Genomic DNA, 72089 nt, shown 5'->3' with positions numbered 1-72089 from the left:
GCCAAATCCACCACTGGTGTGCATGGCCAAAGAGCTCTATTTTTATGTCATCCGACAACTAAACGGCATTGGCACTTGGATTGGAACCGGTGCTTTGGTCAGATGACCTGAAAAAATAAAGCTCTTTGGCCACACACACCAAATCAAATCAAATCAAATTGTATTTGTCACATACACGTGTTTAGCAGATGTTATTGCGGGTGTAGCGAAATGCTTGTGCTTCTAGCTCCGACAGTGCAGTAATATCTAACAAGTAATATCTAACAATTTCACAACATATACCCAATATACACGAATCTAAGTAAGGAATGGAATTAAGAATATATACATATATGGATGAGCAATGAAAGAGATGCATGGACTATGATACAGTAGAATATTATAGAATACAGTATATACATATGAGATGAGTAATGCAAGATATGTAAACATTATTAAAGTGACTAGTGTTCCATTTCTTAAAGTGGCCAGTGATTTCAATAGGCACCAGCAGCCTCTAATGTGCTAGTGATGGCTATTTAATAGTCTGATGGCCTTGAGATAGAAGCTGTTTTTCAGTCTCTCGGTCCCAGCTTTGATGCACCTGTACTGACCTCGCCTTCTGGATGATAGCGGGGTGAACAGGCAGTGGCTCGGGTGGTTGATGTCCTTGATGATCTTTTTGGCCTTCCTGTGACATCGGGTGCTGTAGGTCTCCTGGAGGGCGGGTAGTTTGCCCCCGGTAATGCGTTCGGCAGACCGCACCACCCTCTGGAGAGCCCTGCGGTTGCGGGCGGTGCAGTTGCCGTACCAGGCGGTGATACAGCCCAAGAGGATGCTCTCAATTGTGCATCGGGGGCGGCCCGTCAGGAAGTCCAGGACCCAGTTGCACAGGGCGGGGTTCAGACCCAGGGCCTCAAGCTTAATGATGAGCTCGGAGGGTACTATGGTATTGAATGCTGAGCTATAGTCAATGAACAGTATTCTTACATAGGTATTCCTCTTGTCCAGATGGGACAGGGCAGTGTGCATTGTGATGGTGATTGCATCGTCCGGGGATCTATTGGGGCGGTAAGCAAATTGAAGTGGGTCTAGGGTGACAGGTAAGGTAGAGGTGATATGATCCTTGACTAGTCTCTCAAAGCACTTCATGATGACAGAGGTGAGTGCTACAGGGCGATAGTCATTTAGTTCAGTTACCTTTGCTTTCTTGGGTACAGGAACAATGGTGGCCATCTTGAAGCATGTGGGAACAGCAGACGGGGATAGGGAGAGATTGAATATGTCCGTAAACACACCAGCCAGCTGCTCTGCGCATGCTCTGATGATGCGGCTAGGGATGCCGTCTGGGCCGGCAGCCTTGCGGGGGTTAACATGCTTAAATGTCTTACTTACATCGGCCACGGAGAAGGAGAGCCCACAGTCCTTGGTAGTGGGACGTGTCGGTGGCACTGTGTTATCCTCAAAGCGGGCGAAGAAGGTGTTTAGCTTGTCCGGAAGCAAGACGTCGGTGTCGGCGATGTGGCTGGTTTTCCTTTTGTAGTCCTTGATTGTCTGTAGACCCTGCCACATACGTCTCATGTCTGAGCCGTTGAATTGCGACTCCACTTTGTCTCTATACTGATGTTTTGCCAGTTTAATTGCCTTGTGGAGTGAGTAGCTACACTGTTTGTATTCTGCCATATTCCCAGTCACCTTGCCATGGTTAAATGCAATGGTTCGCGCTTTCAGTTTTGCGCGAATGCTGCCATCTATCCACGGTTTCTGGTTAGGGTAGGTTTTAATAGTCACAGTGGGCACAACATCTCCTATACACTTCCTGATAAACTCAGTCACCGTTTCAATGTATTAGTCTAAATGATTTTCGCAAGCTACCAAGAACATATCCCAGTCCGCGTGATCAAAACGATCTTGAAGCGTGGATTCCGATTGGTCAGACCAGCGTTGAATAGTCCTTAGCACGGGTACTTCCTGTTTGAGTTTCTGCCTATAGGAAGGGAGGAGCAAAATGGAGTCGTGGTCAGATTTGCCGAAAGAAGGGCAGGGGAGGGCCTTATAACCATCCTGGAAGTTCGAATAGCAATGGTCAAGAATTTTAGCAGCCCGTGTACAACAGTCGATATGTTGATAGAACTTCGGCAGCCTAGTCCTCAAATTTGCTTTGTTAAAATCCCCGGCTACAATAAATGCAGCCTCAGGATATGCGGTTTCCAGTTTGCATAAAGTCCATTGAAGTTCTTTGAGGGCCGTCGTGGTATCGGCTTTAGGGGGGATATACACTGCCGTGACTATAACCAAAGAAAATTCTCTTGAGAGATAATACGGTCGGCCTTTGATTGTGAGGTATTCTAGGTCGGGTGAACAAATGGACTTCCTGTATGTTACTACATTTACATCATGAGTCGTTAATCATGAAACACACACCTCCGCCCTTTTGCTTCCCGTAGAGATATTTATTTCTGTCTGCGCGATGAACTGAGAACCCATCTGGCTGGACCGATTTTGACAGAATATCCTGAGAGAGCCATGTTTCCGTGAAACAAAGTATGTTACAGGCCCTGATGTCTCTCTGGAAAGACATTCTTGCCCTGAGCTCATTGACATTGTTATCCAAAGACTGAACATTAGCGAGTAATATACTTGGAAGTGGTGGGTGGTGTGCGCGCCTCCTAAGTCGAACCAGTAGGCCGCTTCGAGTGCCTCTCCTCCGCCGACGATGTTTTGGGTCAGCTGCTGGAATCAGTTAAATTGCCCTGGGGAGAGTAAACAAAGGATCTGGTTCGGGAAAGTCGTATTCCTGGTTGTAATGCTGGTGAGTTACCGCCGCTCTGATATCCAATAGTTTTTCCCGGCTGTATGTAATGATACAAAACACTTTCTGAGCTAATAATGTAAAAAATAATACATAAAAAAACAAAATACCGCAAAGTTTCCTAAGAGTTAGTCGCGAGGCAGCCATCTTCGTTGGCGCCATCAATGATCTCCAGTGGTGGGTTTGGCGTCAAAATGAGAGTCCTAGTAATTGTGCAAAAATAGTTGCCAGTACTCAGTTTTATTTGTATCCCCTCAACCAATCCAGTTACTAAAAATATGTTTTGAACAATGATGGGAATGTATGGCTGGCAGGCTACGTGTCACTCTTTTTATAGATAGGCCTTTACATGAAATGGATTCGAAACAGCTCATTAATATCCATTAACTTTGACAGAAAACTACAGGCAACATGACCCACATTTCAAAGTGTTTGAAAACAGGCTTTGTAGGGAAACAAGAGCAGTAACATGAAAGGAAACATGTTCATTGGAGGGATAATAATGATTATTTCACTCTTCTCTCTTCCTCCATCTTCAATATCTTTGGGCCATTAATAATCTCTTCCCATAAAAAACTAACACTTGGAGGAAAACCTGATATGATAAAGATTCATAAATGGGCCAAAAACATTGGTACAGCTAACATTGGCACAGCGACAGAAGCACTAGCTTCTTTTGACAAAAGGCAGGGTGGTTTGAGGAGGTTATGAGGCTGATGCTCCCTTTCTATTTCCCCTCCATTAACACGTTTCCTTCTCCTAAACAGGAACAAGTTTGTCTATCTCTATGGGCACAGACTGATGGAATGTTTGGCGTAAAACGGATTGGGTGATTGTTGGAGACGCTTAAAAACCTCAGAGGAAATTGAGGCCATTTCTCTTAAGGCTAGAGAGACAAGATTGCCTTAGTGGGGAACAATCATATTATGGCAAGCTAAGTTAAGTGATTTACAGTGTTGCCTTGACCAGAGAAAGTTATTCCATCCTGAGAGTGTACAGTTAAAGTAATAGGAGGGTGACTGGTATTTTACACTTTGGTTTGCAGAAAGAATAGAGGTGTGACCTGTTGTGATGAGACCAAGTGACCTACATACTCTGGCAAAAGAAGAAAACACAATCTCATTTAAAGTCCACCCAATACAATGTGTATTCTCTTTTCATTGAGATAGGCCTGTAAATAATGAATCAGCAAAACTAGTTTCTCTGACAATATCCAAATAATGATTTTCTTAATTACAACTGCCAAAGTGTAGCTTAATCTAGCTAAGAAAGTCTGGCTGATAATAAGATAACTACAAAACACACCTCAAAGATATGCAACCACTTCCTGAGATCTGTGAAAAACATGTTGTTTCCAATGATAGAGAAGTTGGAGCTATTGCTTGTGCCAGTGAGGAAGTGCATGTCGTTAGCCTTCTTGGATAGGTGTCCCTTCAGAAAAGCAGGAAAGACTGCTTTTCCCCCATCTGTGCAAACAAACCCCTGGAGGGTTACAGGATGCAAGGTACAGCAAAACAGACCCTTAGCCGAGCAATAAATGCATACATCCGGACAGAGTCTAATGGCTGATTATGTGCGGGCAAAGCACTCGCCTCAGCAGAAAGAAATGAATCACTTGTGTATTAACCATACATCTGTTGCCATTATTCAATTAATGTATTCATCAACCAGTTAGGGACCACTATCCTGACTACCATTACAACAGCAGAATTCCTTTAAAAAGCCATTCAGCTAAAATTAGCCATATGGCACTGGCAGTATGTTACAGTAAGGAGTGACTACAGTATTTCATGTTTTAGTTTAGCGGATGATAGCATATTAGCATGTTAGCATAATGGTTTTGGTAAAGTTGGGTTGATAGCCTACTGAATTAACTTGACATGGTTGAAAAACGTTACAAAAAATCTGACAAATCAGATTAAATAAACATGTTTCATGAATAGATTATCCCCCGAATCAATATCAGTTTTTAAGGTGTTCTGCCTTTTTTTCAAGACTTAAAATAATGTTCACGAACACACCATTTATGTAAGATCCTTTCTGTTTACTCCTTATAAATTAGGAAGACCTATATGTCACCAGCACTAGCTGGGAGTAAATTTGTTACATACCTCAGGTTTTTCACAAATGTATGTGTAATGGAGAGCTAGCTCCAAGTACATCTCAAGGTTAATGGTGGCTGAAGTTCTACACTCACAAGTTCACACAGAGGGTTGGGAAGGAGGCATTCAACAATAAGGTTGGGAAGGAGGCATTCAACAATAAGGTGATGCAAAATAAGGTCTTTACAATATACACTACCGGTCAAAAGTTTTAGAACACCTACTCATTCAAGGGTTTTTCTTTATTTTTACTATTTTCTACATTGTAGAATAATAGTGAAGTCATCGAAATTATGAAATAACACATATGGAATCATGTAGTAACCAAACAAGTGTTAAACAAATCAAAATATATTTTATATTTGAGATTCTTCAAAGTAGCCAACCTTTGCCTTGATGACAGCTTTGCACACTCTTGGCATTCTCTCAACCAGCTTCACCTGGAATGCTTTTCCAACAGTCTTGAAGGAGTTCCCACATATGTTGAGCACTTGTTGGCTGCTTTTCCTTCACTCTGCCGTCCTACTCATCCCAAACCATCTCAATTTGGTTGAGGTCGGGGGAATGTGGAGTCATTGTCCTGTTGAAAAACAAATGATGGTCCCACTAAGCCCAAACCAGATGGGATGGCGTATCGCTGCAGAATGCTGTGGTAGACATGCTGGTTAAGTGTGCCTTGAATTCTAAATAAATCACAGACAGTGTCACCATCAAAACACCCCCACACCATAACATCTCCTCCTCCATGCTTTACGGTGGGAAATACACATGCGGAGATCATCCGTTCACCCACACCGCGTCTCACAAAGACACCGCGGTTGGAACCAAAAATCTCCAAGTTGGACTCATCAGACCAAAGGACAAATTTCCACCGGTCTAATTTTACATTTACATTTTAGTCATTTAGCAGATGCTCTTATCCAGAGCGACTTACAGTTAGTAAGTGCATACATTTTTCATACTGGCCCCCCGTGGGAAACGAACCCACAACTCTGGCGTTGCAAGCGCCATGCTCTACCAACTGAGCTACAGGAGGCCCTAATGTCCATTGCTCATGTTTCTTGGCCCAAGCAAGTCTCTTCTTCTTATTGGTGTCCTTTAGTAGTGGTTTCTTTGCAGCAATTCGACTATGAAGGCCTGATTCACACAGTCTCCTCTGAACAGTTGATGTTGAGATGTGTCTATTGCTTGAACTCTGTGAAGCATTTTTTTGGGCTGCAATTTCTGAGGCTGGTAACTCTAATGAACTTATCCTCTGCAGTCTCTGGGTCTTCCATTCCTGTGGCGGTCCTCATGAGAGCCAGTTTCATCATAGCGCTTGATGGTTTTTGCAACTGCACTTGAAGAAACTTTCAAAGTTCTTGAAATGTTCCGTATTGACTGACCTTCATGTCTTAAAGTAATGATGGACTGTCATTTCTCTTTGCTTATTTGAGCTGTTCTTGCCATAATATGGACTTGGTCTTTTACCAAATAAGGCTATCTTCTGTATACCCCACACCTTGTCACAACACAAATGATTGGCTCAAACGCATTAAGAAGGGAAGAAATTCCACAAATTCACTTTTAACAAGGCACACCTGTTAATTGAAATGCATTCCAGGTGACTACCTCATGAAGCTGGTTGAGAGAATGCCAAGAGGGTGCAAAACTGTCATCAAGGCAAAGGGTGGCTATTTGAAGAATCTTAAATATAACATATTTTGATTTGTTTAGCCCTTTTTTGGTTACTACATGATTCCATATGTGCTATTTCATAGTTTTGATGTCTTCACTATTATTCTACAATGTAGAAAATAGTAAAAATAAAGAAAAACCCTTGAATGAGTAGGTGTTCTAAAACTTTTGACCGGTAGTGTATATTTTTTGTCAGTACATGGTAGTTACAAAGTCTATAGACAGGTTCAGTGTAACCACAGTGTAGGTACACGTAAACAATTGTATAATTTGGTTTGAGCTTCATTCTATGACTAAGAACACTAACCTCTACATATCCTGTAAGTGCACCCTTGCAACCAGCTTCCTTCCTCTTCTTTCCTGCCTTCAAAAAAAAAAAACACCACCCACATCCCCCTGTTCAGATGACACCTTTATCAATATGCTTTGTGTTTCACTAGTTATATATTATTTTGCCTGTTGAAAAGAAGATCCTCCCCTGCTTTTGCTGCTCTGAGGTTCTGGTGAGTAAGGGTTTGTGAATGTCTGCTGGGGTGATCTTATGTCACCTCTTAGGGGGTGGGGGTTCACCCATCCTTTCTCCCCAGGCCCACCTCACTGAGCAGCTACCCAGAGTCCCATCTGTTCAAGTTCCACGTTTTATTAGTCATATGTATATGACACACATGGTATACACTGTCCAACTAAATGCTTACTTGCAGCTTCCTTTTCGACAATGCAACAACAATAGCAAATAATAAAAGATACCCCCTAAAAATAAATATATATATAAAAAAATAAAAGAAATAATAAAAGATAAGAATACGAAAACATCACTTAAATGATGTTGTTTGTAGCATGAATGTATTGTATCTGTAGCTCAGTTGGTAGAACATGGTGCTTGCAATGCCAGGGTTGTTGGTTCGTTTCCCATGGGGGGCCAGTATGAAGAATGTATGCACTCACTAACTGTAAGTCGCTCTGGATAAGAGCGTCTACTAAATGACTAAAATGTAAAAATATGTAAATGGTTCAGTAGAATAGAATATACATTTTAGCATGAGTATAATACAGGAAGGCACAATTTATAGTACAATATTTAGACATTTATCAGGAAAGGGGGGATTGGGGGCAAGTGTTTAAATTGTGCAGTATTAGCTATTGTAAATAAGAGTCTGGTAGCTGCAGTTGTGATGTTGTTTGTCCCGCAGCATCATCAAGGACCCCACACAACCCCAGCCACGAGCTGTTCACTCCCTTACCTTCGGGGAGAAGGTATTGGCATCAGACCTCATGCTCCAATACCTTCTCCCTGAAGGTAAGGGAGTGAACAGCTCGTGGTTGGGGTTGTTTGGGGTTGTGTGGGTTCCTTGATGATGCTGCGGGACTTCCGTTTCAACTAGACGTCCTAGATGGGTGTTGTGAGTGCAAATAGTTTTGTATTTTATCCGTTTTCTTTTCTGGCACACATCTCAGAAGATAGAGGCGATCTGTTTATGTTTGTTTTTGTGCGAAGCACCGAAAAACGCTTCCCCGCTATTCACCTAGTGAGCACCTTGAGCACCAGTACTTATGATTTATTAAATCAATAATTTATCCATCTCTGCGTTTTTGTCTGTTTTGAGTGCAAATCGTTTTGTATTTGGTCCGTTTTCTTTTCATCATATGCACCACAGACAAACAAACAACTGAGCGGTGGATTCTATAACAGCTTCTCCGTTAGTGTAAGATCAAATCATGCTCAAGGCCGGGATGTTTTAAAGCAGAGGAATGTGTATTCTCCTATAGTTATGAACTTTTTTTTTGTAAGTATTCGCCTGGTTAAATAAATAAATTTGTTAAAGTTTGTTATCATTATTTACACGATTTGCACAGTTACAACGTTAGGGTTCCTCTGTTATTCAAGGCACAGCTCCGGCAGTGCAAACAAATAAAACAAAGTAGAAAAAAAGGCATTTGGGAATTCCTACTCTGATGCGTGTTTGGCTTCAATGCTTAACAGTCATTTTGTTTGTCTAACTTTAGCAGCGACTTGTGCTTTGTTTCCTCTAAGGTTTGTGCTATATGGGTTTGCTGTGAGTATTTAGTGATAGCAGGGAGGATATCTACAGTGCTATTAAGCACTATGTGCCTGGGAGTTGAGGGTCATTCCAAGTTAAACTGTAAGGATAACAGTATGGTAGCATCCTCGATATGCGGGTGACATATTTGCAGAGCATGAGAAGTGATTCTCAATGCTTCCTATTTTTTTCCTCAAACCTTTTACTCCCTTAAGCCAGGTCCAAGTGGGAATTGTAAATTAGCATGAAAGGAGGAAAATATTACAGACCATTTCATCTAAAATGTAATTTTCTGGACACTAGTGTTTTTTCACAACTATTTTCTTTCAGTAACACTTTACTTGACACCCAGTGTCATAACACATTATGACAAGGTCATAACCATGTCATAATATGTCATAACAGCTGACATAACTTGTCATAACCTGTTATATTATGGTCATAACACTGTCATGACACATATTTAGACCTGTTATGACATATATTGCGTTATTTTATGGCTGGTTATGACACCTACGTAGGAGTGTAAAAACCCACAAATACTACCACGGTAGTTATTTTATGGCTGGTTATGACACCTACATAAGAGTGTAGAAGTGTGGTCCTCTGTAGCTCAATTGGTAGAGCATGGCGCTTGTAACGCCAGGGTAGTGGGTTCGATCCCCGGGACCACCCATACGTAAAAATGTATGCACACATGACTGTAAGTCGCTTTGGATAAAAGCGTCTGCTAAATGGCATATTATTATTATTATAAAACCCACAAAACCTACCACACATGGCAAAACATCAAATCAAATCAAATCAACTTGTATTTTATCACATGCGCCGAATACAAGTAGACCTTACAGTGAAATTTTTATTTACAAGCCCTTAACCAACAATGCAGTTTTATGAAAAATAAGTGTTAAGTAAAAAATAGATAAGTAAAAATAAAAAAAGAAGAAAAATAGAAAAATAACAAATAATTAAAGAGCAGCAGTAAAATAACAATAGCGAGGCTATATACAGGGGGTACCGGTACAGAGTCAATGTGCGGGGCACAGGTTAGTTGAGGTAATTGAGGTAATATGTACATGTGGGTAGAGGTAAAGTGACTATACATAGATAATAAATAGAGAGTAGCAGCAGCGTAAAAAGAGGGGGTGGGGCGGACAATGCAAATAGTCGGGGTAGCCATTTGATTCCAGTACACCATAGCCTACATGTCAACTGTATGTTTATGTTATATATATTTTTTTTAAATGGACCATATGAAATTATCGTTATAGTTGCGCAAACATTGATGTCAGACATGCACCTACCCCAATGCTCTGTTGCTGATGACTGGGATAAATGCAGGAGCAGATTTCAGGCTGTGGACAAGACACCCTCTTTTTGACTGATGACTGACATAAAGGCATGTACGTGATAGGCCTATCTGGCTAATATGATTGTGACGGTCATAATGCTTCTTGACAGTGTCATAAAGTATATTTCCACAAGTTATTTAAAATATGATGAAAAAAAACATGACTGTAAAGAATGCATCACAACAACAACAACTGATTTAAGAAATAAACTTTCAAACAAAAGGAAACTTCTTGGCAGGGAAAAAAACTAATTTGAATAAATGTGGATTTTGACACTTGTGTAGTTGTCATGACCAGCCATAAAATAACGCAATATATGCTACAACAGGTGTAAATATGTAAGTCATGACAGTATTATGACCATATTATGACAGGTTAGGACAAGTTATGTCAGCTGTTATGACATATTATGACATGGTTATGACCGTGTCATAATGTGTTATGACACTGGGTGTCAAGTAAAGTGTTACCTTTTTTTCTATGCGAGATGCCTGCAGATAATTTGGATGAGAAAAGCTTTCAGTTGTCCTGTCTATCACATTCTAAATATAACACAATACACATCAGGGATATAAATACATTGACTGACTTGATACCCTTGTCTTCACCCTTCGCCAATCAACTCTCACATTGGGCCCTGATTGGGTGCCTGCTTCCCCGGCCCCTTGTGGAGACTGGAGATCAGTCTGAGTGCTATTTGTTGCGACGGTTTTCAGACTTCTCCTTTGAGCGTCCTTGACTCTGATAAGGATTCCAAATGATGAAAGCCTGTAACGTTTGCACGTTGGGGGGGGGGGGTTGTAATTGCTTTGCTGCTGAACCCCAAGACCAACGGGACAAATTATTTATATATACACTAGATGACTGACAGGGGGCACTGTTTTGAAGCCACCGCACCTCCATCTTGGCACTGCCCACCATTGTAAAACGTATTTTGGAAGCTATAGTAATGCATTTATAAATGTCTACATTTGTTTTTGTAGCGTTTATTCTATTACAGACACCTTAGTGCATACTTTTAAATTATATTATGTGAGCTAAACATAAAACTTACTGGAAATTACTAATGTTACTGTCACCACTACAACAAGAAAATACTTAAATAAATGTAATTTTGTCCTTGCAACATTTAAATGAAATACTGTAGAATTCCATTAATTCCTATTGAGGACTGCTTTTCTGAGGAGTGCCAATATGGCTGACCGGTGGCTTCAAAGCCTCTCATTGGCCAATACAAAGCATTAGCAATACAGATTTTAAATACATCATTGGAGGGGACAGATATGGCCCTTTTTATTTGATTATACTTTACCTCTCTCCTTTCTTCTTCTACTGTCTTTGAGGATTTGTTATTCGAAAACGACCACGACTAAGACTAGGTATCATCTCTGGGAGCTTATGCGATTCTTCAAGTCTCAGGCAAGGTTACTCACCAAACCACCTCCTTTACACTGGAACTGTTGAATTGATTATGTACACTGAGTGTACAAAACATTAGGAACACACACGCTTTCCATGACGGACTGACCAGGTGAATCCAAGTGAAAGCTATGATCCTTTATTGATGTTACCTGTTAAATCCACTTCAATCAGTGTAGATGAAGGGGAGGAGACAGGTTAAAGAAGGATTTTTAAGCCTAGAGACAATTTAGACATGGATTGTGTATGTGTGCCATTCAGACTGTGAATGGGCAAGACAAATATTTAAGTGCCTTTGAAGAGGGTATGGTAGTAGATGCCAGGCGCACCGGTTTGAGTATGTCAAGAACTGCAACGCTGCTGGGTTTTTCATGCTCAACAGTTTCCCGTGTGTTCCCAACAGTACACAACTGTGGGAAGCATTGGAGTCAACATTGGTCAGTATCCCTGTGGAACACTTTTGACACCTTGTAAAGTCCATGCCCGGACGAATTTAGGCTTTTCTGAGGGCAAAAGGCAGTGCAACTCAAATATTAGGAAGGTGTTCCTAATGTTTTGTACACTCAGTGTATATCATTATTATTTGATATGTGCCTTGAGGGATTTTACAAACCACCATGATACAAGAGATGTTATCCATCCACCTAAAGCAGTGGTATTCAAAGTCGAGGTCGAGACACCTCGGGGGATCTGCAGTTGGGACGCGGTTGAACTGCAGTTGGGTTGCCAATAAGAAATACATGAGTGAATAATACATGTTTTTATTAACAAAGATTATTATTATTATTATTGTATAGAATAATATACAAACGTTTTTGAGAAAATGTTATTGAGTAAATATAATTCATTTTGATAAGAGATGAAAATGCAATAAATTTAAGGTTAATTGTTGATCTAAAAATTTACTGATTTTAAGGTTGTGTCATTAGATTTGGGGTCCCCAGAAATTCTGGTGGAAAAAATGGGTACCCGGTGAAAAAGTTTGAATACCACTGACATACAGTATGTATCTGTAATAAATACTCAGGGAGAAAAAGGTGTAGATTCACACGCAGAGCGTGGCAGGTGTTTATACGCCTTCGCAGAAGGCAGGAATCGTGGTCACAGGCAGGCAATGGTCATACACAGGTGGGCAAACAGGCAGGTGACTCAAAACTAGGACTGAAGGCTATAACTGGTTCTCACAAACGAGCTAGGAAAAGGCTTAGTAGAGTCAAAATGAACAATACCTCACAAGGCACAAGCAGAAAGAACTGAACTAAATAAGGTGCTGATGAGACCAGGTGAGTAACTAACACAGGTGAAGTCAATGAACAAAAATTAAAGACAGGGCTACGTTCAAGAACACAAAGAAACAGGGCTACGTTCAAGAACACAAGGTGAACTAAGAAAATAACTACAGAACCTTACAGTATCTACCTCGATGGGTACCTACCTACCCACCCATCTATACGCTTAAACCTGATATACTCTCCTACAAGTCCTTGTGTCAAAGGCATCAATCCAAATCAAATACTGCACAGTAGTGAAATACAGTGGAGGCCCTCTTAAAAATAGATGTAGTCTACAGTGCCATATAGATTGCTTGACCAAGGGGACAAAAGACCAGAAGGCTTTGCTTACGTACCGTCTGGTGGTACATGTGACTGCCCTGCCATAAAGAGGACACCTGAGATTCGCACAGTTTATAGTGCTAACGGGCCAAAGCATCTCAAGGTCGCAGCGCCGGACGCAAAGAAAATATCACTGACAGATTCGGTGAACCCAGAGCGTCCGTGTAAAACAGACCAAGAGAGGTAGTTTGTCTTCTGTCCGCAGCGTTTTACAACATGAGAACGGTCACCATAGCAGCAAGTGAGCCAATGCCACTCAGAGTCAAAACTAAATGTAAACTAAGGGTTTTGTGATACATTAAAACAGCAGTGCACACTGGAAAATGTGATTAAGATTTAGATGATGAGATCATTTTGTACTTGAATCATTAAAATGTCTCTGTTAAAGGGGAAGTGGGCTTGGACATGATGTCAGTGTTATATTGACTTAGCTACATAACCAGAGGACTGAACCAAAATTGTGGTTCCGATGGCTCAGTTAGCTGGAGCATGGTGCTTACAACACCAGGGTTGTGGGGGCAGTACAACATGGTGAGAATTGATCTGGCAACTGGAGGGCTGTGGGGTTCAGATCCTAACAACAATCCCCTAGCAATGTGCCCTGGAGTATTAAACCCCACAACATGCACTGCAGCTGACCTGGTGTTCCTCTCAACTGTGGGTGAGTGTGTGATGTGTGCTATCTGATAGGCATCTGCTAATGTCCATATAATTGAATACTAGTAGTAGATGCAGTTGGAAAGGAAGATGCACAGATACATGTCACAATCCCTCATGATGGTTGTAACAACGCTGAGCAGTAAAATCTAACCTGACGCATTACACATTTCAACATCAATGGAGAAGATGCACTGAGTATACCAAACATTAGGAACACCTTCATAATATTGAGTTGCACCCCCCCTTTTTGCCCTCAGAACAACCTCAATTTGTTGGGGCATTGACTCTACAAGGTGTCGAAAGCGTTCCACAGGGATGCTGGCCCATGTTGACTCCAAATTAAATGTTTTGAATACTCAGTGTAAAAAAATATAAACACAACATGTAAAGTGTTGGTCCCATTTTTTATGAGCTTAAATAAAAGATCCCAGAAAATGTCCATAGGTACAAAAAGCTTATTTCTCTCAAATGTTGTGCACAAATTTGTTTACATACCTGTTAGTGAGCATTTCTCCTTTGCCAAGATAATCCCTCCACCTGTGGCATATCAAGAAGCTGATTAAACAGCATGATCATTATTACACAGGTGCACCTTGTGCTGGGGACAATAAAAGGCCACTCTAAAATGTGCAGTTTTGTCACACAACACAATGCCACAGATGTCTCAAGTTTTGAGGGAGCGTGCAATTGGCATGCGGACTGCAGGAATGTCCACCAGAGCTGTTGCCAGAGAATTGAATGTTAATTTGTCTACCATAAGCCACCACCAACGTCGTTTTAGAGAATTTGGCAGTATGTCCAACTGGCCTCACAACTGCAGACCACGTGTATGGCGTTGTGTGGCGAGTGGTTTGCTGATGTCAACATTGTGAACAGAGTGCCCCATGGTAGTGGTGGGGTTATGGTATGGGCAGGCATAAGCTACGGACAACAAACACAATTGCATTTTATCGATGGCAATTTGAATGCACAGAAATACCGTGATGAGATCCTGAGTCCCATTGTGAGGCCAATTGTTTGCAATCACAGAGGTCAGACGTTTCTTGTAGTTGGCCACCAGGTTTGCACACATCTCGGGAGGGATTTTGTTCCACTCCTCTTTGCAGATCTTCTCCAAGTCATTAAGGTTTCGTGGCTGACGTTTGGCAACTCGAACCTTCAGCTCCCTCCACAGATTTTCTATGGGATTAAGGTCTGGAGACTGGCTAGGCCACTCCAGGACCTTAATGTGCTTCTTCTTGAGCCACTCCTTTGTTGCCTTGGCCATGTGTTTTGGGTCATTGTCATGCTGGAATACCCATCCACGACCCATTTTCAATGCCCTGGCTGAGGGAAGGAGGTTCTCACCCAAGATTTGACGGTACATGGCCCCGTCCATCGTCCCTTTGATGCGGTGAAGTTGGCCTGTCCCCTTAGCAGAAAAACACCCCCAACGCATAATGTTTCCACCTCCATGTTTGACGGTGGGGATGGTGTTCTTGGGGTCATAGGCAGCATTCCTCCTCCTCCAAACACGGCGAGTTGAGTTGATGCCAAAGAGCTCGATTTTGGTCTCATCTGACCACAACACTTTCACCCAGTTCTCCTCTGAATCATTCAGATGTTCATTGGCAAACTTCAGACGGCCCTGTATAAGTGCTTTCTTGAGCAGGGGGACCTTGCGGGCGCTGCAGGATTTCAGTCCTTCACGGGATAGTGTGTTACCAATTGTTTTCTTGGTGACTATGGTCCCAGCTGCCTTGAGATCATTGACAAGATCCTCCCGTGTAGTTCTGGGCTGATTCCTCACCGTTCTCATGATCATTGCAACTCCACGAGGTGAGATCTTGCATGGAGCCCCAAGCTGAGGGAGATTGACAGTTATTTTGTGTTTCTTCCATTTGCGAATAATCGCACCAACTGTTGTCACCTTCTCACCAAGCTGCTTGGCGATGGTCTTGTAGCCCATTCCAGCCTTGTGTAGGTCTACAATCTTGTCCCTGACATCCTTGGAGAGCTCTTTGGTCTTGGCCATGGTGGAGAGTTTGGAATCTGATTGATTGATTGCTTCTGTGGACAGGTGTCTTTTATACAGGTAACAAACAGAGATTAGGAGCACTCCCTATAAGAGTGTGCTCCTAATCTCAGTTCGTTACCTGTATAAACGACACTTGGGAGCCAAAAATCTTTCTGAGTGAGAGGGGGTCAAATACTTTTCAAAATCAGCAGGGGATCAAATACTTTTTTCCCTCACTGTATCTGTATTCCAGTCATGTGAAATCCATAGATTAGTACCCAATGAATTTATTTCAATTGACTGATTTCTTTATATGAACTGTAAATCAGTAAAATCTTTGAAATTGTTGCATGTTGTGTTTATATTTTTGTTCAGTATAAATTGCAAGTGTCTAAACCTTTATGGGAGGACATTAATTTTGAAACTTCTTAGATAGCTGCTCCACTTTCCCCTGACCTTGCTGACGGCCACATAAGTGACGCGGAGCAACAGCCAAGTGTATATAAAAAGAACAAAAATCGGTATGCTTAGGGAGGGATGCGAGAGATGGGCTTCAAGGCAAAATCCAGATTTTTTTTAATTCAACATTTCGCTCTTCCTCGCTCTGACTCTATACCTCCGTTCTGCTTAAAACATGCCCTGAAAGAGAAACACAAGGATAAGAATGATGTCCGTGAATGCAATATGGGCTCAGAGCCAAAAGCTTGGACTTAAAGTGGATGGCAAAGGAGAATTGTTGTTGTCTTAAGTGCTGAAAGTAAACCTGATAATTCATGACGTCTCTAAAGGACTCAAGGCACCTCTATTTTTCAAAAGACAAGAGAAACAATGGAAACAAAATAAGCTGTTACATATTGTTTGTGCGTGTATGGGGGGAGGGGTGTTTAAGGGTTACTTTCCTCCACTGTACATCAAAAAGCCTGGTGCATTAGGTGCATATTGGGAATGTGTTTTACATCTCTAGGCTCCCTTGTCTGGCAAAGATCCTAGAATCTATAGTCAACAAACAGTTACAATCTTTTCTTTCTGTTAACAGTATTTTTAGACCCAATCAATCTGGTTTTAGATCTAAACACAGTACCACATCGGCCACTATGCTTATTGTAAATGATATTGCAAATGCCTTACATGATAGAAAGCACTGTGCTGTGTTGTTTGTAGATTTGTCAAAAGCTATCCTTTTGAGTAAGCTGTTATCTACAGGACTGGGCACTGATGCCTGTCAATGGTTTTATGACTATTTTAAAGATAGAACTCAGGCCGTCATGGTCGACGGGGTCAAGTCTGACCCCTTACAGTTACTTAAAGGGGTCCCTCAGGGTTCAATAATTCGCCCACTATTGTTCTCACTTTATATAAACAACATTGGTGATGATGTCAGATATTGTAAATTCCATTTATATGCAGATGACACAGTGATGTACTCTATTGCTCTAACAGCGGACCAAGCTTTAATGCAGTTGGAGTCTGATTTTAGGATACTACAGGGGTCACTTTTACATCTTAAACTTGTTTTAAACGCTAAGAAAACAAATGTCATGTTTTTTTCTAGGTCTAAACTCTCAATTAGAAACACTTTTGTAATCACTAGCTTGGATGGTACTCAAATCAAACAGGTCTCTGCATATAAATACTTAGGGGTATGGTTAGATGATAGGCTTTCTTTTAAAAAACATGTTACTGAATTGGGAAAAAAGCTCAAATTCAAGATAGGGTTCCTTTACAGAAACAGGGCTTGTCTGTCTTCCGTAAATAGAAAAAAATTGTGCAGGCTACTTTTATGTCCGTTTTAGATTATGGTGATATTATCTATATGCATGCATCGGCAAACACATTAAAACCACTGGATGTTATTTACCATTGTGCACTCAGGTTTATCACGGGTGATAGTTACAAAACTCATCACTGTATCCTATATCAACATGTGGGTTGGGCCTCTCTATCTGTGAGGCGAGAGCAACATGCTCTCTTGTTTATTTATAAAGCACTTCTTTTAAAACTACCTCCATATATATCATCATTAATTTCCACTAGATATACTAATTTTAAAACCAGATCACAGATGTGGATTACATTAGAGACTTCTGTGGTCTCCACAGAGTTGGGTAGGACTGCCTTCAGTTCCTTTGCACCTTATTTATGGAACAAACTGCAGATCCAACTTAAGTTAGACACTCTGGTGTCCCTTGCCCATTTTATGGAGGATCAATATGATGTTGTATGTGATTGCTTCTGTTGAATTATGTTTTTTGTTTTGTATGTTTGAAATGTTCTTGTTTGTATGTCTAAAACTGTACATGTCAACATGTTTACACTGGGCACAGACGTAAAAGAGATTCAGGTCTCAGTCTGTTTTTCCCTGATAAAATAAAGATTTATATACATTTGAGCTCTATTCACTGTGTGGACCTTGACAACATAGAACACATTTAAACTACTAGTTAAATGACCCGTTCTGTTCCATTTTCTGTATTACTACCTAAATGGTCTGATATTTAAAAACCATACGAACTCATTAAGGAGAATACACCCTGACAACCTGAAAAGTGTAATGCAATTAATTATTTTTATACCCTCCAGTTCATCAAAGCAATACACATTTAATATGATGTCATCGCCATAAAATTGCAAGCAACATATTTCAGGCACATAAATGAATGTGGATAAAAATCATACTAAGGGGGTTTACACCACAATCCAGACAATGTTTCCTAGTCCACACACTGACGCACACACAAGCACAGTCACACACAAGCACAGTCACACACACACAGTCACACACACAGAAGCACGCACACAGGCACACACACATCCAGTCAGCAGACACTATTCCAATGGTTGGCTTAGCTATCTAAAAGCAATAACGAATGCATGCAAGCTCTATTGAGATTGACTGGGATAAGTAGCAGATTCTTTCAATCTTGATCTGCTTGATGACACAGCTGTGGGATTCTACTTAAGTGCAGTTACCACTGACAGGATTAGGCCAGTAAAAAGAGCCTCCAATCAATGCACATGAATTCCTTGTTTACTCTACACAACATGAATACTCAACAAAACATCGCAAAGGTCATTTGATTTAGGAAGGATGCCTATTGTTTATTTAATTTTTTTAAGAATGGGATTTGTTTGGATATCTGACATACATAGCCTAATCTGATAATCAATAATACAAATAAAAAAATCACATAGAATAGAATGGGTAGCCTAATACAGTAGTCCCCAATCACAGCTTCCACCTGCCTGGTTCACCGTTGTAAAACGTCTGGTCCTCCCACGTCTAGTCAACCATCAATTCTTGACTGTGAGTGATGCTTTCGGTAGCCATGGAACCCCCCCCTCTCACCGGCCAGTCCTCCTCTCTCCATCCACTAAAAAGCTCTTAACTTTGCGCATGTACGGCCAAACTGAACATTGCATCGACTCCAAAATGGCGTTAACACGTCTGGCTTGCATTCTGGTCCTGCTCTCAACTCACTGTAAGTAAATGTATGAGGACCACGCTTGATTTCCCTAGCCTCTTGCCATTGCTCAGATACATTCTGGACGTGATACTCCCACTTGTTGTTCAGAGTTAGCTACTTTGTTATTTGCGAGCTACGTTGTGATCTGCGTTAGGATATAAGTGATTCTTCATGACCTAACTAAACTCAGCAAACTAGCTATAGCCAACCAGCTATCTTGATATTCATGGATGATGTTCTGATTTAAATGGAGATATATTAAATTATAAAGTACGTAATCGAAGACCAGAAGTAAGACATTGTTTGGTAGAGCGCGAGGCTCAAGCCTTGTTGGCTCGTTGGAATGTTTGATCCGTCGCGAGCCGGACAGTGCACAGTTATCTGGCTGGCATTTGGAGGCATGTCTAGCTTCTCGAACTCTTCAGAGATAGAAACCCCTCGCAAACTGCTCTACATACAGTTAGTTATCGATAGCGCATGTTTATTTGCTACAAACGTTACATTATGAAATAGCAAGAAGAGATCAAATGTATCCGTTAATTTAGAGGCGTGTTGTTTCATGGGGATGAGCCGAGTCCCCTTTGTCCGTCTCCTTACTTTCAAAAGTTTTCGAATCTATAAATTCAACTCTAAATGTGTTATAGTGTTTAATAAATACATATTTGATACTAACATACGTTTGCTTAAACGTTTTTTAACGTCTTTGAATTGTGGTTGATAAAAGTTCAGACTGGCAATATTCAGTGATGGGAGATAACGTTTCTTTCCATTCGGGAATCAAGACAGACAGTCCGCGGTAGGAGCCTGCCTGAAAGCAGCATGCAGCGCGCTTTGCCAGCGTTGAGAACTCATTGATGATCGGTTCTAAAACGTTGATTTGTAACTTTGTATTAGCCATCTCAGATCAAGCGATTTGTCTCTGCACCTGGCCAAATTGTGACGTTGTTTAATGTTTTGATTGGGCTATATTTCTGAAAGGGTATGATGCAATTTCTTCTAGAAAAGTGCTCCCTCGTGTTTAGACAACTCATGCACGCTCAGATCCTTCTCGGAAAGAACGTTTAATCATTATGTTGACATTTTAGAGTTACATTTGTATCAACTTTCACAACAGTTGTTGTCATTGATAGGCATATGCTTAATTAAACAAAATAGAACTCAGAATAAGATACATGTAACCATAACATTTAGATGGATAGTTCCTAATAGCCTATAGCAGGTGTTATAGTATAGCCTATGTCAAATTAATCTTGTGTGTATTGTAATGAGAAGTATAATCACTAAGTTAATGATAACTAAGTTAAGGCTACTCACATACACAATAAATAAGACTAGATCATAGCAGGGTCTTATTTAACAGCACCACATGTGATGGACTGGTGGTGGTCATTTGCTTTGTGCAAGGGCCCTTCATAACGACAGACACAGAAGAAAGGGTGGGCACAGACCTCAGTGTGCCTTTCTGATCATCAAAGTGTGTGGATTGGTTTAATTCTATGTGGATTTAATTAGGGATAGCAAGTAGGCTGCTTCCAAATATGTTGCTGGTGTCTTTCTCTGTTACTCTGGACTTAGGCCTACTGACAATCTGATTTAGTGTGTTTGAAGTGATGTATTATTTGACAGCTTATCCAGTTGTTATTGTCTGTAGGTTAAATAGTAAGAGCTGGTTATCCCTGATTGTTGTTGGAAAGACTGTTGACCCCAACTACAGTTCTGAAAGAAAAACATTGTTTGTTGTTGTTGTTGAGGAAAATAACTTTAATCAGCTTTGTACATTTAAATACTTTTTAATTTCATTTTATTGCTTGAATAAAAAATTAATTTGATATCCTGCTATGCATATGATTTTGTTGGTTTTAGGCTAATTCACCGTTGGCTTGTTTGTTCATTGCCAAGGAACTGTTTTGAACTCATGTCAAAGTTTATATTTATTTTGAATAGTTATGAGAGATGTAGCTATTGTGTATTTTTCCATCACAGATCTTAGAGAACAGGCTGACATTTCGCTGTTGGTTTTACCTGAGCTGTTTTACATCAAATTTCCTAAGAAAGGGGTAAGCACTCAGGAACGCATTTGCCTGAGTACTCCTGCCAAGATTTAGAAGTGCCAAGATATGTGTGAGCTGGACAATGCTCAAATTGGAACAGTTCCAAGACAATATAAACGTTGAGATCTTTCCTTAATAGTCATAGAAAGCAACCCTTTAGGCCCAGTCACTCTATTTTAAGTTAGAGAATTATTGGCTTCTAAAATGCAAGTTTGTTCATTGATGGCAATCAAACTTGTTTCCAGTCTGAATAAATGTGAAATAAATGTGAAATAAACATGAATTACAATCTACCATGTATTTCTTAAAAGCGTGGTTGTGGCAAATGTAATTTCAGACTTGATAAATTACCTTTTAGCAAATAAGTGGGAAATTTATTAGGCTACTCGTGGAGGCTTGGCCAACTGAAATTATTGACTCTGGTCTAGTTCTTTTTTTGCGCTATGGCAGCTCATAGTAAGTCTGCTTAAGCCTCATGCCTCTTTGGGTGAGAAGAGAAGTCCCTTATTTGAGGATATACTGTATGTAAAGAAAATAAAACACACACGCACACAGAGAGACACACACAATGAAGGATAAGACGCCTGTCTTCTTTGCTGACTTAAGGCGTCCGCATGCTTTCCAGCCAAAACTGTTTGGAACAGTTTGTGCATATATTATGATGACATTTTGTGATGTTTTTGACTTCGGCAAGTTTTTTTTCCGGCTGTTCGGGCACACAGCATTTTTTCTCGAGGCAAGCCGAAGACGGTAGCCGAAGTCTACGCACCCTCGTCAGCGAATGATCAACAGTAGGGATTCTTCAATGAAGTGCCTGTTGTCATTCAACGAGAGACGACTCGTCCTCATGCACATTTTTTCACTTTGAGAAATACTGCACCAAACATCCTGGTAAGATGCAAAATTGCGCGACTAAAATCTCGGTAAAACCGTCAAAAGTTATGACAGATTTCTTGAGTTATTTTAGATTAATTCTGACTATTTTGAGGAAACTGGCTACGGTGTCTCAAAATGGACAAACAGCACTATTGCTGTTTTTTAAAAAGTTTTTTTCAAGCCGAGCTCTGTTAGGCGCCAGCCGAACTGAAGCATGCTGACGCCTTTAAGAACTACAAGCATCCATTTAAACAATAGCCAGATGACAGATGCTTTCTTCATTGTCTGAAATGTGTGGCATTACTGGTGGGGACGGCAGGAGTTGGTGAGCCCCAGGGAAAGTGCTGCTAGTGCTTCCCCCAGGAGGTGCTTGTTATCAGATGCTTCCCTTCCCACCCACAGCTTGTGAGCAAATGTTTGGAGCACTCACTAAATGGCATGCTGGACCCTTCCCGGCGAGTCACATACGGCTTGACATTTTAGTGGAAAGACAGTAAATGGCAGGGAAAAAGGGATAGCACACACTGAGAGGAGTGGCTGCCCTCTCAGCACTCGTTTGTTTAGAGAGTTAAGGGTTATTCCCAACAGACAAAGCAGTTGTGTGAGAATGGTAGACCCACTGTCAGTTTAAACTAGCACAGTAGCCCATTTCCTGTAATTAGGCTTGCAGCTCTAGCCTACATTTCTAGTTTGCATGTAAAGCCGTTTACTGTTGACCTATTCTGGGGTTAGGGTTTGACAACAATCTGAAATGTCATTTTGAATTATGTGTTGTGCACAAAACATGCAGATTCATTTCAGCATTTAAAAGTTAGTTAAAGCTAATCCATGGACAACAACAAGACGATAACTGTGCTACAAAGGCCCATGCATGGGCTAAAGGCAGCCCAGCACATACCTCCTACAGTGGAATGGCCTGAAACAGCTGAGCAGGAGTGGGTGGATGTGTTTGGGGCGAAGGCATGGGTGACCAGAAATATCTGTGGCGTCCCTCCCAAACCTCAGACACCGTGTGTTAGCACATATGGCATTCCGAATCAAAAGCATACGGAGGAAAAAAACATTCTAATGTACAGTGAATTACAATACCCCTCCCACTCAACAACAATGTCAGTAAGACAAAAGAGCTGATCGTGAACTATAGGAAACGGAGGGCCGAATACGCCCCCCATCCACATCAACAGGGCTGTAGTGGAGCAGGTCGAGAGCATCAAGTTCCTCGGTGTCCACATCACTAAGGAATTAACATAGTCCACACACACCAACACAGTCGTGAAGAAGGCACGACAACGCCTCATTCCCCTCAGGAGGCTGAAAAGATTAGTCATGGGCCTAAGATCCTCAAAGTTATACAGCTGCACCATTGAGAGCATCTTGACTGGCTGCATAACCGCTTTGTATGGCAACTGCTTGGCATCCGACCGCAAGGCGCTACAGAGGGTAGTGTGTACAGCCCAGTACATCACTGGGTCCGAGCTCCCTGCCATCTAGGACCTCTATACCAGGCGGTGTCAGAGGAAGGCCCTAAAAAATATTTTGGTTCATCACATACACTGCTGCTACTGCTTATTATATATCCTGTTGCCTAGTCACTTTACCCCTACCCATATGTACATATCTAATTCAATTACCTCGTACCCCTGCACATCGACTCGGTACAGGTACCCGTGTATATAGCCAAGTTATCGTTACTCATTGTGTATTTATTCCTCGTGTTATTCTCGTTCTATTATCTTTTTTGAATGTTTTCTTGCCATTGTTGCGAAGGGCCTGTAAGTAAGCATTTCACTGTTAGTCTACACCTGTTGTTTACGAAGCATGTGACAAATACAATTTGATTTGACTGACCTGTTTTGTTAACAGCTAAAAGGAACCCCTGCGGATAAGTTGGGCTTAAAGAAAATGAAAGGGGAGTTGACTAAGAAAGAAAGCATAACAGTTGTGTTAGCTGAAGGAGTTAGACATAAAAGCTGGATTTAAATTGAATGGCCTTTCATGAGATACAAATCCACATGAACTTCGCACAAAGAACTTGAAAGGTTATTGAAGTCGGCGCTATCCTGCTTGAAAAAAAAAAAACATCTCCTCTTGGTAAGCAGTGGCAGATGCTGAGGGGAAAGTTGAAAATGACATGCTTACTGTATGTTCCAGGAATGGCAAGCATGTGCATTCTTCAAATGTCAGTAAGATTATCATGCAGTAAGCCCATCTGTAGGCCTCAATGTAGTTTATTGGAATTATGATAGAGGATGACAATTATTTATCTTTCTCACAGATCTCACTTTTGTCTGTCGTGAGATATGGCATAATAAGTCAGGAAGAGATATTTCCCCTTGTCAATAGCAGGTAAAATCTGTTGTTTGTTTTACTAAGACATTATTATGCTACCTTTATTCTGTGTCTGCGGGATAATTCTCAATCTGCTGTCTGAGCAGTGTTTGGGTGATTTCCTGTTTGGCTATCTGGTCACATGATCCCTAGGGGAGGAAGCACCGGAGGGGTTTTACTCCCTGTGTTCAGTCACTGGATTCAGATAGAGCCAGCACATCAACAGGTCAGGGGGAACCGCCATCGATCACACATTGGGATGCTGCCAACTTGGTGAAATTATTACAGATTAATTAATGACAGTGCACATATAATAAAGTGAATGCTGCTGAAGAACTGCCTGTCTGAAAAGGCAAGGGAAGGCTGGGCTACATGCTGGGAGTCATAGCCAGATAATCGCTTTGGATTCATCCTCTGTTTACCATACTGTCACAAAGGCAATTACTCTCTCTATAAATAGCCAGATGCCAGAGTCATATGACACCCTCAGGTGTTTGAACACTGTTTATTCCAAAGCATGGGCTTGTAATCAAGCAACTCTAAATATATGATTAAACTTGAAACATGCATACTCCTGACATCTAAGCCATAATAAAAATACTATAGAAACTATTGGCATTATCAGAAAATAATGCCAATAGTTTCTCCTCTTCAAAAGTGGAGAATAGATTTGAATCATATTAGAAATCCCCTTGACCAATAAATAATTAATCAAAGACACATTGACGACAACTGGCTAGCTTCAGTGCCATTGTCACTGTTTTTCTACCCTTCCGAAAATGCAATTTGGCACTTTCAGAGAGAGCAGTGTTAGTTCCCAAAACAAGTTTATCACCAATAGCCAAGCTGACAGTCAAAACACTCCTTCCTGTGAACTGCAGGAGTGACGATGATTCCAATCCCTTAGAGCAGCCACCAGAGTGTTTTCTATGAAGGGCAGATGACACCAGCCTTGTGATTAAAAAAAGACATCCCAATAATTTTGTTGACCTTAACTAATCCACGCTGAGGCATTCTCTTGATGTAGTGCCTTACCGAAAAAGGTCAGTATGCAAGAGCCATGGTTGTACGGCCTCCGGGGAGGGATGTGCAATACTTGCGCTAAGACCTGGCAAAAATGTTTGTGGTCATCCAAAGGGAGTAAAAAAAAAAAACCATTGCTTTGAGTAAGTGGGGGTGGAGTAGGGGTGTTTGGAAGTTCACTGTGATTTCTGACTGCAGTGCCTCTTTATGTTTCTAACCAAGGTAATTGGCCGAGATGCTTTATCCACCCAGTGACACATTTGCCACAAATTATTCATCATCAGGCAGATATCCTTCTTACGACCATCTCAAGCTCAGGAAATGTAGTCCACTGCAGACTACTATGCCATCTCAAATTAGATTTTTGATCAGATAACTCTTTGGTCCATCAAAGTTCATTCATGTTTGGTTTACAGTTTTAGTCATTTGGTCCTGAGGTTCTTATTCACAGGGCTCGACATTCAGGGACATTTTCTAGTGGCACACCAGGCCAGTGGCAACTGAAAGCTACTGGCCCGAATGGAGAGAAAAAAAATACGGGCCCAGGTCATGATCTGACAGGACAGCAAATGATGCGCGCATAATTCCAATAGCAGGTGATTTGATCTTTCATTTGCAAGTAGCCTATACATGGTTCATACAGACAGTGGCAAGTCAAATTCAAGGATTTTCAACATTTGAAGCACTTAATTGTAATTCAAGGACCTATTTTATATTAATTGTTGTAATAGCCTATAGGGAAAAAAACTCCCCCCAAAATGTATGCAAAAGAAGTATGAATTACCATTTTAAGGATAATTAATGTTTTAATAGGCCTTTCCAATGGCATTATGCATGGACATTCACATTATTTTTACATTATAAAATATGTCAGAATAATGTGGGCATTGCCTGACTAAATAGACTGCATACCCCTGAAGATGCTCCCGGCATAAACACACTAATGAAGTCTGTCCGTGTGGTAGCTAGTCAGTCTCGCCATTTGAGATGTTGAAGAGCTATTGAGGGGTTATTGTATCATGTTTTAAAACGAGAAAGCGACCAAAAACCGGGTTCCCTTAGTAATTAAATTATTTGTATGAAAAACCAAGTTGAAGCCAATGTTCAATGTTGTCTTGCTCATAATAACCGCACATGGTTTTAGCTCAACGAACGCAACAGACTGGCGAACGCAACAGACTGGCGGAACACCCGTCAATTGAAACGGCGGGAAACAAAAAAAAGCGGCTACATCTCTCATAAAAACGGATCAGAAATTAATTCATAGAATAATTATATTGGAGCAGTAGAACTTCTAAATTGGCTGCCATAACTTGAATGACTTTTCAAGGAGCAAATAGCCTAGAGGAAATGTCAGATTTTCAAAGTAGGCTATTACATCATGGCTGATGTAATAGCCTACTTTTTAAATACCTGGTTTGCATACCCATTCTTGCCTTGGCATTTACTGGTAGATATCAGAACTGCACACAACAACCAGCTGTTTGAGATCTGCATGCTCTCTCTGCCCGACAGAAATAGGCCTACTATATGTGTGCGGCGCGCTTGTGATAGATAATCTACAAAAACGAACATAGCTTCGGGAATGCATCTGTTTTTTCATCATTTTTTCATTCATCAATTATATTGCCTAGATTAAAAATAGCATTATTACCATAATGTTTGTACTGGCCCAAGCGGGCCACTGACTGGCCCGGAGGGTTTCCAAAACCTCCCCGGGCCAGCGGCCAGCCCTGTATGTCGAGCCCTATATTTGGGCAGCTGTTAGGTAGGCCTACAACCTAAAACTACAGTTTCCAATTGAATATATTTCACAATAAAGCCTCTCTCCACTGAACGTTAGAATGATGGTGAGTAAGCGACAGAGAACAGACAAAGCTACAATAAATGATTATTGATTTGTGTCAAACAAAGGAAGGCCTTATTAGAATCATTAGCCTTTCTACTGTTGAGAATCCACCATTAGCATCAGATTTGCAATGTTAATTTAGCTGACTGGTCAGATAGTGTCGGAAGATTGTCACTAGACCATATGGTGACCGGGCATTAGGGCTAACACTTAGGGCTACAGTATTAACTGGTAAAAAGGATGATTTGATGCGGCAGAGATGCCACAGTGTAACATATTAACTGACCTCAGTATTTCCTTTGTCCTATTAATGCTCTTAATAAGGATACTCTTTATATTACAGTATGCTATTTACCTAGTATTTACTTAGAAATTACATGGTGAAATGGTCATCAATAATAGCTTAATAACTATTTGTTTGGTTTATTTGGGATTCATTGAAACAAGCAACAGCATTTGGGCCCAGGTAATAGTATTTTAAAGTATTGCTTTATTTGAATTAAGAACCAAAAAGTATCAATTGTCATCACATAATTTCATTTGTACATACCAGGTAAATATATACAGAAAAAGGACTGTAAATATAGCCAGTAATAAGAACATATCTTCACAATGGCTTTCAACAGACCTAGTCTGGAGCACATCCATTAAAACATAATCATCAGTTAGGTGGAGAAAAAAAAAGCCTGAGAAAAGTGTTCGGACAGAGCATGTATAAATACTTAATGAGCACTGAAATGTTTGATATCCAGCGACATTAATGGCATTTCCTAATCCTGTCAGAATGTATCACAGGGACATGGGTGACCCATGTTTTCAGGTTTGCCATGAGTCGTGCCTGAGAACACGGTAGAAGCCCAGATACAGTATGTACACTGTACAGCTGCCACACGTGTGTGAGTGCATACCTTGGGTAAGTAAGTGCCTGAGATATTTGTCGACATGCCAGAAATTGTTGACGAGTTTGTACCATGGTGGCCCTCGACTGAGCTCTGGTAGAGGGTGTACTGCTTTTAGTACTTGCCTGTCAACCATGTTACAGCAAGCTATAGAAAAATAATAACAATTTGGGTCATTTTCATTGTGACTCAGAGCTTTGGATGGCATTTGTCATCGCTGTAACCGGACGCTAGACAAGGCCGCAGCCCCAGAGCTGGAGAACGAGGGTTTAGGCATTCATGTGTGAAGCTTGCTTATGAGTCCATTTTAGTAGCAGAGCCCATAGGGGCTGATAAGGGTGACGTTGGCAAGTTAAAAATAAAAAAACACCAACGCATGGAAGTGCACAGTCATTTCAATACAGTTTCATAAACACCGCTGCGTCAGCCAGGGATGAGGAGTGGAAAGAAAAAGCGAATAGGACAGAAAAAAGTAGACAACTGTCGTCAAATGTGTTACATTTAGCTCAAGCTTTTCCCGATTTCTAAAGCAGGAAGGTTGTAATTAAACAAAACTATCTCATCTGCCATTTCCTCCTGATAGTCGCACTTCCCGAGTTGAACATGTTTACACAATGGTCATTATCAGGGCTTACAAGCCACCAAGACCTTGGAGAGGTTTCACAGGCAGAATAAAACAACAGTATTATTGGAGGGAATTATGAGGCTTAAAAGAGATCCTCACAATGTGGAAAGACACCACAACAAAGATACTGGTACATTCACCATAGCCATGTAAATAGAAAAGAGCAAGTTGAACACAAGAGAAAGAGGTTCATAGTAACGCTGGAATGAATTCAAGACCACTAGATGAATGACAGAGATATATAGAAATGACGACTTCTTGTGAGCAAAGCAACATGATAGATGAGACAAAGACCGATTACATTTGTCCCCTTAAAACCCCTCCTTTCCTTTGTTTGCTGAAGCGCGAAGTCCCACCTGAACTCTCCCCTTAACCTATTTAATCACAATAGAAGCAACAATAATGGTTTTGAAGTCAGGATTACAATCGATTGTGATAGAAAACGGCATGTTTTGTAGTTCTTAGAAAATATGCAATTTTTGTTATGGCCAAAGCTCAAAGGATGAATACGAAGCACTAAGCCTAGATGCGGCATTTGTCAGGTCTCCACTGGACTAACATTCTAAAAACAAAGCTCTAAATCATTGATTGATTATAAGACCCTCTATGCATGCACATTTCACACACACACACACACATACACACACACACACACACAATTCTCTGCAAGCTGTACAGGATCATTCTGTCAGAGCCTCTCCATTTCCTTATCGCCTCTGCATGGATTAAAGCTAAGATTAATATAGAACTTCTGATTCATCCATCTACCCACTGGCGTCCATTGCAGACCTTAGTTGTCCTGCATCCCTGACACAGAAAATTGTGTTGTGACTTGTCAGACTGCAGGCCTACATAGGCTAATTAAAGGCCGAAATGTTTTCAGTTGTGAGATTGTTATTGATTGAAATAACACCCCTCACTGTACAAACCCCGATCTTCAAACAACGACTGCCTGCATTGCCATGTAGCATATTGACAACAAACCATGAAAATAAATAGTTTTGAGAGAGATATCCTGACAGTCCTGCAAAATCAGATGAAAGTACTATGACCCTGATGGATAAGAGCGTCTGCTAAATGATGTACCGGTAAATGTAATGGAACATCTGGTCAGGCTGCACCAATAGAGTTGTCACGATCAGGAAGTTAGGACACTGAGCTGATAGTAGTAATAGAGAAAGAAAGTCAAATTTCTTCAGGGGCTTGACCAGTGTTCTTCATTTCCAGTATGCACTGCTGGTATGATGAAGACGTGACTTATAGTCTTCCCGAAAGAACAATGAGAGCACAGATGTGCGTCTCCTGAAATATTCAACGCATAAAACAGCGGAGAGGAGGAATAGAGCACACAAATAATTTATTTATTGAATAAATAAGAACGGTAGAAAACACAAGAACAAAAGCCTTTTTGGGCAGGATGAGTTATGTTACGGCGCTCACACGGGGCCTCAAAGTGTGCCTGTTGGATGAGGAGGAAAAACAAACATTTTTCCCCCAAAAGTTGAACCGCAGCTTCCTCGAACCCATCCGTTCTGTCTATATCCGGTTTGAGACAGAATAATGATCTTATGGGTTTGTGCATTTTCACCACATTTTCAGAGGGAATCTACAGTAAATCTCTGGGCTGATGAGTCCCTTTTAAACAGCCTCCCCCGATGCTCAGTGTAATTAATTCCCCGCTCTGATGGTCATTCATGCGGAACTGGCCAACCATGCAGTTTTATTTCAGATCATCAACACTCAAGGATCATCCCGCATATGTCCATGGGCAGCATCCCATGGTTTCAGGGAGATTATTAGCACAATGTTTAGAGACCGACCTCCGTTGCGCTGGGAGTGACAGGGCTTGGAAGGCCTCGTGGAAGGCCTCGTGATCAAGCATATCTACAGGAGGCCCCAGATTTGAGCAATGAAGGTAGCATAGAGTACTGTATGTACAGTAGGTTAAACATACTGATGCCCAGTCAATTTGACTGTTTTCCCCTCAGAGTTTAGCTGGGCGCTTGTCTAGAGATCAGACAGCAGTTGGCCAATCAGTTGGAGACATCACTTATCAGCAGTGGGGTTACTGTAATTGCAGGTGCAAAGAGTAAATCAGAATCTGGACATTCAAATCAAATTTTAATTGTCACATGCTTCGTAAACAACAGGTGTAGACTAACAGTGAAATGCTTACTTACGGGCCCTTCCGAACAATGCATAATACAATATTTAAAAAGATATACAGTGGGGAGAACAAGTATTTGATACACTGCCGATTTTGCAGGTTTTCCTACTTACAAAGCATGTAGAGGTCTGTAATTTTTATCATAGGTACACTTCAACTGTGAGAGACGGAATCCAGAAAATCACATTGTATGATTTTTAAGTAATTAATTTGCATTTTATTGCATGACATAAGTATTTGATACATCAGAAAAGCAGAACTTAATATTTGGTACAGAAACCTTTGTTTGCAATTACAGAAATCATACGTTTCCTGTAGGTCTTGACCAGGTTTGCACACACTGCAGCAGGGATTTTGGCCCACTCCTCCATACAGACTTTCTCCAGATCCTTCAGGTTTTGGGGCTGTCGCTGGGCAATACGGACTTTCAGCTCCCTCCAAAGATTTTCTATTGGGTTCAGGTCTGGAGACTGGCTAGGCCACTCCAGGACCTTGAGATGCTTCTTACGGAGCCACTCCTTAGTTGCCCTGGCTGTGTGTTTCGGGTCGTTGTCATGCTGGAAGACCCAGCGACGACCCATCTTCAATGCTCTTACTGAGGGAAGGAGGTTGTTGGCCAAAATCTCACGATACATGGCCCCATCCATCCTCCCCTTAATACGGTGCAGTCGTCCTGTCCCCTTTGCAGAAAAGCATCCCCAAAGAATGATGTTTCCACCTCCATTCTTCACAGTTGGGATGGTGTTCTTGGGGTTGTACTCATCCTTCTTCTTCCTCCAAACACGGCTAGTGGAGTTTAGACCAAATAGCTCTATTTTTGTCTCATCAGACCACATGACCTTCTCCCATTCCTCCTCTGGATCATCCAGATGGTCATTGGCAAACTTCAGACGGGCCCGGACATGCACTGGCTTGAGCAGGGGGACCTTGCGTGCACTGCAGGATTTTAATCCATGACGGCGTAGTGTGTTACTAATGGTTTTCTTTGAGACTGTGGTCCCAGCTCTCTTCAGGTCATTGACCAGGTCCTGCCGTGTAATTCTGGGCTGATCCCTCACCTTCCTCATGATCATTGATGCCCCACGAGGTGAGATCTTGCATGGAGCCCCAGACCGAGGTTGATTGACCGTCATCTTGAACTTCTTCCATTTTCTAATAATTGCGCCAACAGTTGTTGCCTTCTCACCAAGCTGCTTGCCTATTGTCCTGTAGCCCATCCCAGCCTTGTGCAGGTCTACAATTTTATCCCTGATGTCCTTACACAGCTCTCTGGTCTTGGCCATTGTGCAGAGGTTGGAGTCTGTTTGATTGAGTGTGTGGACAGGTGTCTTTTATACAGGTAACGAGTTCAAACAGGTGCAGTTAATACAGGTAATGAGTGGAGAACAGGAGGGCTTCTTAAAGAAAAACTAACAGGTCTGTGAGAGCCGGAATTCTTACTGGTTGGTAGGTGATCAAATACTTATGTCATGCAATAAAATGCAAATGAATTACTTAAAAATCATACAATGTGATTTTCTGGATTTTCCGTCTCTCACAGTTGAAGTGTACCTATGATAAAAATTACAGACCTCTACATGCTTTGTAAGTTGGAAAACCTGCAAAATCGGCAGTGTATCAAATACTTGTTCTCCCCACTGTATATATATATTAGAAAAAATAATACCCGGAGCAATATGCAGACCAGTGACACTCCCCAGTAATTGATGGGATATTCTCCTCACTGTGTCTAATGAGCTTGGACATAATTATTTCCCATTAAAGTGTTTTTTTTTTTTCTCTGTTAGCTGAGTCATGCTAGAATTACTCAGCTAGTACTGTAATAATACTGTTAGCAACCTTTTCCATTTGGAGTGCCAAGTTATCCAACAATTTCTACTGATCTGCGGCCAGTTATGATTTTCATATGCTAATTTTCGTGAAAAAGTTAAACTTAATTTATAATAAAGTCTTCATATCTCAAAATCAATGTAATGTGGTTAATCAAAATTCTAAAGGAAAATGATACAAATCTAAAAGTAACTTCTATTGCTATTGCCAATATGTAAAAATAGCCTTTGGAAGTATTCAAACCCCTTGACTTTTTCCACATTTTGTTACGTTACAGCCTTATTCTAAAATTGATTAAATTAATTGTTTTCCTCATCAATCTACACACAATACCCCATAATGACAAAGCGAAAACAGGTTTTTAGAAATGTTTGCAAATGTATTAAAAACAAAAACAGAAATACCTTATTTACATATGTATTCAGACCCTTTGCTATGAGACTCGAAATTGAGCTCAGGTGCATTCACAGTGCATGGCAGAGCAAAAACCAAGCCATGAGGTCGAAGGAATTGTCCGTAGAGCTCCAAGACAGGATTGTGTTGAGGCACAGATCTGGGGAAGGGTAGCAAAAAATGTCTGCAGCATTGAAGGTCCCCAAGAACACAGTGACCTCCATTATTCTTAAATGGAAGAAGTTTGGAACCACCAAGACTCTTCCTAGTGCTGGCCGCACGGCCAAACTGTGCAATCGGGGGAGAAGGGCCTTGGTCAGGGAGGTGACCAAGAACCCGATGGTCACTCTGACAGAGTTCCTCTGTGGAGATGGGAGAACCTTCCAGAAGGACAACCATCTCCGCAGCACTCCACCAATCAGGCCTTAATGGTAGAGCGGCCAGACGGAACCCACTCCTCAGTAAAAGGCACATGACAGCCCTCTTAGAGTTTGCCAAAAGGCACCTAAAGGACTCTCAGACCATGAGAAACAAGATTCTCTGGTCTGATGAAACCAAGATTGAACTCTTTGGCCTGAATGCCAAGTGTCACGTCTGGAGGAAACCTGGCACCATCCCTACGGTGAATGGAGCAAAGTACAGAGAGATCCTTGATGAAAACCTTCTCCAGAGCGCTCAGGACCTCAGACTGGGGCGAAGGTTCACCTACCAACAGGACAACGACCCTAAGCACACAGCCAAGACAACGCAGGAGTGGCTTCGGGACAATCTCTGAATGTCCTTGAGTGGCCCAGCCAGAGCCCAGACTTAAACCCAATCGAACATCTCTGGATAGACCTGGAAATAGCTGTGCAGCGACACTCCCCATCCAACCTGACAGAGCTTGAGAGGATCTGCAGAGAAGAATGGGAGAAACTCCCGAAATTCAGGCGTGCCAAGCTTGTAGCGTCATACCCAAGAAGACTCGAAGCTGTAATCGGTGCCAAAGGTGCTTCAACAAAGTACTGAGTAAAGGGTCTGAATACTTATGTAAATGTGATATTTCAGTTTTTTTTTACATCAATTAGCAAACATTTCTAAAAACCTGTTTTCAAATCAAATCAAATTGTATTTGCCACATGCACCGAATACAACAGGTGTAGACATTACAGTGAAATGCTTACTTACAAGCCCTTAACCAACAATGCAGTTTTAAAGAAAAAAATAAAAATGGCAAATAATTAAAGAGCAGCAGTAAAATAAAATAACAGTAGGGAGGTTATATACAGGGGGTACCGGTACAGAGTCAATGTGCGGGGGCACGGGTTAGTCGAGGTAATTGAGGTAATATGTACATGTGGGTAGAGTTAAAGTGATTATGCATAAATAATAAACAGAGTCATAGACTGTTCTCTCTGCTACTGCACGGCAAGCGGTACCGGAGCGCCAAGTCTAGGTCCAAAAGGCTTCTTAACAGCTTCTACCCCCAAGCCATAACACTCCTGAACAGCTAATCATGGTTACCTGGACTATTTGCATTGCCCCCACCCCCCTCTTTTACGCTGCTGCTACTCTGTTTATTATTTATGTATAGTCACTTTAACTCTACCCTTGTACATGTACATATTACCTCAATTACCTTGACTAACCGGTGCCCCCGCACATTGACTCTGTACCGGTACCCCCTGTATATAACCTCCATACTGTTATTATATTTTAATGCTCCTCTTTAATTATTTGCTATTTTAATATTTTTTTCTTAAACTGCATTGTTGGTTAAGGGCTTGTAAGTAAGCATTTCACTGTAACGTCTACACCTGTTGTATTACACCTGTTGTATTCGGCGCATGTTTTTAAATAACATTTGATTTGATCTGATGATTACATTGTTTATTCATACAGTAATTATTATTTAACAATTCCTCACCTGGGATTTGAACTCACAACCTCTTGGTTCATGGCATTCTGATTGTCCTGCTACGTCACCATGTCTGTATCAATAGCTTATTTCACTTGTAGGTCTATTCCTACACTTTACACTTCAAAGTAAGTTGACATCCACACTAATAATTCGATATTAAACTGATTATGGCAGAAGGCCGAGGATGGCACTAGTTATGTAAACACCTTACTCTGTTTGTCTTAATTGGCGTGAAGTCATAATCGAAGTAAGCATACGCCGATTAAAACACCTGATTTTCTGAGCAATCTTTACAATTATTAGGACATGTAAACAGTTTAATCGGCGTTCCAGTGGTCTATTTGATCTGCGCATGTGCTAGCACCGGGAAGCACAAGCTTCTCTCTAATGCGCGAGTGAAGTGACTTTGGAAAAACTGAAAGTATGCATCTTATAAATAGTTTTCACATATACATTTTATAGGTCCGAACTCAGAATCAAATAGTCTTTGCAAAAATAACATGGTCACTGTGGTAGAACGTTTATTTTGATTTGAGATTTTCTGCATTTATCAAAAGTCCCATCAGTAGCCTGATTTCAGATGTGTCCATGTAAACAGGATTATTAGGGAAATCGTTCTTCTTGCAAAGCATGTAAATGTTTTAAACAAACTATTATATTAACCTGACTATCCACAATAATCGCATTATTGTGTGCATGTAACCCTGCTCAGTGATTCAGAAGTAACTTTTAAAAATAGCAGTGCAGATGGCACTCTTTTGCTAAGTGCAGAGATGTATTAAAGGTAATGAATGTGTTGGACTTCTTTGTGCAGGAGAAAGATCAGCATACTCCAAATCCAGAGGTTGTGAGTTCAAGTCCCAAGTGATCATGTCAAATGTAATCATATTGCCATTGATTAAAGATGTTATACTACTTTAGCTGAACAGCATACCACTTTACTTAAAACCTCCATACCATTTCATTATTTTACTAATAATGGTTTGGAACACCTGGGACCATGACGTGACAAAAAGCTCCAGGGGACCATGACACAACGTCCAAAGAATGCCCTAAAAACGTCCTCGGGGACGTCCCCGGGACAAACCGGGAACTAGACAAAAGCTCCAGGGGAACATGACACAACGTCCCAAGAACGTTCAGGGGATCATGACACAATGTCCCAAGTACAGTCGTGGTCAAAAGTTTTGAGAATGACACGAGTATTGGTCTTCACAAAGTTTGCTACTTCAGTGTTTTTAGATATTTCTGTCAGATGTTACTATGGTATACTGAAGTATAATAACAAGCATTCCATAAGTGTCAAAGGCTTTTATTGACAATTACATTAAGTTTATGCAAAGAGTCAATATTTGCAGTGTTGACCCTTCTTTTTCAAGACCTCTGCAATCCGCCCTGGCATGCTGTCAATTAACTTCTGGGCCACATCCTGACTGATGGCAGCCCATTCTTGCATAATCAATGCTTGGAGTTTGTCAGAATTTGTGGGGTTTTGTTTGTCCACCCGCCTCTTGAGGATTGACCACAAGTTCTCAATGGGATTAAGGTCTCCTGGCCATGGATCCAAAATTTCGATGTTTTGTTCCCCGAGCCACTTCGTTATCACTTTTGCCTTATGGCAAGGTGCTCCATCATGCTGGAAAAAGGCATTGGTCGTCACCAAACTGTTCTTGGATGGTTGGGAGAAGTTGCTCTCTGAGGATGTGTTGGTACCATTCTTTATTCATGGCTGTGTTCTTAGGCAAAATTGTGAGTGAGCCCAATCCCTTGGCTGAGAAGCAACCCCACACATGAATGGTCTCAGAATGCTTTACTGTTGGCATGACACAGGAGTGATGGTAGCGCTCACCTTGTCTTCTCCGGACAAGGTGTTTTCCGGATGCCCCAAACAATCGGAAAGGGGATTCATCAGAGAAAATGACTTTACCCCAGTCCAATCCCTGTACCTTTTGCAGAATATCAGTCTGTCCCTGATGTTTTTCCTGGAAAGAAGTGGCTTCCTCGCTGCCCTTCTTGACACCAGGCCATCCTCCAAAAGTCTTCACCTCACTGTGCGTGCAGATGCACTCACACCTGCCTGCTGCCATTCCTGAGCAAGCTCTGCACTGGTGGTGCTCCGATCCCGCAGCTGAATCAACATTAGGAGACGGTCCTGGTGCTTGCTGGACTTTCTTGGGCGCCCTGAAGCCTTTTTCACAACAATTGAACCTCTCTCCTTGAAGTTGTTGATGATCCGATAAATGGTTGATTTAGGTGCAATCTTACTAGCAGCAATATCCTTGCCTGTGAAGGCCTTTTTGTGCAAAGCAATGATGACGGCACGTGTTTCCTTGCAGTTAACCATGGTTAACAGAGGAAGAACAATGATTTCAAGCACCACCCTCCTTTTAAAGCTTCCAGTCTGTTATTCTAACTCAATCAGCATGACAGAGTGATCTCCAGCCTTGTCCTCGTCAACACTCTCACCCATGTTAACGAGATAATCACTGACATGATGTCAGCTGGTCCTTTTGTGGCAGGGCTGAAATGCAGTGGAAATGTTTTTTTGGGGTTAAGTTCATTTTCATGGCAAAGAGGGACTTTGCAATTAATTGTAATTCATCTGATCACTTTTCATAACATTCTGGAGTATATGCAAATTGCCATAAAAAAACTGAGGCAGCAGACTTTGTGAAAATTAATATTTGTGTCATTGTGTTGTTCTTTAAAAGTTATTTCCTCTCAATATTAAATAAGCATGCCCCATTCAAAAAATTCAGAACTAAGAACAGATATAGGCCCTGGTTCTCCTCAGACTTGACTGCCCTTGACCAGCACAAAAACATCCTGTGGCGTACCTCATTAGCATCGAACAGCCCCTGCGATATGCAACTTTTTAGGGAAGTCAGGAACCAATATACACAATCAGTTAGGAAAGCAAAGGCTAGCTTTTTCAAACAGAAATTTGCATCCTGTAGCACTAACTCCAAAAAGTTTTGGGACACTGTAAAGTCCATGGGAAATAAGAGCACCTCCTCCCAACTACCCACTGCACTGAGGCTAGGAAACACTGTCACCACAGATAAATCTACAATAATCGAGAATTTCAACAAGCATTTTGCTACGGCTGGCCATGCTTTCCACCTGGCTACCACTACCCCGGCCACCAGCTCTGCACCCTCCGCTGCAACTTGCCCATGCCCCCCTGCTTCTCCTTCACACAAATTCAGACAGCTGCTGTTCTGAAAGATCTGGACCCCTACAAATCAGCTGGGCTAGACAATCTGGACCCTTTCTTTCTAAAATTAGCCGCCGAAATTGTCGCAACCCCTATTACTAGCCTGTTCAACCTCTCTTTTGTAACGTCTGAGATCCCCAGAGATTGGAAAGCTGCCGCGGTCATCCCCCTCTTCAAAGGGGGTGACACTCTAGATCCAAACTGTTACAGACCTATATCCATCCTGCCCTTCAAAAGTATTTGAAAGCCAAGTTAACAAACAGATCACCGACCATTTCGAATCCCACCGTACCTTCTCCGCTATGCAATCCGGTTTCCGAGCTGGTCATGGGTGCACCTCAGCCACGCTCAAGGTCCTAAACGATATTATAACCGCGATCGATAAAAGACAGTACTGCGCAGCCGTCTTCATCGACCTGGCCAAGGCTTTCGACTCTCTCAACCACCGCATTCTTATTGGCAGACTAAATAGCCTTGGTTTCTCTAATGACTGCCTCGCCTGGTTCACCAACTACTTCTCAGATAGAGTTCAATGTGTCAAATCGGAGGGCCTGTTGTCTGGACCTCTGGCCGTCTCTATGGGGGTGCCACAGTTTGTTAACACAGTATCAATGATGTCGCTCTTGCTGCTGGTGACGCTCGGATCCACCTCTATGCGGACGACACCATTTTGTATACATCTGGCCCTTCATTGGACACTGTGTTAACAAACCTCCAAACGAGCTTCAACGCCATACAACACTCCATCCGTAGCCTCCAACTGCTCTTAAACACTAGTAAAACTAAATGCATGCTCTTCAACCGAACGCTGCTTGCACCCGCCCACCCGACTAGAATCACTTCTCTCGGCGGGTTTGACCTAGAGTATGTGGACAACTACAAATACCTAGGTGTCTGGTTAGACTGTAAACTCTCCTTCCAGACTCACATTAAGCATCTCCAATCAAAGTTAGATCTAGAATCGGTTTCCTATTTCGCAACAAAGCCTCCTTCACTCATGCTGCCAAACATGCCCTCGTAAAACTGACTATCCTACCGATCCTTGACTTTGGCGATGTCATTTACAAAATAGCCGCCAACACTCTACTCAGCAAATTGGATGTAGTCTATCACAGTGCCATCCGTTTTGTCACCAAAGCCCCATATACTACCCACCATTGTGACCTGTACGCTCTTGTTGGCTGGCCCTCACTACATATTCGTCGCCAAACCCACTGGCTCCAGGTCATCTATAAATCACTGCTAGGCAAATCCCTGTCTTATCTTAGCTCACTGGTCACCATAGCAACACCCACCCGTAGTCTGGCTCCAGCAGGTATATCTCACTGGTCATCCCCAAAGCCAACACCTCCTTTGGCCGCCATTCCTTCCAGTTCTCTGCTGCCAATGACTGGAACGAACTGCAAAAATCTCTGAGGCTGGAGACTCTTATCTCCCTCACTAACTTTAAGTGTCAGTTGTCAGAGCACCTTACCGATCACTGCACCTGTACACAGCCATTCTGAAATTAGCCCACCCAACTACCTCATCCCCATATTGTTATTTATTTTGCTAATTTGTACCCCAGTATCTCTATTTGCACATCATCTTTTGCACATCTATCATTCCAGTGTTAAAACGAAATTGTAACTATTTTGCACTATGGCGTATTTATTGCCTTACCTCCATATCTTACTACATTCGCACACACTGTATATATATTTTCTGTTGTATTTTTAACTTTATGTTTTGTTTAGCCCATATGTAACTCTGTGTTGTTGTTTTTATCGCACTGCTTTGCTTTATCTTGGCCAGGTCGCAGTTGTAAATGAGAACTTGTTCTCAACTGGCTTACCTGGTTAAATAAAGGTAAAAAAAAAAAATCTCTAAACTTTTGACCACGACTGTACATCCTAAAAAAACTCCCCGGGACAAATCGGGAACTAGACAAAGGTCCCCCAGAGAACATTCCCTTGGGACCATCAGGCGACATCCTAAGGACTAGTCAAATGAAAGTCCTGAGAACGTCCTAAAAGGTCCTGACATGGTCGTCAGTGACATCCTGGGAACGTACAGGGAACTAGACAAAGGTCCCCTAGACCATCACGTGACAAACTTAGAACGGTCTCAGAATGTTAGTGGGATAACATTGCGCCCTGAACCCTTAAGGGACCTAATGGGAACATTGCCGAATGTCCTCAGGGCGTCCCCTTTTTGCTGGGTCTATACCAGGCGGTGTCAGAGGAAAGCCCTAAAAATTGTCAACGGCTCCAGCCACCCAAGTCATAGACTGTTCTCTCTGTTACTGCACGGCAAGCGGTACCGATGCACAAAGTCTGGAACCAACAGGACCCTGAACAGCTTCTACCCCCAAGCCACAAGACTGCTAAATAGTTAACCAAATAGCTACCCGGACTATCTGCATTTACCCTTTTTCACTCATTACATACGCTGCTGCTACTGTTTATTATCTATCATGTTGCCTAGTCACTTTACCACTAGCTACACAACCAGTCAAAAGTTTGGACACACCAACTCATTCAAGGGTTTTTCTTTATTTTTGCAATTTTTTACATTGTAGAATAATAGAGAAGACATCAGAACTATGAAATAACACATATGGAATCATGTAGTAACCAAAAAGTGTTAAAAAAATCTAAATATATTTGAGATTCTTCTAATAGCCACCTTTTGCCTTGATGACAGCTTTGCACACCCTTGGCATTCTCTCAACCAGCTTCATGAGGTAGTCACCTGGAATGCACACTTAACCAGCATGGCTACCACAGCACTCTGCAGCAATACGCCATCCCATCTGGTTTGGGCTTAGTGAGACTATCATTTGATTTTCAACAGGAAAAGTGTTCCAGGTGAAGTTGGTTGAGAGAATCCCAAAGGGGGTCTCAACTGGCCCCTCGAAATCGAGAAGGGGGAGGCTGGCCTCTCCTCCAGTGGTTCCCCAGGGGGTTCGGGTTCCGGCTCCCCCTCTGACTCCGACTCCGGTCCCGTAGAGTCAGTTTGATTAACCGGTGGTGTCCTGGCCGCACAGGCGAGGGGTCGTCCCCACTCTCTTCTTCGGCCGGCTCGTATCTTTTTTTTCAACTCGTGCCCCCATAGGGCCGCGAACAGCGGACAATCCCGTCCCACTAGGATAGGTACCGGCAGCTCTGGTACTGCACCCACCATCATCTGGCAGCTCCCTTGTGGTGTCACGATGTTGGTCCATACGGCAGTATACCGCTTTGTGTCACCGTGAACACAGGAAATGGACATCTCCCTACCCCGTTCGGTCTCCTGGTTCAGCAGGCTCGTGGTTACGAGCATAACCATGCTTCCCGAGTCTAATAGCGCTTCCGTGTCATGTCCGTCAACCTTCACCGGGACCATGGGTGCAGTTGATTCATGGTGCGCCCAACAGGAGGTGACATAGTTCACGGTGTGACCCACCTGGCCTCCGGTGCTAGCTGATGGCATCGACTCCTCTCGAGCAGGGCAATTCCGGGCGCCACACTCAAAACACATCCGTTGGTCTCCATCTACCTGGGGTCGTCTGTGGCGGGTCGGCCCTTCCCCAGCCGTCTCTCTACGGGTTTGCGGTCCCTTGGCCCTGCCGACTGTCGGTTCGGGGTACACCGTGGTGGGGTTGTCCTTCCGTACTCTCGCACAGGTCGCCGACTCGTCCCGGCTCCCCCTCAGAAGGGCCTGAGTGTTCTGATGCGTCCCCACTGCTTCCAGGAGACCCTCCAAGGTCTGGGGCGCGCATAGGCTCGTTGCCCTCTTCATGTCGTGGGGTAGCGCCCGTACGAAGCGATCCAGGACCACTTTGTCGAGGAGGGAGAGGGTGGATACGTCGGTTAGGAGCCATGCCCTGGTGATGCGCAGAAGGTCGCTCATCTGCGTCGGGTACGAACCTCCAGTCGTGGAACCGTTGAACCCGCTGTACCCGTAGCGGCTGAGTATCTCCCGTTTGAGTCCGTCGTAGTTAGCCGCCTGTTCGTCGTTCAGGTCCCAATACGCCTTTTGCGCATTCCCAGAGAGGAACGGGACCAGCAGACTTGCCCACTTCGGCCTTGGCCATTCTTCCCGTAGCGCTGTCCGTTCAAACGTACAGAGGTATGTTTCATTGTCATCGTCTTCCGTTAGCTTGATTTAAAAACTGGTTGGGATGGGTTTCAGGAGACGCTCCTCCTTGCAGCTTCCTGACTTCCTCCACGAGGCGGACGTTTTGTAGTCGCTGTTCCTCCAGCGTTCGTTCCTGAACTGTCTGTTGTGCTTGTTGGGCCGGACGAACTGAGCTATCAACTCGTCCATGCTGATTCTGTGTAAACGTCAACCCTGATCTGTCCACGTTATCAAGGTGCCCGCATTCTCCACCACTTGTGGCAGATCAGGGGGTTGGGTCAAGACGTTTACAGAGATCAGACACGGACAGAGTATGATTAGCTCGGTTTCAAGGGTGTTTATTAATAAACTAATCAAAAGAAAAGGTTAGGTCTCCCCCATGAGATCCTTTCCAGGATACCGTCTCCAACTACACGGAAGTTACCTTACTTCCCTCAGTCCTCCCCCATGTGCTGCCCTTCTGGCAGCTTTATGGGCCTTGCACAGCTGGTGAGCAATCCGCCCTTAATTACTCACCAGCTCCCAAACAGCCCCAATTTAGTCCTGTCCGGGGAGCCCGTCGAGACCTGGCACGTCCAGCAGATGGAGCCACGTCTCGTGACGGATACTCCATCTGTTACCAGGCCTTGACGAGTCTCCCCCTGGTGGCTGACCTGCTGTACACCACAGTACATACCTACTATACCTAAATTACCTTGTTCCCCTGCACATCGACGCTGGAGTTGCTTACCAATGAGCCAGTGAATGTTCCTGAGTGGCCGAGTTACAGTTTTGACTTAAATTTGCTTGAAAATCTATGGCAAGACTTGAAAATGGTTGTCTAGCAATGATCAACAACCAATTTGACAGCTTGAATAATGGGCAAATATTGTACAATCCAGGTGTGCAAAGCTCTTAGAGACTTACCCAGAAAGACTCACAGCTGTAATCGCTGCCAAAAGTGATTCTAACATGTATTGACTCAGGGGTGTGAATACTTATGTAATATGATATTTCTGTATTTCATTAACAATAAATGTGAGAAAATAACAAACATGTTTTCAATTAGTCATTATGGGGTATTGTGTGTAGATGGGTGAGAAAAAATACATATTTAATCCATTTTGAATGCAGGCTGTAGCACAACAAAATGTGGAATTAGTGAAGGGGTATGAATACTTTCTGTTGGCACTGTATTGTTTTGGGGATGAGTCGAATATAGATATAATATCGTCAAAAAATGACATTGCGATATGTAACTGTATCGAGTCTCTCCCCCCACCCATCACTAGTCTTTATACAGAAGTGCTAGCTAATTTTTCTGTTAATGCCAGTAAGAATTACATTCTAAGAGGCATACCTTGCAACACACTCACCAAATCAAATGCCTGTTAACAACCATGACATGTCATGAAACCACGATATGAAACCAGGATATGTCAAGAAAAATGAAACAGCTTCACAGAGCTTAACAGTGACCAGAATAGAGAGGTGACTAGGGGGATGTATAGGCTATTTATGCATTCATCTAGCCTAGCTGTCCAGGCATTCGGAGTTGCTGCCCCACTGCACAAGATGGCTTTTGTTCAGGAGTGCAAACAAAAGGCAATTAATGGGATCGGCTATGGGGGGCCACTGCTGGAGAGGAAGACAATGGGGGCGCTGGGATTTGTGCTTGGGCTGCTGTTCCAGGGCTGATAGCATCTCGATGAGTGGACTGAATGCTACTGGGAGGCCCATTATGGAGACTTCATGAGCTTCCTGCTGCCTTCTCACAGACTCTGCCCTGTGAACACTACGATTGTGTGGCTAAAGAGTTCAGTAAGTGACCATCTCTGTCTGTGCTACAATGTGTTTCAGCCATTGTCACATTGTCCAATAGAAAACTGGGCTGTTCCACTCAGTTCTAACAGGATCTAAGCCTATATAGTAGATGATAAATCCAAATCACTTTGCTAGATTTAGATATGTAGGTTGTGAAAAGTCTCTGTTTTGTGAAAAGCTCAAGCGAGCCAGTGAAGTTTGGCCAATGGCCGTGTCCCCAGAGGCAGTGTCACAGGGGACGCCCTTTCAACTCAGCCCTTTTTCAGAGCACAGCGAGCATCCTTTGGACCAGGAAGTGAGGCGGATTAAGGCTTTTGCCCCCACTAAATCAACACTTCTCTGCTAGCAGTGTGGCGTTATTATTCAGCTGTCAGAAAAGCCTTAGCTCACCGGTGTCTGCTACATACATCGGCCGGCACTCTCAACAATGACCGCTTATCGCTGTAGCCCGGGCCAATGTGGCTGAGCCTAACCTAGTGTATAGGGCCAAATAGGACATTACAACATAAAGTAAATGCTGGGGCGGTAAAAAAAAAAATCTGTATTAATGCCAGTCTCCAGATTTGGCTGACATCCGGAAACTCACGCATTGGTATCTCTTTATGCTCGTGAGGAATTATTAAAGATTTGTATCATGTCAATGGAAAGCTTTAGGAAAGAGTTAATATCGCAGGAATAGAGATGAAGGATGAGAAGTACATGTGGGGGGGTTGTGCATATGTCTGTGGGAGCCGGGATTAATATAGGATGACTATATACATATGTAGCTCTTACTCTCAGGGACTGTCCAGAGATTTAACCACAGTACCGCCATGTATTATATATCCGTGTATGAACACTCTGTCAGGGGTTGTGGAGTGCACAAGCAACACCCATGTTTCAACCCCACTGCTTGAGGTTATATTTCAAAATGTCATCACAATCACATTTCTTGACCGTAATATTTGGCCCAGAATCCAATTAAAACCCACAAAAGGCTATTTTGCTTTCTCGACACAAAGTGTATAGATATATTTTCATTGCAATTGGAAAGGCTGGGGTGGAAATTACATTCCTAATTAGGATTTAGGAAAAGGTCAGTCTGCTTGGACTAGAATGTGAGCATTTGCAGCGAGCAGGGCAGATGCCATCTGTGCAGAGTGATGTGAGCAGCTAATTCTGGCACCCGAGAGCAACACGATTTAACACATATTTTCGTTGTAGTAGCTTCGCTCCGAGCATGGGATTGACTCTGTCCCCCGCCAAAACGCTGTGTTGAGCTGAATTAGGCCCCTGGATCTCTTAAGCCCCTACCACGGTCTGAGGGAGCTCCCCAATTTATTTTGACGGCCGAGGTGTGGCGTGTCAGATTGTAAGCACGGGAGTGCTACATCAGGGGCGCCGTCCCCTCTGCTTAATGCCTTGATTTGCCTTGACAGAAGCGTTTTCAGCATCTTACACAGGGGCAAGCCGGGGGTTGAAAAATGAGCTACCTATTGATCTTATTAAGGGAGAATGGTCAAGGCTTCCCCAGCTGCCTGTAAAATGTCAGGAGATGTAGTGCTGCTATGCTTACTTGAGAGTGCAACCAATTACCGAACTGTGGGGGCCACTATAAATAGCTGCAAGGCTTCTCAAACGCTAACCTGTTCTCACCCTACCAGACCCGCTACCTCTGATTGTCCACCACATCACCACTAACCTGCACTTGTACAGTATTGACTCCAAAACAGGCTACGCACAACCCATATACAGTGAGGGGAAAAAAGTATTTGATCCCCTGCTGATTTTGTACGTTTGCCCACTGACAAAGACATGATCAGTCTATAATTTTAATGGTATGTTTATTTGAACAGTGAGAGACAGAATAACAACAAATAAATCCAGAAAAACGTATGTCAAACATTTTATAAATTGATTTGCATTTTAATTAGGGAAATAAGTATTTGACCCCTCTGCAAAACATGACTTAGTACTTGGTGGCAAAACCCTTGTTGGCAATCATAGAGGTCAGACGTTTCTTGTAGTTGGCCACCAGGTTTGCACACATCTCAGGAGGGATTTACTCCTCTTTGCAGATCTTCTCCAAGTCATTAAGGTTTCGAGCCTGACGTTTGGCAACTCGAACCTTCAGCTCCCTCCACAGATGTTCTATGGGATTAAGGTCTGGAGACTGGCTAGGCCACTCCAGGACCATAATGTGCTTCTTCTTGAGCCACTCCTTGTTGCCTTGGCCGTGTGTTTTGGGTCATTGTCATGCTGGAATACCCATCCACGACACACTTTCAATGCCCTGGCTGAGGGAAGGAGGTTCTCACCCAAGATTTGACGGTACATGGCACCGTCCATCGTCCCTTTGATGCGGTGAAGTTGGCCTGTCCCCTTAGCAGAAAAACACCCCCAACGCATAATGTTTTCACCTCCATGTTTGACGGTGGGGATGGTGTTCTTGGGGTCATAGGCAGCTTTCCTCCTCCTCCAAACACGGCGAGTTGAGTTGATGCCAAAGAGCTCCATTTTGGTCTCATCTGACCACAACACTTTCACCCAGTTCTCCTCTGAATCATTCAGATGTTCATTGGCAAACTTCAGACAGACATGTATATGTGCTTTCTTGAGCAGGGGGACCTTGCGGGCGCTGCAGGATTTCAGTCCTTCACGGCGTATTGTTTAAATTGTTTTCTTGGTGACTATGGTCCCAGCTGCCTTGAGATCATTGACAAGATCCTGCCGTGTAGTTCTGGGCTGATTCCTCACCGTTCTCATGATCATTACAACTCCATGAGGTGAGATCTTGCATGGAGCCCCAGGCCGATTGAGATTGACAGTTATTTTGTGTTTCTTCCATTTGCGAATAATCGCACAAACGTGTTTATTTTTTTATTTTTTTTATGTCTTTATGGGGGTAGATCAGCTTAATATTGCAGATAGATTGTAACTTCTATCAATGTAATTGTCTGCATCACTTCCAATCCCCCATGTTTTTTATATATATACTCCCCTTTATTACTTTTCAACCCCGCCATCCTTTCCCTACTTGGGGTAAATTAGTGAACAACAATGCCCAGGCCTCTACTTCCAGCCTATACTTACTATCTATACCTTATGGACACAGTACATTTTAGAATCATTCTATATATATATATATATATATTTTTTTTTTCTCCTGAACTTCTACTCTCAACCTCTCCGATCATTTTCATGATGTCCATCCGGTTTGCTTCTATATGCCATATCTTTCTAACTGTGCTCTTTCCCAAAAGCTCCCAACATACAACCTATATACTTATTATGGACACAGTATGCTTACATTATTAGTTATCTTGTTATTATTTGTTGTTATTTGTTATTAGTCCCATCCTTCAACTCCATTCAATACCTCCCATCTATCTCTTAACACCATCCATATAGGATTTCTATTTGCCATATATATTTCAACCGTACTGTGATGTTTTACAAAAGTTCTGAACCTTTCTATTCTCATTGCTTCTACAGATTGTGAATTAAAAATAAATTTTTTTGCTAAAAGTATTATTATATTATTGATCGATTGACTATGACTTTTCAGATCACCCAGTAATGCTATCTGCAAGGTTAGCTCCAGGTAAATATTGCAATCCTTTAGCCATTCCTGGACCTGTGTCCAAAAACATCGCACCAACTGTTGTCACCTTCTCACCAAGCTGCTTGGCGATGGTCTTGTAGCCCATTCCAGCCTTGTGTAGGTCTACAATCTTGTCCCTGACATCCTTGGAGAGCTCTTTGTTCTTGGCCATGGTGGAGAGTTTGGAATCTGATTGATTGCTTCTGTGGACAGGTGTCTTTTATACAGGTAACAAACTGAGATTAGGAGCACTCCCTTTAAGAGTGTGCTCCTAATCTCAGCTCGTTACCTGTATAAAAGACACCTGGGAGCCAGAAATCTTTCTGATTGAGAGGGGGTCGAATACTTATTTCCCTCATTAAAATGCAAATCAATTTATAACATTTTTGACATGCGTTTTTCTGGATTTTTGTTGTTGTTATTCTGTCTCTCACTGTTCAAATAAACCTACCATTAAAATTATAGACTGATCATTTCTTTGTCAGTGGGCAAACGTACAAAATCAGCAGGGGATCAAATACTTTTTCCCCTCACTGTAGCATGGTGTCTTCACTTTATGCACAGCATACCCACTAAAACGCACATGACTTATAATGCTTCCTGTGTAAATATTGTACCTGGATATAAATATGTAGATTAGCAGATCCAAGCTTAGATTATTTTACCTGTTAACAGAACACCCTCTCATAATTCTATTGGTGTTATCAGACTTATAGCACTGGCTGTTTTGAATTTCATGTTGCCCTTGGCAATGATTAGGTGCCTACATAGACAGAATAGTATGGAGAGATTACCTAAGTGGTAGTAATATAAACAGTATGCTTGCCATTTAATTCAACACAGTGAATAGACTACATACACACTGAAATGTTAGGCCTGTGTTTTTAAGTGTAGCTCAGCGGAATAGTTTATGGAGAAAAGTAATGATAAATGCTGGAAATTGTGAGTAGGACTGATGTCTGACTGTAAAGTCTATGTATACAGAGGGTCTGTTTGGTGCAGATAAGTGTGATGCAACATTCCATTTACTCATAAAGGGATAGTTTAAACACTGTGAATCAAGGGCTTTTTTTTTACGTCTAGAGAATATTGAGTGTTGAGATCTGACATCATATTAAGTCAAGAGGAATAAAGAGAGCATTACATTATCACAACATGATTACATTCTTAACAACCTTGAATTTAACAGAAATATTTCATATCTTTGTAGTAGTTACTGCAGCAATGTTTCTGTTAAACAACTTTACAAATTTGTATCTGGTCAGGCATATTTTGTTCCAGAGAGATCTCTGGACCCCATATTTCAGTTAGGCCTATAGGCCGGGCGATGCATGTTTTGGTTCTGCTTTTCTACTGGGTAAATCTGGAATGCCATTATTCCTGGCACACAATAGCCATCAACAATTGTTCAGTTTAATTTATCATTCACTCACTCCTACTGCCTAAAACTGTGTCACAAAGCAAAGGTCTCAATTGGCATGCATGAGGGCCTGGACCATGTGAACCACCAGTAGGACACCAAACAAGAGCACTATTTTAATCCAGGAACAAGATTGCCATCTTATCATGCCAAGATGCTGCGCATGACTCGATGAACGAGGGTGGCAATATTCTCCTCAAAGACCATTCAGAAATGTTTTGTATTTGTTAATAATTCGATTGAATAGCACATTTTAGAGCACTTGACACCCCATAGTCTAATGTTAAGCGAGTGCAGATCACAACTGGTATGGCTGCCTGTTGTTTTGCATTGCAGGACAAATGTGTAGCGCCACCAAAGGTGAAGAGTGAAAGTTCTGTGCACCACTCCGTGGACCAGCCCTGTGAGTTAGTAACAACTCAGCTGGAGGACAAAGGGATAGCGACCAGATGAAAACGCTGACGCAAAGTGACAAGTTCCTAGGCATTCGGTGACACCGTCGCCCCTTACCCCCTCCACTCTCTCATTTGGTTCTAGTCAGGCCTACTCTTTGACCTGTGTAGATCAAGAGGACCCCTCCCTGCCGTACAGGGGGCTGCCCTGGAATAGCACGCATCACAGAGCAGGGCTTATCACAGCCACACATGCAAATGAAGAATAAATGAATGCACAAAGAGCCCTTCCGGGTAACGCTGAACTCTGTCAGAGTGGACCTGGAAAAGATGGAATGTAAATGAGCTCACTCCTGATTCCCAGCCACAACTTCTAATCAGGGACCATTATACATACACACACAGTGCACACCGTTTCTTCTCAGCAGTATGCATCTTACTACTGTTGGTAATGGCATGTTATACAACGGGGGGGTCTAATCCTGGATGCTGATTGGTTAAAACCGCATTCCAGCTGGTGTCTATTCCACAAGTTTACTCTGTTCCATCTCACTGGCACTGCGCAATCCACTTTCTCATCAGCCCAGCCAGGCAATTTTTTAACTTTATCTCCACTATAAAAAACATCTAGACATTATCTCCCATTTCTTTTAGACTAGCATTTGCTTTTTAACAGCGGAGATTTGGATAAACTTTGCTGTCTGTATCTCTGATATTTGTAACATTGTTTCAATATTGAAATTCCATCTCCAGCTGTCCCATAGTAATGAATGTGTCTGGAGTCGGGACAAGACAGACAGGCAGGCAACTTTTTCAGCCAGTCGAAATCATGAATCAGCTTGCATAATTTTTATGGATATATACAGGTAAAACGGAACGAAATGCAGCTAGTTTGCAGTCTTTCCAGCTTTAGTTTGAAGTGATTGTGTTAGCTATGTTGTTGGCTAGCTCCTCTAAACAACAGTGTTCTGACGAGAGAGCACATTTTCTATGCCAGGCGAAATTGCGCATTATTAGCTCATTGTTATGGATGCATCCAAATAAATCTCACAAAAAAACAGCTTAAACAAACACAAATGGAGCTACTTTGCTGTTTTTCTGGCTGCACAGTTTGACGTGACTGTAAGTTAGCCATAGTTGGCTAGTTAGCAAGCAAAGGATAAGAATGTTGTCAGCCAGTATGGCAATGGAACATTTAGAACGAATGACTGGGCTTCGAGGGCATTCTCATTCACTCACTCCTACTTCCCAAAATACAGAACAAAAATACTTAATGCCTGGGTGATAGAACGAACGACCAGCCGGCTTGGCTAGCAACCTTAGATTTGTGTCAGGACTATATCTCGTTGAAGGATTAAATAGTATGAATAAATTCATCAAAATAATGTTTTTAATGAAAATATGTTGGTAACCCGTTGTATGGCACTGTTTGCCGGCCCTCGACGAACAACACCCGTACCAATATATCCTCCAAACACCGACTTCTCTGGCATTATCACTTAAATATTGCATATACAATTGAAGTTTGCTGCTCTCTTGTACTGTTACTACACTCAGCCCTCCTCTCCCATATCAAGCCTGGTGACATTTGCTCAGCAGCTGAAGGAGTCTGAGGTATTTTCTTTGAGAGGCTTACGTTATCTTTGCTTGAACTGCACTATATTTAGTTGCACTGGAATGAGGGAAGACACAAAGCCAGCCCCTCCTGTACATTTCCAAATTTGGAATTTGAATGCCTGTATGTGTTACCATTAGATCTTTAATCCTTTCATGACAAGAGTTGACAATCATCCAGTGACTGTTTCAATCATCATATAGATGCAGCCAATGTGACGCCATTCCCTGATCTGGTATCCACTAGCAACCCCAGCCTCCTGGATACAAAAGGACTTTCCGCCGGTGCCATCTATAGCCTGTTCAGCTATTACCCAATTATGATAAGAGATAGGAAAACAGCAACGGCAAGGCAAGTCTAGCGACAACCTGTGATTCGAGGAAATGAGGCACGAAGATGATCTGTGAATCTTAGGGCACTATCACAACATATTGTGCAATCACAGCATAGCAATAGTGATTAAGTGTTAAAGTTTCCTAGGGTTAATTACACTGAACAAAAATATAAATGCAACATGCAACAATTTCAAAGAGTTCCAGTTCATATAAGGAAATCAGTCAATTGAAATAAAATCATTAGGCCCTAATCTATGGATTTTACATGACTGGGAATACAGATATGCATCTGTTGGTCACAGATACTTCTTTTTTAAAGGTAGGGGCGTGGATCAGAAAACCAGTCAGTATCTGGTGTGACCACCATTTGCCTCATGCAGCTCGGCACATCTCCTTCGCATAGAGTTGATTGTGGCCTGTGGAATGTTGTCCCACTCCTCTTCAATGGCTGTGCGAAGTTGCTGGATATTGGCGGGAACTGGAACACGCTGTCGTACACGTCGATCCAAAGCATCCCAAACATGCTCAATGGGTGACATGTCTGGTGAGTATGCAAGCCATGGAAGAACTGGGACATTTTCAGCATCCAGGAATTGTGTACAGATCCTTGCGATATGGGCTGTGCATTATCATGCTGAAACATGAGGTGATGGCGATGGATGAATGGCATGACAATGGGCCTCAGGATCTCGTCATGGTATATCATTGAAATTGCCATCGATAAAGTGCAATTGTATTCGTTGACCGTAGCTTATGCCTGCCCATAACATTCTTCGGTTGTGCAAACCCACAGTTTCATCAGTTGTCCGGGTGGCTGGTCTCAGACGATCCCGCAGTTGAAGAAGCCGGATGTGGAGGTCCTGGGCTGGCGTGGTAACATGTGGTCTGCGGTTGTGAGGCTGGTTGGACGTACTGCCAAATTCTCTAAAACGATGTTGGAGGCGGCTTATGGTAGAGAAATGCATATTAAATTCTCTAGCAATAGCTCTGGTAGACATTCCTGCAGTCAGCATGCCAATTGCACGCTCCCTCAAAACTTGAGACATCTATGGCATTGTTTTGTTTGACAGAACTGCACATTTTAGAGTGGCCTTTTATTGTCCCCAGCACAAGGTGCACCTGTGTAAGGATCATGCTGTTTAATCAGCTCCTTGATATGCTACACCTGTCAGGTGGATGATTATCTTGTCAAAGGAGAAATGCTCACTAACATGGATGTAAACAAATTTGTTCACAAAATTTGAGAGAAATAAGCTTTTGGAACATTTATGTTTCAGCTCACAAAACATTGGACCAACACTCTACATGTTGCGTTTATATTTTTGTTCAGTGTATTTGCTTGCCGCCTACGCTGATGCTGTTATTGCTCCACGGGTTTCATCTGTGCCCATCTGTGACAGCAGACAAACTTTTCATTTCAGAATATCTTGTCAGAGCTCAAGCTTGGAGGATGAACAGATGGAGTCAGTGTTTGATTGAAGCCAGAGGTTATTTGTATCATCCAATAAGAACAGAAGTGGCACTTTACAAAAGCAAATGAAAGGCGATTTTGCTAATCGTCCACGAAAAGATATGTAAATTCAACAAAATACCTCTGGTAATGGTTTTAGTGGCCCACGGTGTTAATCTTCACAGCTTATATAAAGAGGTTTCAATGTTAAACTGTGGTGGACCTGAAGGGTCTGGGATTTACATAAATAGCTAACTGTGAACATGGGTTAACAACACCTTCCACGGTTAACACTTTCTCACAAGACGATGGTGCAATAAGTCAGTATGATGGAAACACATCACTGGTGGGAAAATGTGCATATTGTTTTATGCAAACGTTTGAATATTCGCATGAAAATCTGTCACCAATTGAATGGAAACCTAGCTAGTGGTCAAGTACAGTGAGCTCCAAAAGTATTGGGACAGTGACAATTTTGTTGTTGTTTTGGCTCTGTACTCCAGCTCTTGGGATTGGAAATTATACAATGACTATGATGTTAAAGTGCAGACTGTCAGCTTTAATTTGAGGGTATTTCCATCCATATCGAATGAACCGTTTAGAAATTACAGCACTTTTTGTACATAGTCTTCCCATTTTAGGGGACCAAAAGTATTGGGACAAATTCACTTATGTCTATTCAAGTAGTAAAAAGTGAAGTATTTAGTCCCATATTCATGGCACACAATGACTACATCAAGCTTGTGACTCTACAAATGTGTTGGATGCATTTGCTGTTTGTTTTGGTTGTGTTTCAGATAATTTTGTGCCCAATAGAAATGAATGGTAAATAATGTATTGTGTCATTTTGGAGTCACTTTTATTGTAAATAAGAATAGAATATGTTTCTAAATACTTCTACATTAACGTGGATGCTACCATGATTATGGATAATGCTGAATGAAACGTGAATAATCATACCCCCAAGACATGCTAACCTCTCACCATTACAATAACAGGGGAGGTTAGCATCCCACAAATTTGGAGAGTCACAAGCTTGATGTAGTCATTGCGTGCTATGAATATGGGACCAAATACTTAACTTTTTACTACTTTAATACATATATAAGTGAATTGTGTCCCAATACTTTTGGTCCACTAAAATTGGGGGACTATGACCAACTCAGTGGCCTTGTGGTTAGTGTCCCCTCTGAGATTGGAAGGTTGTGAGTTCGATCTCCAGCCGAATCATACCAAAGACTGTAAAAATGGGATCCGATGCGGACCAGATGCGTCTCTGGGTCCCGATGAGTCTCTGCTTGGCACGCAGCATTAAGTAGATAGATTTGGGGTAAGGCCTGCGATAGACTAGCGTCCTGTCCAGGGGGTGTACTTGTACATCATGCTGCCTCACACTATAGAAACAGGAGATAGGCTCCTGCTCCTATGAGCAATTCCAGCTCGCACACGCCAAGGTTTGTGCAAAGCTACTTACTTATGTACAAAAAGTGCTGTAATTTGTAAACGGTTCAACCGATATGGATGAAAATACCCTCTGTAAATGTCTCACTCATTATTATTCACGATTCATTCAGCATTATCTGTAATCAGTCTGCACTTCAACCTCCATAGTCATTGTATCATTTCAAATCCAAAGTGCTGGAGTACAGTGACAAAACGACAACAAAATGTGTCACTGTCCCAATACTTTTGTAGCTCACTGCATGTGGTGACAAAAACTGTAACCTAGTTTTGCTTGCAAAGATAAATATTTGCTCTCGTTGGAGGCATTCCAAGCGTTCGCATAGCCTCCCTTAGCTACAAGTTAAACGCTCTGCAGGCTGAGACACTGTAACAGGTACAGAAGTGCAGTTACCCAAGTGGCTGAATTGGAGAATGTGTGACCATTTCCACACCATGGCCAACAGGCAACCATGCAGAGCTTTTTAGAGCAGTAAAGGGAGAAGAGGGCTTAAGTCTTGAGGAGTGTTATACTGGACAGTCTTTCTTAGCACTGGGGTAGAGGCTAGTTTAACACAATCCACATATGGAGTGGAAGTTGCAGAGCATAGAAACACATCCCATCAAATTGCCTTTGCTGACGAAGGAGGATAATGAATTGCTCTGTGGGCACCACTTGCTCAGCGAACACACAGCCTCCTCCTCCTGGGGGAACTGAATCAATGCAGCAGTTTAAAAATAATGAGGAATATTATCCGCTTCACGTGCAGTTGAATGTTCACTGACGAGACATGTTGAAGCAGATTCTGTTCTGATTCTGCCCATTTACAGTCCTGTGTGATTGCTAATCACGTGTGTGTATTTGTGTGCATTACACAAAAAAGATTTGAAGACAGCAACTAGAAGATACTTTGCGAAACTACGTACTTTGATGTCTGGGGTTTTCAAAAGGGCATGGGAGTATCTTGCTGAGGTGCTAGGCAATGTTGTTACTAGGGGATTTCACTTGGAAGCTTAATTCGACCCCTCCATTTATGACGTTAAACTCCTCTATAACTTCCTTTTACTACCAGAAGGGGAAATATTGGTGCAATTCCCAATAGGAAAACACCATAGAAAGCTAGGTTCCAATTCACATGCAGGCATCCATTCTCTAGTCATCAGTTCAGTCACCATGGCTCCATGTCATCTGCATGTATAATTCGAAATGAAGCTACGGGATGGCTTTTTTCTCCAGTTGCTCTTCTATTGTTTTATTCAGCACCGCAAAGCCTGGGATTTTATTAGAGCATTACACTAAGATTACCAAGAAGAACCAGCCTTCCATCTTGAGGAGGGTGAGGGATATTAAAAAACAGTCATGCAAATTGGCAGAAAGACGAGAAAGAGAGAAGGAAAGACAGGGTAATATAGGTCACAGAGCACCTTAATGGTTTGCGGGCTTAAACTACACACACAAAGGCACACACACACTGCAAAGATCTGGCCGTCCACTGTATATGAAGCCAGTGGGAAACACTACAGCAGCCTCTCAGGCGCAGGTGTCAGGGGCTGCATCATGGCAATGGGAAGAGTCTCTCCCAGGGCAAGGCAGAGAGAAAGAGAGAGAATAGACAGGGAGACAGAGGCGTCATAGGGCAGGATGTGGCAGACAGGGGAAGAGAGACGGGAGATACCTGTCCCACAGCGCACAGTCATCACTTCCTCATTGCCGCTTAGACTCTGAACGCTTTACTGGCCACTGCCGCCGATTCGCTAATGCCCCCATCAGGAAAGCTCCATCTATTGCTATGCAAACGCTAAGGAGGATGTCATTGTTAAGAGGATGTATGTTCAAGCAAGGGCCCGGCCTGCTGGATCCGCTCCATCTCTTGTATTGTTCACCTAGCCTCGCCTGCCAACCCTGGGAAATGATTAGGAATTCAGTCTTCCTGCCTGCAGACTAGACTATTTTGTGTGTAAATGACCAAACATCGGGACTCGTCGGGGACAGTATATTCTCAAAGTATTATTTAGTATGTCGTTTAAAAAGCTGCCTTCTGCACTCGCAAAGAGTGTGTTGTGGCTTTAATATTATGGTCTGGATGTAGATGGGAATTTTATGTTATTTCTTTTGACTGGGGTTTTTGCAAGTTTTTTGCTGGACAGCTGTTTCTAGGCCAGACCTCACAACCTTTAATCGGAGTTTCGAGCTAACTTAAGCACCAAATATGCCCTAATACTGTCTTAGTTCACAGCCTTAGCTAGCCTTTTAGCCAGTAAAAACAAAAATAAAGCTGTTTGGTGAAATCAAAGACAAAATACTATTGTGCTTAGTAATATAGTTAGACAAGCTTATGTGGGTTTATTGTCTTAAAGATTGAATCCGCAGTAGGGGGGAAACAGCGCCACTGGCCGCCCCACCACTATTGTTATTGTTTTTGTCGAGCTGAGGAGCGTCGTGCGTGCAATGATGTTCGAGAGGGAAAAACAGCGTTCGTTGAATGCAGTAACTTCTTTGTTGTTGTAATATCGCAAGCGGACGTGGCTGTTTCACCCCTAAGGATTCCAGCTTTAATGTGCACACAATCATCAACAGGTTTTATTTTATCAATCTGCACCATTAGATACTTGACCTATATATTTCCCTAATTAACATACACTCCTACCTACAGTCACGACTGAAATCAATGGCACTGTTGATAAAGATGAGCAAAAAAGACTGTATAAAATAAATGGTACAAATACTGAGCTATATTGTATGCTCAAAAATGTAAAATTGTACTATTTTATACTAATACAATTGCTCAGAGAAATAGATTTGAGAGAAAGTTATATTTGTTTTTCCAGTATGAAAATGTATGCACTCACTAACTGTAAGTCGCTCTGGATAAGAGCGTCTGCTAAATGACTAAAATGTAAAATGTAAATGTTTTTTCGCAAAAAAGGGTCAAAATGATTGGCACCCCTGTTTTCAATACTCCCGGCACCCTCCCCTTGTGAGGAAAACGGCACTGAACCTTTTTCTAAAATGTTTTATGAGATTGGAGAACACATTGGGAGGTATCTTAGACCATTGCTCCGTACATAATCTTTCCAGATCCTTGATATCTTTGTCTGTGCTTATGGACCACAAGTTTTCAATAGGGTTCAAGTCCGGAGGCCACTACAAAATGTTGATTTTGTGGGCAATTAACCATTTCTTTGTGGATCTTTGATGCGTGCTTGGGATTATTGTCTTGTTGGAAGATCCACTTGCGGCCAAGTTCCAGCTTCCTGGCAGAGGCAACTAGGTTTTTGGCTACAATAGCCTGGTACTGGGTAAAGTTCATTATGCCGTTGGCCTTAACGAGGACCCCAGGACCATTGGAAGCAAAATAGCCCCAAGACTTCAAAGATTCACCACTACCTGGGGCGGCAGGTAGCCTAGCGGTTAGTTGCTTGTTCGAATCCCAGAGCTGGCAAGTTGGAAAAATCTGCCGTTCTGCCCTTGAGCAAGGCAGTTAACCCCCACAACTTCTCCCCGGGCGCCGATGACGTGGATGTCGATTAAGGCAGCCCCCCTCAGAGATTCAGAGGGGTTGGGTTAAATGCGGAAGAGACATTTCGGTTGAATGCATTCAGTTGTGCAACTGACTAGGTATCCCCTTTCCCCTTCCATATTTTACAGTAGGTATGAGGTTCCTTTCTGGATATGCATCCTTCTTTCAACACTAAACCCACCACTGGTGTGCGTGGCCAAAGAGCTCTATTTTCATAACCAAGGGCATGTCGTCTTGTCCCTTGATATTCTGGAATAGAGGAATATGTGAATATGTTGCAGGCTTTGACAAAACAATTTGATTTTTCAGTTTAGAAACACAGTAAATTAGCTTTTCAGTCAAGCATTGTTGCAGTATTAACAAAATACTGTATTTTATACTTATTTTATGCCTTATCACTTCTAATGCTTGTGGGTTTCTAAAAGTCAAAATGAAGAACTTTTTCCACTCAGGGCCTAACTTTAGTTGTCTTTGTTGAACTAGAACTGTATGACATGGATCACATCTCGAGAAACAAAGCCCAAAATACTGTTATTAAAGATTCATATCCATTAACATTAGCAATGGGGGGAACATTAAAGTTTCAAAGGCCTACACTAAAGAGTTACTCGTAGTCCTTCCTTACCATTGCTCCCACTCCTGAACTTTAGCGATGGATCTACATTTAAATAATGGTTACCTGGAAGAAAATGGAGGAGAGTCATGCTTTTTCAATTTCAGTTAAGTATTTTTTAAATCTAGTCCAGGGGAGGGTCATGTCATTTGAAATTGATTACATTTCTGTATTTCTCAGTGTTTTAGAATTAGTTGCTTGTTAAGTTTCAAGTTTTAATGTCACATGCATTAAATGTCTCATGCTCAAGTACAGTGAAATGTGTTTCTTGCAAACTCAAAACCCAACAATGCAATAATCAATAACAATGTATTACTAGAATAAAACACAAGACATAAGAATAAGAAATACACAATAAAGTAAGTAAGTAAGCATACTATATACAGGAAATATTTAAAAAGTCAGTTCCAATACCATATTTACATGTGCAGGGATACTGGAGTGATGGAGGTATATATGCATAGGGTGAAGGGGACTAGGCAACAGGATATAAGATAAACAGAGTAGCAGCAGCTTGTGTGGGTGTGTAGAGTCAGTACAAATGTATGTGCATATTATGTGTGAGTGAGCAAATTATGGAGTGAGTGTTTGTGTGTGTGTTGGAGTGACAGTGTGTGTGCGTGTGTAGGGCCTTCTGAGTGTGCATAGAGACAGTGCAAAGATTGAAATAAAAGGTACATGGTTAACTCATAGTCAGTGTAGCTATTCTGTTATCAATTTATCAGTCTAATTGCTTGGGGATAGAAGATTATCAAGAGCCAGTTGATGTCAGACTTGATCCACCGGTACCTCTTGCCGCGAGTCAGCAGAAATAATAGTCTATGGCTTGGGTGGTTGGTTTTTTTGACAATTATCCGGGCCTTCTTTTCACACTGCCTGATATAGAGGTCCTGGATGGCAGGGAGCTCGGCCCCAGTGATGTACTGGGCTGTCCGCACAACCCTCTGTAGCACCATGCGATCGAGGGCGGTGCTATTGCCGTGTGTGTTTGTACCATTTTAAGTCTTTAGTGATTTGGACACAGAGGAACTTGAAGCTGTCTACCTGCTCCACTGCCGCCCCTTCGATGTGGATTGGGGCGTGCTCAACCCCCCCGTTTCCTGTAATCCACAATCAGCTCCTTGGTCTTGCTGACGTTGAGGGAGATGTTGTTGCTCCGGCACCATACTGCCAGGTCACTGACCTCCTCCCTGTAGGCTGACTCATCGTCGCCGGTGATCAGGCCTATCACCGTCGTGTCATCAGCAAACTTGATAATGGTGTTGGAGTCGTGCGTGGCCACACAGTCGTCAGTGAAGAGGGAGTACAGGAGGGGACTAAGCACAGACCCCTGTGGGGCCCCTGTGTTAAGGGTCAGCATGGCGGAGGTGATGTTGCCTACTCTCACCTTCTGGGGTCAGCCTGTCAGGAAGTCCAGGATCCAGTTGCAGAGGGAGGTGTTCAGACCCAGAGTCCTAAGCTTGGTGACGAGCTTGGAGGGGACAATGGTGTTGAACGCTGAGCAGTAGTCAATGAACAGCATTCTCACATAGGTATTCCTCTTATCTAGGTGGGTGAGGGCAGTGTGGAGAGCAATTGAGATTGCATCGTCTATGGATCTCTTGGGGCGGTATGCAAATTGGAGAGGGTCTAGGGTAGCTGGAATGGTGGAGTTAATGTGTGGCATAACCAGCCTCTCAAAGCACTTCATGATTACAGAAGTGAGTGCTACAGGGCGGTCGTCATTGTGGCATGAAGCCTTAGAGTTCTTAGGAACAGGTCAAAACCCGGCCTTGCGGGTGTTGACCTGATTCAAGACCCTTCTCACGTCGGCCTCAGAGAGCGAGATCACCCAATCCTTTGGGTCGTTGACAGCCCTCACACCTGGCTCAATGTGTTGTTGTCAAAGCGTGCCTAAAATGCATTGAGTTCAACTGGTAGAGAGGCATCGTTGGGCAGATCACGGTTGGGTCTTCCTCTGTAATCCATAATGGACTGTAGCCCCTGCCACATTCTGCTATATATGGATGTGTGCCCGATGCCACCCCTCATCTCTGATTCTCCGCTGGGCACGCTATATCAAGTGTGCCTATAGGCTATTTAGTGTGTTCTCAATCAAATGATCCATAGGCTATAATCTACGAAGTGCATGCTCGGAGAAGCACAGAGCAAGTTATATTTCTAAGATAGCTGGGATGGTGTAAATACAACTAGGCTGCATTACACACTGCAATGGATATTCCAACCCTGAGCCCTGACCTGCTCTGCTCTTGCTGATAAAAAATAAATGTGTGTCCTGCCTAACCGATGGCTGTGCTGTGTAGGCCTATGTTGGCAGTTCAGGAGGAGAGTCAAAGGCTTTTTCCAATTTTGGGGGGGTTGCATTTCCAAAAAATGCACTATCTTGAGCAGGGACTAGCCTATAGCCTATGTTCTGTTCAGTTTGAGAAGGAGAGCACGAAGATGAGGAGGACTGGAGGTGAACTTTTTAATAGCTTACTACTATAGTTGATTTTATTAAACACAATTTGTTTCTTGCTCAGGATGTATTTATCAGAGTTATTGACCTCACAATAAGCCAGATTCTTACATTGTGGTGCTGAAACTTGAAGCAGCAGCCGCAGCATAATCAATCGGAAATGGACAGCTCATGGTGCTGAAAGTAGACAAATTCCAGTAGGCATAATTCATTTCAACCTTCTTCATTTGAATGAGACTTTACTAACAGCAAGAGGGCTTTGTGTTGGAGCCTATTTCTTCCTATTTAAGAAATAAGAGGTAGACCTACCTGTTTGACAGATGAAATTAGGCTATAAGCTGCTATATCCATTGATTTGTTGGTCAATTCCTCCACCCACCATGCACTCTTTAAATAGCCTACCTCTGTGTCAGTGAAGGGCTGTTAAGTTATAACCTTGACTCAAATTTAGGGGGTTTGAGAGGGTATGCCGTAGGCCTACCTTTTATTTTTTTTAAATAGCAAAAAGCACAGGCCTACCCCTTGTTAGCTTAACATTTGGAAGAAAATAAAATGGATCCGATTATATAAAGTGATCTATAACAGCGCTTTGGTCCGTGATGCTTTACGCTAGAAACAAGCTGTAAAATACAGGGAAAGACGTGACTCCGATGCATATGGGGATATCGTTGTTTCATTTCTTTGACATTCAGAGGCTGAGCTACAGTGAGGGGAAAAAAGTATTTGATCCCCTGCTGATTTGGTACGTTTGCCCACTGACAAAGAAATGATCAGTCTATAATTTTAATTGTAGGTTTATTTGAACAGTGAGAGACAGAATAACAAAACAAAAATCCAGAAAAACGCATGTCACAAATGTTATAAATTGATTTGCATTTTAATGAGGGAAATAAGTATTTGACCCCCTCTCAATCAGAAAGATTTCTGGCTCCCAGGTGTCTTTTATAAAGGTATCAAGCTGAGATTAGGAGCACACTCTTAAATTAGGAGTGCTCCTAATCTCAGTTTGTTACCTGTATAAAAGACACCTGTCCACAGAAGCAATCAATCAATCAGATTCCAAACTCTCCACCATGGCCAAGACCAAAGAGCTCTCCAAGGATTTCAGGGACAGGATTGTAGACCTACACAAGGCTGGAATGGGCTACAAGACCATCGCCAAGCAGCTTGGTGAGAAGGTGACAACAGTTGGTGCGATTATTCGCAAATGGAAGAAACACAAAATAACTGTCAATCTCCCTCGGCCTGGGGCTCCATGCAAGATCTCACCTCGTGGAGTTGCAATGATCATGAGAACAGTGAGGAATCAGCCCAGAACTACACGGGAGGATCTTGTCAATGATCTCAAGGCAGCTGGGACCATAGTCACCAAGAAAACAATTGGTAACACACTACACCGTGATGGACTGAAACCCTGCAGCGCCCACAAGGTCCCCCTGCTCAAGAAAGCACATATACAGGCCCGTCTGAAGTTTGCCAATGAACATCTGAATGATTCAGAGGAGAACTGGGTGAAAGTGTTGTGGTCAGATGAGACCACAATCGAGCTCTTTGGCATCAACTCAACTTGCCGTGTTTGGTGGAGAATGCTGCCTTTGACCCCAATAACACCATCCCCACCGTCAAACATGGAGGTGAAAACATTATGCTTTGGGGGTGTTTTTCTGCTAAGGGGACAGGACAACTTCACCGCATCAAAGGGACGATGGACGGGGCCATGTACCGTCAAATTTTGGGTTAGAACCTCCTTCCCTCAGCCAGGGCATTGAAAATGAATCGTGGATGGGTATTCCAGCATGACAATGACCCAAAACACACGGCCAAGGCAACAAAGGAGTGGCTCAAGAAGAAGCACATTAAGGTCCTGGAGTGGCCTAGCCAGTCTCCAGACATTAATCCCATAGAAAATCTGTGGAGGGAGCTGAAAGTTGCCAAACGTCAGCCTCAAAACCTTAATGACTTGGAGAAGATCTGCAAAGAGGAGTGGGACAAAATCCCTCCTGAGATGTGTGCAAACCTGGTGGCCAACTACAAGAAACGTCTGACCTCTGTGATTGCCAACAAGGGTTTTGCCACCAAGTACTAAGTCTTGTTTTGCAGAGGGGTCAAATACTTATTTCCCCTCATTAAAATGCAAATCAATTCATAACATTTTTGACATGCGTTTTTCTGGATTTTGTTGTTGTTATTCTGTCTCTCACTGTTCAAATAAACCTACCATTAAAATTATAGACTGATCATTTCTTTGTCAGTGGGCAAACGTACAAAATAAGCAGGGGATCAAATACTTTTTTCACTCACTGTACAACCTTCTATAGCCGAGTAGAGAAAACATTGACTTTGCTTGGGAAGTAATCTAATTCTGTCACTATCAGTTGATTAAGCTATTCACTTTCTGTACAATATAATGTTGTTGTTTAAACCCAGACAGCTTTTAGGTAAACACTTGTGACCTTTTTTTGTTGGGTTAAGCCACAGAAGAAGAGTAGCCAGCTGTTAAAGCTTAAATTTTTCTGCGTTGGTAGACCTACACCCTGTCTAGGGTGGAAAGGTAGGCCTAACTTTTGAAAGAACCATGCTCAGATTCCCAATGACGTCTCAGATAAAAACATTTGCAAACAGGGACAGGTTCGTTGCAAACAAGACACACTGATTTGGCATTGGAGAAATATGATAAGATGAACACATAGGCCTATCTCTCTGTCCATTCTTAGCCTGTAATTTCAGTAATTTGTGTGGTATGAAAAAAGATTCTGCTAATATGCAATTTTTTGTCGGACCTGCAAATACGATGATAGATTCATGCAATGTTTTTACTATAAAGGAGATCTTTCTACCCCTACTCTTGTCCACAGTGGTCTGCGAACCCACGACCTTCCTGTATTGCCATGACGAAGAACAGTTTCTAAAACTGCATATCTAAGGCTCTGGTCTGTCCAAAAATGAGGTTAAACGGATCACTCCCTTACATCTCATTAATTGTTTAATCTTATATTGAGGTAAGAGGGCGAATAATCAGCTTTTTAAGCCCGTGGGACAATGTATAGCATGGCGTTTAACATGACGACATAAGGTAAACAAGCTGTGATCTAGTAATGATCTCAGAGACCTTAGGGTAAGCAGCTTACCCTGTCTGCTTTAGAAGGCAACCCCAGACAGCTCCCTCACCCATGCGTGCATTCGATAGTTAGCAGAGAACTGGTATGACACCAAAGCAAACTGACCTTGACTTAGTAGGAACTGGGTGAGTGACACAGAAAATACACCTACTTTAATGCCTGGGTGTGAGGAGAATTTCCTGGGGAATGGTCTACCAAAGGATCCATGACCTTACGCTTTCAGACAGACTTGTCTCTTCAGGTCACCGACTCGCCTTACTGTGTGAAAGAACTGTGTGGTGCCTTGCTAATTCACTGTGTCAGCAGAGGCCCGGTGACCTCTAAAACAGTAAAAGGCTCTAAACGGGCTCCTGTCTTTTTATAAATGACTGGGGGGCTTAGGCCTCTAGCAGCTACTTGAGCCTAAGCTTTATCTGAGTCTCAGGGAGACTTCATGTGGGTATTACTGGGTTGGGATGCATGTGTGGGAGCATGGCCTTTCAGTATGATTCTGCAGTGCACACTGCAAAAAGTTAAATCTAATCAAGCCTAAATATCTTATCTTTCTTAAAATTTATTTTTACCAAGCTAAATGATCTAATGTCATTGGCAGATAACTTTGCTTATTTTAACATAAAAAAAGGCCAGCACCAAACCAGTGACTACCTATGTGAAAACGGCGCATTTCTACATTTGGTAGAAAACAAGAATGTTAAAAAGTTCTACATCATCAAACACTATGAGATTCACGGTGACGTGGGGAGCAAGAAAATACCCTCTCTCTGGCTAGAAACTTGTTGCAGGTTTTGAAAATCAGTAAAAAAAAAAAAAAAAACTTTTAATCCCACCCTGTGATGTCACAGAGAAGCATTTTTTTAGGACCTATCTTCTTAACCACAGATCATAGAAACACACCGTTTCACATATGTAGACACTGGTTTGGTGCTGGAGATAATGAATATGAGGTTGAAAAGTGATGGAGTTGCAAGTAATTTATCTTATTTCAAGATAATAATTTGATTTATAAGCAAAATGATCTGCCATTAATGTTAGATAATTTAGCTTGGTAAGATAAAAACACTAATATAAGTGAATTATCACTCATATAAGGTATTTAAGCTTGCGTAACAGACCAAAGCGGGGCGTGTTTCCAGGGCACTCATGGCCCATTACTGCTACATGGGCACACGCGTCAGGCCCAGAGAGAGAGAGAGAGAGAGAGAGAGGCCACTTGCATGGGTGAGCTCGCGCTGAGGAGGGCAGTCGCCTCCCTGCACAATTACCCACCGTGCGCAGAAACAGAGCTCCCCTTACGTATGCCCGCGTTGGTTCGCCCCGCCAGACTAAAAATGGAAGGTAACAGATCCAGGCCATGGTAAGCTGGGAAGAATGCATCTGGGTGGGTTGGTAGGCTGGGAGCAAGGGGATGGAGGGGTTTGATGCTCATTAAGTTTCTGGAATTTTGGATGAGCTGACTGGGTAGAAACATCCCTAATGTAGGCATAACAGCCAGCTGACCAACCACAGCCCTGCAAACAGCTACCAATGGACATCGCACGTAGTTATTGAGGTCATCAGTGTAATGGCAAAGTTTGTGTGGCTGTAAGACTCATGTTTCTTCCTCCTCTTTCCTGTTTTGCAGGCTACTTCACCGTATTGGCAGTAATACTGAAAACAACAAATGATGCGCCATGGGCCAACGAGTTTGAATGTAAGAGCCAATAGAGATGTCGTAATGTATACACCGACGTGACAATCAGTTACAGACATTTCCTGCTTGACCTTGACATGACACTAAAGAACCAGAACTAGATAACATCCATCCTTTGGTTCTTCCTTTAAAAAGCCTTACATCTAATTCCCTATTGTCTCCTCTGGCAGCTATCGAATTGTCCTGTTTGATAGAGTCCATCTCCACAAAAAACCCAAGAATCGAATGGAAGAAGATTAAGGATGGGGAGCCCAGCTATGTCTACTTTGAGAAGAAAATCTCAGGTAACACAAACTCAACTGAGTGCTTTGTCGTAATGTCATCTTCACTAATATCTCCAACATCAATATCAAAGTGACAAAACCAATACAAAATGTTCAAAATCATCTTACAGACACAAACAACTCCTGTTTTACAAACAGCAGTTCTCGGACTAATAAGGGAATGACATTCTGTTTTATACTCATCATCAATTATGCCTGTATTAAATCAATGGGAACTTAAAGCATGTTTTTTTCTCCTGCAGGAGATTTGGAGGGCAGAGCAAGGATCAGAGAGCCTGCGACATTGGTGATAACCAACGCCACAAGATCAGACTCAGCCAGTTATCGTTGCGAGGTCAGCGCCCAGACTGACCATAAATCATTTGATGAGATTTTGATCAACCTCGTCGTAAGAGGTAGGTCCATCATCCCTCCGAGCCGCTTCAGCTCACATCTGCTCAACACATCATCACCAGCTTTTTGCACCAGAAGCACATCGTTAGTTGTATTACTACAGTAAACTGTGGTATAATATTGAAACCAGAACAAATTCAAGACTATACACCCACAAGAAGATGCATCACCCTGTGGCTATGACTGAAATTGCATGTTTGGGTAAGGGAGCATTGCCGCTACCTCGCTGAAATTGCATGTTTGCCATCAGTCATTTGCGTTGCAATTCTTTAATGCATCTCATAATGTCACTGCTAAAATGTTTGCCGTTAGTCTTAAACCTTGTTTCTTTGAAAGTTGCTATGAAACATAACATACAAAATACAATGAACATGTAGTCTTTGTACCTAAAACAGCCATATCAGTTTACAGGAACTTATTTTTCCTCTGTTTCAATGTTGTAAGCTGAAACCATGTTTTAGGTCACGCCAACCTTTTGGCACATGTATGAGGATGCTTTTTGACTGGGCCGCCCCTGCCCCAAAGGCGTGTTCTGGGCTATATGGGGAAACCTCTGAAACTGCATCCCCGCTAAATCGCAGTGCTAAAGATGGAAAGTGTTGGCAGGGTTTGGCACGGGGTAAAAAACACGTACCCTCCCTCCGAGATCATTCATTGGCCTAGTAACAATAATTCAGTGTGTATCATGGGCTATGCTGTTTTTGACACAATCAGATGCTGAATGTTGCCATTACTGAATGTGTGCTTGTGTCCACAGTGAAGCCAGTGGTGCCAAAATGCGTTGTCCCCAAATCGGTGCCTGTAGGGAAGGCGGCAGAGCTGCGATGCGTGGAGGACGAGGGTTTCCCCAAGTCTCAGTACCAATGGTTCCGCAACAAGGAGGAAATCCCTGATGACCCTAAGACCAGCCTTAAGTTCTTCAACTCCTCCTACACGCTCAACGCCGAAACAGGCACCCTGGTGAGTGTGTGTTTGTGTGCGGTGACTGGGAGGGAAGGGGACACTGTAGTGCAGTGCAAGGCTGCGGGGGTGGTGGCCTGGTGCCTAGGGGTAGGGGTGGATATTTTGGGGAGACAGTTGATGGTGTGAGGGGGCTTGAGCCATTAGGAGAATCTGCTGTCCTCATTGGCACATTCCTGAACTCCCTCCCTCCAGACAGTCAGTGGCTCGCCCCCGGGCCACTCCACTCCACTCAACCTTTACACTGGCTTCTAAAGGTTGGTCTGGCTGTCACTGACATACTGTACTTCCAGGGAGTCACACCCTACTAGATACTGGCCGCTTTTCCTTGAAGACCACCTGCATACGCTACCAAATCTGCTTTTCATATCCAACTGAAAGCCAACTAATTATTTACAGGACTAGAATTAGAGGACAAGACCATCATTAGCGTGGGTTAAAATCCGATGGGAGACAGCATACAACGAGAACTGAAGGGATATCTGTTGAACAGTAAAGCAACTCATTTTGGGGACAGTTCCACCCCCAATGTAATTCCGATTGAACCTCGTTATAAGCCTGCACTTTCCCACATGCAGTACATACACCAGAACGAAAGGACACCGGTTATACGAAGTGTAATTGAGCCTTGCTGTTGTTGGTTTTTCCTCTACAGAAATTCAGTGCTGTCAGAAAGGACGACTCAGCAGAGTACTTCTGCCGAGCAAAAAACGACGCGGGCCACTCGGAGTGTGGACCGCAGACAATGGAAATCTGTAAGTCTGTCTGACAGCTGACAAAGTTGTACACAAGACACATGTTGTTTGTTGAAGCATGTCATTCCAGTAGTCTGGTATTTAATTCATAAAGAGGTATCTCAACTTCAATTCTTCATTCTTCCTGTTGTTTTTCCCCAGATGATATCAACATTGCCAGGATCGTCCTGGGTGTGCTGGTGGTGGTGCTATTGTGTGTAACAGTGGGCCTCTGCTTTGCGTACAAGCAAGGCTACTTCATCAGCCAGAAACAGACTGGAAACAAGTGAGTGAAACTTCCTCTTGAGCAGCAATAGTGATGGGTCATGGCTCATTGAGGTTTAACATTTGCCAATTTAGACTTTATGAACAAACTTGACTTCACAACTTTACCTAGTTAACTTACGGCCCAAGGTTTTATAACATGCATGGAACAATTCTTACTAGAAATGTGTTGTTTTTGCAACAGCATAAATGCCTTCTGATCATGTCTCCATGGTGTTTGACAGTTACAAAGCCCCAGCCAAAGGAGAAGGAGTGGACTACGTCAGAACCGAGGACGAGGTGCGTAAAGAAAAACAAAGATTTCTTGAACTCAAAAAAGTAAAACTAGGCAGTCCTTTAACTTTTGCTTACTTGCTCTTCCCTTTTTATTCTAGGGCGACTTCCGACACAAATCTTCGTTTGTCATCTGAAGAGGAAGACGAAGGGCATGGAAGTGAAAGGCGTGGTACTTTGGACTGAACTCATTAAGTGTGTGAGATTACCAGTGAGCTGCCACAGTACATGCCTTGAACTCTCAGCATGTCTGAAACTATTCAAGTTTGCCAAAGGTGACAAGTTTTCACAAATCTATATAGAACTGTTAACCATTGTTACAGATACACAGACAAGTTTTGAAACCCACTTGTTGACCATTTTCATCACCAATCAACTTATTTTGCAAAATGATGGAGTTAAGTTACAGTTATTGCATGTTTTAAAAGGTTTTTAACATCATCTGCTGGGAAAAAAGCATTTATGTAAGATGTTCTGCCAGGAGGAAAAAAGTATTTAGCTAAGTTCTGAAGTAAATCTAACATGACACATTTATACTGTAAACATTTGCTTCAAAAACCTTTTTTTTCTACCAGCAAAATGTCTGACTATTTTTGATGGAATATATTTTGAAATGCCCATAGATAAAGGTTTACTTTTTTAAATATTTGTAAAATACTAACATACTTTTTTTATTTGGTTGTGGGAAAAATATATAACAGTTTCAACCACTCAATATTCAGCTGTAAACAGTCACCTTTCCTGATCATGAAAAAAATGATCTCATTACAAAGTTACCTGTATTAGCATATCAAGGTTTGGCTCTAGAATGGTCTTAGATATTTTATTTACTGCTGGGATTTCCATGTTAATATTGAAAGAAAGTTACACGTTGATGTTTGTACAGTAGTATATATAGTCTTAGACAGTAGGAGGCTTCAAAGAGTACCAGCCAAAAGCTAGGAAACACTGTGCACAGTCAGTGCTGCATATCCTTAATTTTAAGTGTCCTTCTGTGCTTGCTGTTTCTTGTATATATTGAATAACTGTCCAGGTTGGGTTTTTTGCTGTGTGTCAGGAATATGTTCAGTATTTGTAATACAGGGGTGATGTTGGCTAACAATTGTACTGATTGTATATAGATAATTGTTTGTTTCCCCCACCAATCAAGACTATGGTGAAGAACATTGGTGAAGAATCAAATGTAAAACTACCTAAAGGAGGCAATATGAAACTCTTTCCATGGTTTGAAAAAGACATGGTCATGGTAGAGCCGATCTGCCTAATGTTTGCACATAGGAAGATATCAATACTGTTCAATCATCTCTACCCCAGGCAAAAATAACTGAAAACAGAATTTGAAATAGAAAATTGAAGTAAACGACATAGATAAATTGTATTTGACGTTTTCCCAAATGAATTTATTTCAGACATTTCCAAGAGTTACAAAACATTCTGCGATACATACACAACAATTGCCTGATACACAAATAGTTTTTCACAAAATAGGTACTGAAGGTTTTCATTTGTACATTGATAAAGATCATTCCTCTTAAGTGCCTTCTGCCATTACAACAATAGATCCACTTCATGTCATCTAACACTTTCTTTTTTACAAAAACTTTAATTGCATTTTAAATACTCTGCAACAGCGTTTGAGAGGAATGATGACATTGCCACCTATTCTTAAGACAATAATAGTGTAATATTTTCCCACCCAAAACATTTTAACATATCTGCTTTGCTTTGTAAATAGATTATTTTCGTTTTACATTCTTTTAAAGGATTCAACTTTTTTCCATTTGAGTAGAAATAGAGATGTATTATGTATTAGTGCCTAAATATAGTGGGAATTATTTTTGGTAAAGAGTAAAGACACATAGCACTAGTACACAAACAGAAGAACATGTACACAAAGTTTGTTAACAGATTAAATAGATGGAGAAACACAAAAGCATGTAGCCTACTTGAGGCTTACATTTACCATAAAGGCAGAAAACACCTGCAACTTCCAAGGCATTGAAAATAGATTATTTTATTTACAAGCCCTCTCTTTAAAACCTGCAATTTAGTTTTAAATACACCGTGAAAGATCGATTCCAATACATGTTCTGTGGTTGGGGCTAGCTAAGCCAAATACTGACTGCCAATCACGTTTCCTCCAATCCAAGGATGATGAGGTTCCATCTATCCAGTGTTGATAATCTGCCTCTAATTTCTCCAATGCTGGAGGTTGGCATTGATGTCATGTAAAGGTTCAAGCTTTTCAAGTGTTCACACGTTTATTTTATTGAGAACATTTTCTGAACCAAACTCATGTAACACCCATCTCGGGCCTGGTACAAATCCTCAGAGAATTCTTGAACTGTATGTCTATGAATAATAAAACTCACTTCTAATATTCTGACATGTGCGGTGGATTTTAATTTACAAAAATAAACACAGAAAATATTTGATTTTAGATAGGACATCGAATGTGTTCAGTATGGATAGAAGAGAACATGAAAAAGACAGAAAAATAAACAACTATTGCTGGATTCGTTTCGTTCTTTTTTTATTGATTGGGGACTACAAGTTCCGTTGCCTGGACACTGGAGTTCTGAAAATACGAGATGAATCAGGTGAAACATTTGATCCTTTACAATGGTTTAACGCTGACTTTACTTACTGCTGATCAGGTGACATCTTCTCCAGTCTTTGAACCTGTGAAGAAAAAAACAATAGTCAAACCAAACACATGATCACAATGATCAAATGGCATCTGTCAAAAGATCAAGATTTAGCATACCTGTTCTCCGGTCACTGAAGATGGCGCTGACTCCTTTCCCGAATGTAAATTAGCTTATTTTACCTGAGTAACATGTAATAAGGATATTATGTTGAGGATGTTATGTTGGGAAATTAGCTTTTTGGTCTTTAATGTTAGGCATAAGGTTAGCAGTTTGGTTAGGGTTAAGTTAGGGTTAGTTTTAAAAACAGCTTTTAAGATGGTAGAACTTCCGGCTTTGCAGCTTGGCCAGTTAGTGCCAACTGATGACTTCAGTGACTGGGAAATGGCCATCTCTGGACACCGTACTTGGTGGGATTTATCATGGGGCTGCCAGCCATTTACTTGTGGCTCAATGGCAGCACTTTCTCTACATTAAGGAGCTTTCATTGAGTCCGTAAATTGTTGACAGTACCTGAAAACACCACCAGTGGGGTGCACCATTATTATTTTTTTGTTGATGCATGCCAACAAAGCCACAACATTAAACTATACATTGATTGCACTATAACGGTGACTAACGGTGCCCACAAACTGTTAGGGCCTACATAAAGCTGTCCCAACAGCAGAGCTTTCTTTTCAGCACCATGGAGTGAATCCTTA

General features: G+C 42.2%; 1 protein-coding gene across 1 annotated transcript; it reads left to right on the top strand.

Moving 5' to 3' along the window:
• The first annotated feature begins 19043 nt into the window (after window positions 1-19043).
• LOC121573939 (junctional adhesion molecule 3B-like) lies at window positions 19044-71123 on the top strand. The gene is made up of 9 exons (XM_041886350.2): window positions 19044-19128; window positions 65743-65811; window positions 65982-66095; window positions 66338-66490; window positions 67246-67448; window positions 68104-68203; window positions 68345-68468; window positions 68692-68746; window positions 68842-71123. Exons 1-9 carry the CDS (start codon window positions 19044-19046, stop codon window positions 68875-68877), a joined length of 939 nt encoding a protein of 312 aa, XP_041742284.1. The 3' UTR covers window positions 68878-71123.
• The last annotated feature ends 966 nt before the right edge of the window (window positions 71124-72089 follow it).

This window comes from Coregonus clupeaformis, chromosome 9 (assembly GCF_020615455.1).
Source record: "Coregonus clupeaformis isolate EN_2021a chromosome 9, ASM2061545v1, whole genome shotgun sequence".
Taxonomy (NCBI): Eukaryota; Metazoa; Chordata; class Actinopteri; order Salmoniformes; family Salmonidae; genus Coregonus; species Coregonus clupeaformis.
This window is presented reverse-complemented; position numbering and strand designations above follow the sequence as displayed.

Bases quoted from the DNA above. Each gene is read 5' to 3' on its own strand.
- LOC121573939 (XM_041886350.2), top strand. From the start codon at position 19,044: ATGTACGGCCAAACTGAACATTGCATCGACTCCAAAATGGCGTTAACA. The intron at 65,812-65,981 runs GTAAGAGCCAAT...CTCCTCTGGCAG, and splicing joins ATGGGCCAACGAGTTTGAAT to CTATCGAATTGTCCTGTTTG. The intron at 68,747-68,841 runs GTGCGTAAAGAA...TTTTTATTCTAG, and splicing joins ACGTCAGAACCGAGGACGAG to GGCGACTTCCGACACAAATC.